We start from the raw sequence: 72,089 nt of genomic DNA, 5'->3' as shown, positions 1-72,089 counted from the left end.
AAGTCTGTCAGCATAATGTGACCATCCTCTCGTACTAGTATATTTTCTGGCTTTAGATCTCGATATACAACTCCCAGCATGTGCAAATACTCCAGGGCAAGAAGAACCTCAGCAACATAAAACCTGCAAATGTAATGGCATGACTGTAGTGAAGAAAATGTGTGAAAAAAACTTATCCACTTGTCCTAGATCATGTCAGGAATCTATTTCTGGTAAAGTGAGAATAAGACAACACAGCATTTACACTTGAATAAGAATGATACATAGTGGAAAGAGCATGTATAAGATGTTTAAATTATATAAAATATACCTAGTAAACTTGATCCACATCTTGCTTAGTTGCAGGCTAAACAAGACATTTTGGTATATTACTCAAGACTATTTCAAAGACTGCTATTTGATTCAGTTCTCTTGGGGATTCCTACGGTTATAAAATGGAATATAACATGGTATCAGAGTCTATAACCCATCTTCGTGATTTGCCTATTCTTGAAGGCATTGCCTGGTCTAGCAATTGCCTGCCTCAATTCACGGGGTGTAGCTAATATATTTATTAGGCAACTTCACTTGATGCCAATTGATTTTAAGGTGAAATCTAACATACCTCACTTCCATTATCCTGAGATTTGAACTTAACTTTTCTAATTTGGTGCATAACATCAAACATAAAATGATAGCTGAACTTATAAATGAATGCTACAACCCAATAAATTAAAAAAAGATCCACTGATGTTCTTGAACATAGCTAATATCTTTGGTTTAAAAAAGAAAAAACTAATGAACTTACTCTAAGAAGACAAGATTGAATTTAAAAACAGAAATAACCAGAATAAAGAATCCAGGCAACATTGATCCAAATATTTTTTGGAAAAGTCCACAACTCCTACCTAGTTGCTTGTTCCGAGAAACTCTTGTATGGTTGCCTCTGTCGCAGCACATGCAGATCTCCACCTGGACAATACTCCATAACTAAGCAAGAGAGCTTATCGGTTGCAATATGGGAATACAGCGTAGGAAGAAATGGATGATCCAGCATCTGAAGGATCTCTCTTTCAGTTTGGGCCCTGAACATTTTCTTCCTACTTGCCAAAAATTCATTGTCCATCACTTTGAGTGCAAAAAGGCAGCCTGTACCGATTAGTTCTGCAAGATAAACAGTTCCAATGTCCCCACTACCAAGCCTCCTTATCAGCTTAAAATGCTTCAAATTTAAACTACCATGTTGCTGCTGAACAGCACGAACAGCTTCCCATCTCAAGTGTTTCGACATGTGAGGTCTGTGGCCACCGCGACTGGAACCACTTAGACTGCTTTCCTCACTGATGCTTGTGCTACTACTATACTCACCAATGCTGCTTTTTGAGCTTTGAGAGAACTCACCCTTTTCCTTTGATCTTGATTTCTCATCAACTTTTGTCACCAGAAACTTGGCTCTCTTATTGCAATTCAAGCTGAAACCAGATTTGCTTGACTCTGTAACAACATTAATTGAGTTAACTTCAATGCTATGATTTGAACTGTTAGGAGACAGTTTCTCATTTTCTTTCGCTTCATGCTTTGAATCAGAATTGCCTACTTCCTTGTCCAAATTACTTGTACTAGAACCCAGATCATTTCTTATACATGGAGTGGAGCAGCTTGAGGCAGAACTTAAATCTTGCTTTACTCTTTTCTTAAGGAAGTTCAAGTTATTGAATCTTGGTTTTGACAAACATGTATTACCACTTGTGGATTTATCCACTACATTACCAGTGCTAGAGCTAGGTTGACAAGATGCAGAAGGTATATTTGCTTCCTGCCCTTTATCTGGTAGTGAAGAACCAAGAGAAGCTTTGCTTGAGGAAGCAGGATCCATTCTGACCTCTGTCACTTCTTCACTTGCAGAGGCAACTGGTGACAAATTTGCAAGAATTGGATTTCCAATCCCCATGATTGGTTTCTCACCCACAACCTCTAATGGTAGAGGGACAATCTGATCTGGGGATGAAAACCCAGTTATCATTTCTTTTGGTTTTGCGGCATCAACCAAAGGACTAGAATGATTATTGCTTGAACTTGATATTGTTACACTGGGCAATTTATCAGAAGGTGCAGATATCTCTGGCACCAGAGAAATTTCAACCAAGTTCCCTTTCCCCTCATCTACCACTGCTGTGTACAACCTTTTGATGGTGCCTGCCTCTGATACTCTAGATGAACTGCATGGCTTAGACAGTCTCTTCAAAGCAGCCATTTCTGAGGCCTGAGAGATGCACAACCCTCTTAGAGCCTGCTTTAAACTTACAGGCTCTGAGATGCCAATTCCCGATGCCTGAGATGAACTGACTTTTATTGGCCTTTTGAGAGCACTCTTTTGTAAACGTGATGAACTAACACCTCTAGATGAACTTTTAATGTCAATTGCCTGGAAAAGCCGATTAATGTCATCTTCAATTGAATACCTTTTTCCTGATTTGTGGGCACAACTACTCTCAGGTTTTTCATCCATTTTGAACTCAGAAATTATCTCTTCCCTTGATTCCATTATCTCACATGTATTACCAGAGCTATCCATATTTAATAAATTGACAAACGAAAGGGCAATGCAATTTTAGACCAATTCTAAAAGTGAGTCACAAAGAGAAATGCACAGAAGTAAACAACCGCAAAGGGAATCCTCCAGATTTCTCTTCAGTCATAGTTCTCAACAGATTTGGTTGGTTGCCTTGAATCCCTTTATTGCTTATAACATTGAAACCTGAAATTTTAGCATTAATATTTTAGATTGGAAAAGACAAGAATTCTGGTCCGAATGAAGACATTTACTTCAATGTATTAGTATCTATCCATGAAATCAACATGAATATTTATTAGAAGTTAGGAAAATATTAAAATACTTTGTGTAGATACAAAAACAAGGAAAAACAAAAGACACATGCGTTCAAACAGCAACTTTCCAGACAAACTGAAGTGGACCTTCACCTCACCTAATCACTCCTAAAACAAATTAATAAACACATATCCTTATAATTTGAAAAGACTAACACATTTTTACCACTATTGTAAAAATGACAATTCATTTCTTCCCCCACCCCCATCTTCCTATTTATTTTTATTTTTGCTTTGCCATTACTCATCCCTACATCTGTTCCTCTCTGATGTTCTAACCTGAGGCCAAACACTAGGCCATCCCCCAGCATTTACATCCCTGATGGAGAGCAACCATGGAGAGCCCCTTTATGTTCAGATTTAGTGTTTGATGATGTGAATGTGAAAGTGAGATACTTTTCATGATTTTGTAAAGAGTAGTAAACACAGGTGAGAGTAGATATCAGGGAAAAAAGAAGGGATCAAAAATTCAAAGCTCAACCCAAAACACAGAATTAGTATCAGAATTAAAGTTAAAATTGTCCAAAAGCAACCCTGGATTCAAAGCCAGGTGGAGACGAAGAAGGAAACTCAACGAAAGAGAGAATTCACAAAGAAAAACTAAGAAAATAAGTAAAATTAAATAAACATAAAAAGCATAAATACATTCACCAATTTTCCTCCCCATGGATCAAATTTGAAAGAAGAGCTAAAAAAACCAGTTTGAGCTTCACAAATTACAATCAAATTGCAAAACCATCATCATCCAAGGGAAAAAAAAAAAACTTGCAGATTCAAGCAAACAAATCCAGCAACGGCAACCACCCCTAAAATCAAGGCAATAATTAATTAAAGAAACAAAAAAAAAAAGGGTTGAACAAAAAGGGACAAACATTACCTGAAACCACCCCAAAAGCCCAGTGTGAAGGAAAATTGAAAGACCCCAAAACCGTAACATATGCAAAGTAACTCAGAGAAGAGGAGCATGGAAGATTCAAAAGACTATGGCTAGGGTTTGAAGTTTGAAGTTGAAAGAGACAGAGAGAGAAGGAAAAGCAAAAGGTGAGTGAGTGAGTGAGGAAAGAGAAAACAGAAAAGGTTGAAATGGTAATCACGAGAAGGATGAGAAGGAGCAGTGTGTGTGACAGTGGCAAGCAAGTATTGCAATTGCTATTGCTATTAACTACACCTCCTACCACCTACTAGTACTACCACTCTTTTTTTCTTTTCTCTGTAATCTAATGGCACAAAAAAAAAAAAAAAACATTTACTATGATTTATGTTATGTTGTGTGTGTGCTGTACACAACATTAACACATGGTGTTGTGCTGCAGAGACTCACACAATACTACATTAAATTACACACACGACAGTGATAGCAGGTATAGCCATGAGTATACGAAACGTGTAGTAATGTTTATCTATTCATAGAGTGCTTCTAACATCTTTCTAAGATAAGGAGCAAACTTAGTACATTTAAATTCGATTTTTTTTTTTGTGTTAAAGTAATATTTTGTTAGTAGAAATTAATGTTTAATTGTTAAGTTTGAAATTATGTGTATCATTTCATTAAAAAAAAAGTGTAGTAATGTTGATCTTAATGTTAATGACTTAATGTACCTAAGTCCTACAGGTGTATAGAGTGTCCTAGTCCTAGTAGAAGCTCTAATTGGGGAGGTTTGTTGTACAATACAACTTGAGAGGGTCCCATGTTAGGCATGGCTGATTATTTCTTCTCTTACATTTGTGAATTGTAATCATAACATAAATGCTTCAGCTTTTTTCACTACCAAACAAACAAATCATAAATTAATTAGGTCAAATCTTGCTTATGTTATGTAGATTCGACTAGTACGTTAGATATTTGGTTTATTTAACTAAGAATCTATTAAAAATATATTTAGTTAGGGGGCTTTTATAAAAAAATTAATTCAAAAATTCTTATTTTATAAATAGATAAACAAGTAAAAATGGGTATCAATAATTCGTTAATTTGAATAGAATTGAATTCATTTTTATTAAAAACATAATTAAGATGAAAGATATTAATAGTAACATGCTCTTTTAACATAATTTGATCATCACACAATTAGTAAATGTTTTACATTAATAACATAATTATTAAAATAAGTTATGTATGACTTATAAATTAACACAAGAAAATAAGTTGTGTTTTATAATGATTTTGTAAATATTTTTTAAAATGTGAGAAGTATTGTTAATCACAACTTAGCAAAAACTTCAAAGCTTGGTAAGATGATTTTTGTTTCATGAACAGTCCAACTAGTATGAATCAAGTTTTACTTAAAACACTTTATAAAGCTAAGAGCATTTTAATCGGAATGTCAACTCCCGATCTTTTTGTATTTATTGGTGTTCATAAACATATGAAAGTGTCTTTTTATACACCTTGGTAAGGTGTTGATGTGACACCCTTACTACCCCAACACATATATTGTAACTTTATAAATAAATGTTTAAAATTTCGGTAAAAGGGTTCACATGAGAAACTTCAAAAATCGTTCTTCAATAACCACAATAATAAAGATTTAGAAAATGAAACGCAAGAGTTTACAAATTATTTTCAAAATGATATTTACAATTCCAAATCCATATAAAAATTCTGTCCTAAAAGTCCTCTGTCCCGATGTCACAATATCAGAGCATACCCCTAATTTAACTGTTGGCATTCTAGATGTCACTCGCAACCGGATCTTATTCACCTAAAACATCCACAAAATTGTACGGTGAGAAAAGAAAACATCTATATATAAAGTACATGCAAACACACAACATGTCATCTCATTATAATTCGATACTTAACAAAATATTCATAAACATTTCAATGTATCATAACTTTATCAATCGCGCATCATCATCACGTCACAATTCGCAATCATAACAATCATCACAAATCTTGCAATCAACCCTATGCCAAGGTCACGCCTATAGCATCTCTTGCCCAAGGTCGTGCCACCCCTAGTCATAATGTGAGGAACCACAATCACATCACAATCATAATCACATCAATCTATCACAATCCACATAAATCTTACAATTAACACTATGTCAAGACCACGCCACAACTAACACAAGTGATACGTGTTAATTGCCTCACTCATCCCACACCATGCTAGGGGTACGCTTGTCCTTGTAGCATCACTTACCCAAGGTTCGTATCATCCCTGGTCATTAGTGCGAGGAACCACAATCACATTACAATCCACACAATCTCTTGCAATTAACTCTATGTCAGGACTGCTATATTTGACATAAGTGATGCGTGTTAATTGTCTAACTCATCTGACACCATGCCAGGGGCACGCTCATCCCTGAAGCATCACCTCCCAGGATTCGTCTCATCCCTAGTCATTAGTGTGATGTACCACAGTCACAATCATAATCATATCCACACAACATCTCATCTCATATCACAATTCTATACTACATACTGATAAGTTCACACAATGTAACGATTCACATACCCATCAAGCAATTCACCATGAATACTCATTATAACAATAATATAACAATAATATGAAACTCAATTAATTCCCCAGTTTAATACAATATTAAATTAATAGAATAACCAATTTAATATAACATTCATAAATGTAATAATAATCAATGGAATTATCAACATAAACAGTAAAACCCCTAATTATTCTAAAACCTAGCTCACCAGCACTTTTCTACGATTTCGTTCTCTCTCCCAGATCATCATTCTAACAAATTAGCATATTCATAAACCTCAATATATAATTCTTAATTGAACTAATAATTCTCCAAATAGAAATAATTATAAAATTACTCATAATCCTAAAGGATTCTTCCTCTACCCAATTCCCTCATGTAACTCTACATATAAATAATCTTTTTTTCCCCTGTACCTGGATAAACAACAGTTGAACTAAAATAGGGATCTCTTGGTCTCCTCCTCTAAGTATCCCTTGGTCTTCAGAGAGAAGAAGAGGGAAAGAAGAGAGAACAGAAGAGAATAGGAAGAGAGAATGAGAAATTTGAGAAAATGAGAGGTGAGGTCTCCTATTTATAAGAATCTGCCTCACCTAACCCGGAACGACCCGTTCCAAAAGTGGAACGCCCGTTCTAGGCCCGAAAAAGCTACGCAAGTTTTTGCACTGGAACGGCCCGTTCCAAAACCAGAACAGCCTGTTCCGGGACTCATCCAGAACGGCCCGTTCTCCAACCAGAACGGCCCGTTCTCAACTACGTTTTTTAGGCAATTTCTTTTAGGGATGGCAAAGTGGGCCATGGCCCGCGGGCCGGCCCGTTGGCCCACCAAAAATTGGCGGGCCGGACCAACTATTTCAACCCGCCAACCCGTCAAGCCCGCCCTACCAAGCCCGCCAACCCGCCGGGCCAAATAGCGGGCCGGCCAGCCACAACCCGCCGGCCCGCATATTTTTTTTTTATAATTTAATTATTTTTATGTTTATTTTATTTTGATGTAGAAGATGAGGATGAAGATGATTAAGAAAAAAAGTAGAGACAACTTCTTTCAAGAGAGCTTCTAATATTCTTTAAATAAAAATTTAAAGTTAATTAATTGTATTTAAACTTGTTTTGTGGACTATCAAAAAATTTAGTTTATAAATAATTTGTAAGTTTATAATTTGGTTTTGATTTTGGTGTAAATGGACTAATTTCTATTTGATTTTGTTTTAAGTTTGTAATTTGTTTTTGTTGAACATATATTATGTACAATATGTATGCATTTTTAATTTCATATGGTTATATTTATTTATTTGTAGCAATTTTTTTTATTTGACCATAAAATATTTTTTTTTCCATTTTTTTTTAATTTTTATTTTTTGTAAGCGGCCGGCCCGCCAGCCCGCCAGCCCGATCTTAGGCGGGGCGGGCCAGCATCTCCAGTCCGTTTTACATTGGCGGGCCAGCCCGGCCCGTCCCGTTTTTGGCGGGCCAATGGCGGGTCGGGCCAAAACGGGCCGGCTAGCCCGTTTTGCCATCCCTAATTTCTTTATTCCAAAACGGCCTGTTTCACTTTTGAAACGGCCCGTTCCGAGCAACGAATTGGGCCCACGGCCCAGTTAAAATTGGGCTGTTACAGTTGAGGCTTGCCAAAGTGTTTTATTAGATAAAACTTAGATTTATATTTTGTTTATGCTAACTTACATGAAATAGGTGGAGTTCACATTGCGATTAAAATACTTTTTATTTTATGAAGTATTTGTTAAACAAAATAGATAGGAAAATCGGCTCTTTTCATATTTCATTATATCATTTTGAAAATAATCTCTAATATTAATAGAGACGTTGCACAATTTATTTTCCCTACACACCTATGACTAATTTATATAAGGAAATAAAATACAATTTTCCAAATAGTGGAAATACTTTCGGATTTACATTAAAAGATAGAAACAAATATACCATTTAAATTTAACTATTTAAAGTTCATATCAACACTCCTCTCAAATTAGAGCATTAATGTCTTTGATGCCCAAGTTGTCCAAGGGGTTGTAAAAATCTATATAGTAGAGATATTACCGGATTTACATAAAAATTTGAAACATATTTACTCCTTAAGTTTAACTATTTATAACTCATGCAAATAGTATTTAAATAGAACTTGTTTAATCATTGAAAAATTTATAACAAAACATCATCTTATATAAGTAAAATAGAAGTGAACCAAATATTAAATGTGTAATTTAATCTTAATTTTAGTTTCGTATTTGTATTAATTATCATTACTTCTATTCAACTTCCTTAATTAATTGTTTAACTTAATAAATACAACATTTAGATATTCAATTGTATTCAATCACCTAGTGTCATTTCTCATAATTTTATTAATTTTTATAATAATTATTTTTAAAATTATATAAAAATTTAATTTCTAATTAATTGACAATATTAAATATTTTATCATGGTTAATAAACTCTTTAAATATTAATTATTTTTATGGTTTAAAAGAATTAGTATTTTACTTGCACACTACATAATCTAAATGTTTATTATATTTAAATAAAATTTATAGTAAATTATATATATTATTTATTTAAATATATATATATATATTATTTTTAAATTTATATAAATAAATATTTTTGAACATATCAATTATATTTTTTATTTATGAAAAAATTCACGCAAGATAATTTTTAATTATTGATAATTTATTTTAAAAATATTAAATTTTATTTAGAAATATATGTGAGAAATACAAATTGAAATAAATCATTACAAAACGAGAAAAAATTCACTTCCTATCGGAAGACTTATTCCACTTAATAACTTGTGTTTTGCATCAAATTTTAATGATCTATCTGATAAATTAAAAGTTCTCAATGTATTGATCAAGTACAAATTTTAAAAAATATATATATAAATTATTTGATACTTTGCTTCATTAATTCAAATTCAAATTGATGGGTAATCATAAAAATATTTTATACGTTGATTTGAATCTACATAACAGAGTATTATATACTTTTCAAATTTTTAAAAATTTTGTAAACCTGATCTATACATTAAAGATTTTTAATTTAACGGTTGGATAATTAAACTTTAATATAAAACATGCGTTATTGAGTGAAGTAAATCTACCAATATTTACTCTTAGAGTAAGTAGATCCTTCCTTAAAACCTAAAAAACCCATCAGAGTGAAGAAAAGTGCCTAAAAGAACTCTCCTTAAAGAGAAGTCGACAAAATTGTTCTCAAATAAGACAGTAATTCACATTTAAATAGTATTTTAGATGTACATTAGACAAGCTAGATATTTTTGTATATAACAAAAATATTGTTTTTGTGATGCACTTGAAGTAGTTGAATTTGCTAAATACAGAGCGTGGAAGTGGTTGACAACAGGGATGAGTTATGGGAGCATTCCATTTGTAAAACTTAAATATGATTTATATGTTTAAAAAAATTATTTATACAAATTGTAGATATAATTTATATATTTAAATATAATATTTATTTATAAATATAATTTAATACAAATTTTAGTTATATATAATAAATATTTAGTCTATGAAATGTATATGATAAAATACTAGTATTTTTTAAGCATATAAATATATTTTTCAAGCATATAAAATTATTTTTACTCATTGATAATTTATTTAAAAAAATATTTTTATTTAAAATATATGTGATAAAATTAAAATAGATAAGAAATTAAAAAAAATTCAAAAATCCATCTTAATGAAAAAAAAAGTCTAAAAACGCTTTCTACTAAGAGAATCCCCCCATATACACATATGAAGTGTATTCGGGAAGAGCAATGATTTATTATGAGAGATAAGAGGAAGAGGATTAAGTAATAAGTGGCAACTATAATGGGGTCAAGGATAATGGTAAATAGGAGATGATACATTCTTAACCACTAGATAGGAAACTAATGACATTATTGGGATCCTCAGACCATGCACCATTATTTATATAGTAGTTAGCCAAAGCTCGCCTAAGGGTAACTAAAACTACTAAAATGTTGGCTTTAAGCTCTCCAGTAAAAAAAATATTTGCTATATATTTTATTAAGTATAAAAAGGCAACATATATTAGTAAAAAAATGACTTATATATTGACTAAAAAAATTAACATAGATTTCTTGTTTAAAGAAAAACTTAAATTTTCTTAAGTCTTATTTATTATTGGATCAACCCTAGTGGGAATGATGGTGGTGGTGGCGACAACCACATCATCTCTACTATTATCATTGTTATTACTATGACCATCGTCACCACTATCATAACCACTTTGATCACTACTACAACCACTTTTCCCTTCATCGTTGCTACCACATGCATAGTGTCGACAATCCTAACTACCATTATCATTGTCTCTCCGACCATTATTGCTATTGCCGTTGTTGTTGTATGTAGGTGACGACAATCATAACCACCACTACTATACCAATATCATCACTTTCATGGTTTGTCACAACCACAATTGTCACTATCATTGTGACCACCACAACCATAAACACCACTCTCATGTAAAAACCACCACATTATCACTATCATTACCATATATTAATAAAAAAAGTAATAAATATATTATATTTAGTTAATATATACTTAAATATGCAATCATGTTATTTACTTTGAATTACATATTATATATTAATAAATATAATTTAATATTGTTAGACATACTACAAGAAATATTACATATAATAATATACAAAAAAATGTTACTAAGTACAATATATGAAGTCATATATCTATTTAACTTGTAGTTATGCACAATTTTAATGTTAATTTTAAATGAGATTTAACAACATATTTTGTGTTATTATAATCTATATCTACACTTTTTAATAATAGGATAAATCCACTTACTCTAAAAGTAACTCTATTTAGACTTACTCCACTCAACAAATCATGTTCTACATTGAATTTTAACGATCTAACCGTTAAATTAGAAGAAAATTGGAAACTATTTGATCCTCTATTTCATTAATTCAAAATAACATATACAATATTTTATGATTATCCATCAATTTGAATTAATGAAACATAATATCATATAGTTTTCAAACTTTTTAAAACTTTGCAGATTTGCTATATATATGTTTTAAAAACTTGTAATTCAATAGTTTGATAATTGAAATTTGATGTACAACAAGAGTTGTTGAATGGAGTAAATAGTTATCTCCTCATATATATATATATATATATATATATGTGTGTGTGTGTGTGTGTGTGTGTGTGTGTGTGTGAGGAGGGTTATATATATATATATATGAGGAGGGTTATAATAACACTGGTGTAACTTTTACTAAGTATTACATCGCTCAATAACTTTATATTAAATGTGAATTTTGAAAATTCAACTGTTATATTGAAAGTTCATATCTCTTGTATTATATATATATATAAAATTTTATATTTAATCCAAGATGATTTGATACTTCATTCTTATAAAAAAAAATGACGTAATATATTCATTTCAAAATATCTAAAATATGAACATTTTGATTATCTTCAAGTTGTTGTTCAATTTTAACAAAATTTGATATACATATAAAGTGATATGAATTTTCAATCTAACGGTTGGATTTACAAAATTCATAATTAATATAAAGTTATTGAACGATGTAATACTTAGTAAAAGTTACACCGATGTTATTATAACCCTCTTATATATATATATAATAGATAGATAGATAGATAGATAGATAGATAGATAAAGAAAGAGATAGAGAGAGAGAGAGCATATCTAATGAGAGCATGTCTTATTTATTATGAAAAATGAGAGTGAATCATAACCTAGATAGATAAAAATAATTAATGGTTAAGATTGAAACTTGATCATATACACCTCTCACAAGATTATTACTATTGTCGCATAATCCGCAACTATCAATATCACTATTACTTACCACCATAATTAATAATCCATCACCACTATCCCCAAAGTCAAGGTTGTTGTTACCATCACCATCGTTGATATCACTACGTGCCAATGCTAATGGTAGTGATAGTAATAATAACAATCCTAACTATGATGGTATAGTGGTGTTTATAATAATATCATCAGTTGTCACTATTATTGCCAAAAAAAAAGAGTATATATTACCTCAAAACGTTAAAGAACACGTTATAGAACTTAGAGATGACTACTAATTAAGTAATTGAAAAAAATCGTTTTTAAAATAATTTAGAGAATAATAAGAAAAGAAATGAATTGTAATTCTTAAAAACTTAAAAACTTCTTAGTTATGTATATATGACAATTGACAAAATACAAATTAATGGATCTAACCCTTTTAAAGTAAGAAAAATACATTTTAAAGAATAAAGTATAATAATAATTATTAATTAAAAAATTAACGTTTAATATTGTAATTGATTTTATATTTTATTTTGTAAGAATTTAATTTTACCATAAATTTTAATGGTTGATTTTATAATCAACAATTATAAATGCACATTATCTTCCAAAATGCATTCCCCATTTTAAAAAAAAGTTCAAACTCCAAATTAATATATGACAAAATGAATGTTTAGAAGGTTGCTTCAACTGTGAGAGTTGTCCTTTTATGTTAGTAACAAGTGACAACTCCTAGCTAAACTCAATACTTTTACTTTTGACCCAATTCTAGATAGTTTTCTACACGCATTCTTCTGAAAAACTTAATCATATCCATATGGTACCATTAGTCCTTCATCACGATCCAATTCAAAGATAATACATGTGGAAAATAGAATGCGTGAGTCGAAGTTGGAATGCTCTTTTGAATACATTTAGAAGTTTTTTATGTTAATCTTCTATTGTTGATGTTTTAGTTTTTCTGAATATTTTATACACTTTTCTCTAACAAAACTTTAGCTTAATAATAAAAAATAATAGCCTAATTAAGTTATGTGAGGTCTTTTAAAAAAAAAAAGTTGGATAGCAATTCTTCTCAAAAGAGTAGTAAAATGAGCTTTTGACGGTTTAAATCTACTCTTTAAAATTTCTTTTGGCCTTTTGAAGCATTGACTTGCATACTAAAGAAAATAGGAAGTGGTTGATGTTGTATTATATATGAATAAATCTTCATCTTCAAAAGGCCTGTTTCTAATATGACTTGACTTCATACAAATGCTTATTTGCATTAAATCTTCATGTACAATTACTTTTTAAGGGAGTAATATTTTTCTAAAGCTTGATACACTAAATATGTTATATTTATTTTCTAAATTTTTCAATTGGTTCCTACATTTAGACTATAAATTTTGTGATAATTTCTCAACCAGTTTAAAATAAAGTATTTATTGAGTTTCAATTCAATTCAATGTAAATGTAAATTTTTATATTACTGTAATAATATATTGATTACATTGTCAAGAAAATCATACTTCTGAAAAGTGGTTTATAAACTTCATTAAAATTTCTAAAATATACCAGCATTTAAACAATATTACAAATATTGTTCTTTTATATTTATATGGGTCAAAATTGAATCGATTTATAAGAGCGGTGTAATTACTAGAATATGTATAATAAGTCAAAAAAACGTTTTTAGCGTCATATTTTATGTACAGAGAAAATAGTTATATATACAGACGATGTAAAAAAATTAAAAAGTTTTTATACGTTCATGACAAATTTTATATATAATATTCTAATAGGAAATGTTATTGGTAAAATTAATTATACAATATAAATTTTACGACCAAGAGAAAGAAATAGATAAAAGAATAAAAATATGAAATCTAATAAATGATTATGTTAAAGAGACAAACACGAAAGGATGTTGCATAAATTATTACATATATATTGTATAAATTATTATATGTGTATTATCATCTCAATCTACCTGTAATTTTTACCAAAATGACTTATAAACTAAACTATTTTATATTAGATTTGTGTACTTATTGAACTTAAGCTATGAGCCAAGCTACGAGAGTAACTAATAAAAAGATAAACACAAAAGGTAATATTATATAAGTGATTCTACATGTATATTACTCTAAATTTATTAATTTTTACCAAAACTATTTAATAGTCATACCTGTCATGAATATTATAATTTGTAATTGATTAGTAATTTAAAAATTGTTTATACAGTCTATGCATGCAAATTAAACTCTATCCTATATTAGATTTTTGTGTCTATTTTTAGCCAAGCAATTAGTGACTAAACAAAAATCACTTTTATTTACTTAATTAAAAAGAGTTATATATTCTCTAACCCGCACACATAAAATATAATTTTTAAATTGACTCATTAAGAATTGAGGGAGTGGAAGATAAAGGCTTTTAATTAACAATTTGCTAGCTAGGTGATCGAGAACGTGACTTTTATAAAGCTCCTATATATGGGTTGGGGACACACAACAACATTGTTTAATGTTGTACCTTTTTTTTCTTTTTTTGCTTGAGTATTCAATGTTATCCTTATACTCATATTTGGTATGCATGCACTTATTAGCGAGAGTTGAGGTAAGGAGGCATGGATGATTGTACGATTTGTGGATAGACAACAATGTATTTACAATTTTTGGTGGTGCTGCTGGCTTGTTAATTGCCCTAAGTGTTTGGTCTCTATATATATATGGTCCCTTAAGCTTTCACGTGGTAGACCTAGTGTTTCCTAGGATCTGGTGACGATTGTTTTCTCCATAGCATGGAGAATTCAGAGGAACAAAATGCATGGGTTGTTTGAAAATGGGAAGCAATTGCATGAGTTTCTTTTGGTTAACACATCTCTCTTTTCCTCGTACCTAGGGTATCTTTGGTCTAAAGAGATTAATCTGAGATATGTATATAACTTTATTTAAAGAATTCCTTTCTCCTAATAATTTTTTTTCATGGATATACGTGAATTCAACTTTTAACCACATACATATTTACAAAAGAACGTGATTATTTATCTACCATATATACCACAAAATATTAATTAATAGTAAAGACATTATTTTTTTTTATGCTTTATACTCACTTAATACTTTGATTTCTAGGGTTTGTTTGACTCCTACGCTTTACTTTTTGTTGAGTTTTAAGATAAAAAAGAAACATCATTCAAGTATATATTAAAGTGTAAGTCATTAATATTTTAATCTTTAAAAAATGAAAACTCAAAAAGAAGTCCCTAAAATGTTAAAATTACTCACTTTAGTTCAAAATTAAAAAAAAAAATGAATGACTTAAATGATAATATATGAATAAAAGTTAAGAGAGACTAAAATGATAATAAGTAGTTTAAATTTAAGAACTTAAATAAACCTACTTTCAAGGACAAACTTATAACTTCTTTACTTTTAGGGACCACACTATTCCCAATATACACTTTCAAAGACTCCAATATTTTTTTTACTCTAAATTTATTTTATTTGTGCTGCTTTCTAGTTAACTTTATGATTTGATTAAATAAATATTATGATCATATATACATGATATTCCTAAGTAACAAACCATTCACACCATGGATTCTACAAAATTTCCAATGGATCGATTTGTATCCTAAATGCATAGACTATGCATGTTTAGAGAAATTGAAATTGGACTTGTTATGCACTAAATTATGGAAGGTGTCACGTGGAATTGGCATTGACAATAGCTACCAAATGAATTCATGAGCCCCGCAAAGGAAAGGTTACGGATGAAGCCCTAGAATTAAAGTTTATTAATGAAAAAGGCGTAGGACATGTGATATAAAGGTTGCAACACACGAGAATTAAGCAAAATCTGTAGCCCTTGGTGACCACTTGTTGCAATGTGAAAGCTTTGAACTTGACGCCATGATGCCAAGACAAAGAAAAGGAAAATGTTCAATGCTTTTACTTGGATGTGTAATAATGATGCACAACCAGTAAATAAGACCAAACACGCTGGAAGAAACAAAAACACACCGAAGAATACAAGGAACCTTTTCTATCCTATTTTGATAAAGAAGGAAGGAAAAACGATAAAGATGGAAGAAAGGGAAAAAGATGCAAGTTAACAAACATGTATGTCGGGCTCATCATCCATGCAAATGCATGAGGTGATCCTAATTATGCTACCATGATCTAACATAGATCCTCGTTGGATGCAATCATCAAATTTCTTCAAATATATAAAAATCAAATAGAGTTTAATTTTCATAAAGAGACACTTTCTTAGATTTCGTGAGATTGTACACAACTTTCATACTCTATATATTAATATGTTTACAACAATCTCTTTTGTAGGAATATATGGTATACTATTTTTTAAATAATTAGAGAAAGTTTGTATAATGTTTGGGCAGTGATGATGTAATATATTTGTCAAACAATTAAGAGATTAATGAAGGAAAAAAAATCAGGGTATGTATGTAATTGCATGAAATCTTATGGGTGTAGGAATGGATTCACCTTGGTAATTATAAAGGTAAATGTTTTCACTAAGTTTTTTATATTAATATTTTTTACATACATATTATAATAAAATATATCATTTACTATGTTAAAAATTAAGTGTTCTTATTGTTTTTTTTTTGGTGCTTTTATGTTTAAAAAAAAAGTCAAAATTAATATATTACTTTCTAAAACATGTTTTGTTAAAAATGTACCTAGGTGGTAGCTTGTCAACTTTTTTCTTAAAAAATAAGTGGTGCAAGTTATTAAATACTTGTGGAGTTTGCTAACATACACTTATTTCTTTTATAGGAGTATATTAACAAGCTATTGGCTTCGCATCAATATAGGATATCTCCATGGTAGCATTGCAAGGATTTAGATGTCACACGGATACGTTGGACAAAATACTTTGGTAGGCCAAGAAGTGCTTGATTTGTCAAATATTTCCTTTTGTGATCAAGCTTGAGCATAAAATAATATCCGACCATTACGTGGTAATAAAAGGTCTTAAATACACTTAAATATCAAATCTTTAAAGGTAACACTCTTATATATATATATATGTGTGTACCATATATGTCCTAGATTTCCATGTCGAAGACTTGTCAATTATTGGCTTCTCATCAATAAGATACTTCCATGGTAGTGTTGCAAGGATTTAGATGTCACATCGATAGGCCAAATAAAATACTTTGATAGATCAATAAGTGTTCGATTTGTCGGACATTTCTCTTCAACCTTGAACAAAATGTAACATCCAACCAATACATGATAATAAAAAATCTTAAATACACTTAAATGACTAGATCCTTACCGATAAATCTTTCACACACACATTTTGCTTTTATTGTAAACTTTTTTGTACTGAATTTGATTCCCATGAATAAAAAAATTAATTTGTAGGAGAATCAGATTCTTTTTTCCTTCATATTTATTCTTTAAGAGTTATGGAAAATTTATATGAATAAGCATAACAATATATAATTGAATAAAAAACATCACACTGTTGGTCATTTTAATTAAATTCAAATAATGTTAAAATAATTGACTTACCAAATAAAAATAAAATGAGTGCATTATAGATGAAACATGATTCAGGTAAAACATCTTATAACAACACATCGACTATAACATTCATGATGGACTAGCAAATTAGAAAGAACAACCATTCTTGTGCCAGTTATAGAAATTTTGGAACTCTCAATTCTCATTAAGTATTATTTGGAGGGGACCAATTGTCTTTTGTCTTTCATTTCAAGACTCAGACCAATAACTCGTCCAACAAGACAAGACAAATTGCCAACCTATCACCTTCACTCCAGCAGATCAAAACTTTACTTCAAATTTTCTGTTTTAATTACTTTGTTGCTTCCTATAATTTCATAACTTTCTATTTAAGTTCCTATAAATAAAAAAGAGAAAATAGATGATACAATTCACTAGCATTTATGGTAAATTGTTAATTTTTATTATAAGTAAAAGATCATATTATTAATAATATTTGATTGATTGGTAGTGTAAAATTATTTTATATATTGTTAATATATCACTATTAAATTTAAATAAAAATATTTTATTTTAATCTTTATACATGTTATTTTGGTTCCCTTTTTGTCCTCCTAATTACATAAACTTCATTTTAGTTTTTTAGAAATAGATGAGAGAGATTAAAAAAATAATATATACAAAAATTAAAATAAAATAGTCTTAACTATAAAGACTAAAAATTAAAATTTATGAAATTATATAGAATGAAATAATAATTAAATCTTTGTGTTTTGAATATTAGTACATGATGATGGTTTGCACTTTGCGTCGTTAACATTTCAGTCTGCCAGTTATAACTTGTACTAGTACGTAGGTAAAAAATGTGAATACATTATAGTTGTAGTTTCTGAAAATAAATAAATAAATAACAACCTCGAAAAAACCCTTCTCCATTAAATAATGATACTGTACAAATCAATAAATGACAAAATTATTAAAAATTATAGGGGAATTATTTTAAGAACATTTTTAGGAATTCTACTAAATATAATTTTTATCATCATCTTACATAACTTATATTTTTTCGTAAAGAAAGAAAAGACCTACATTATTTATGTAAATTTAACAAAGGTAAAATCTTTCTAATATAAACACAAGGTTATAATTCAACGTTAATTGATCCTTAAAGTGAAACATTTTTTTTATACTAATAAAGTAGTTTATTAAAAGTATTATAATTATATTAAAAAAAAAATGAGTCTTTTAAGATGCAAAATTTGTGGAAAGAAAGTCGGTGATAGAATTCGGCTTGGGGTTTTGGTGTTGTCGAAAGAAGTTACTTTATAGTTCAAGTTTTTTTTTTTTTTTTTTAATAAAAAACTTTAACAATAATAGCATAGATTGAAGACTTTATATTAGTTAGTTAAATTATATAAATTAATTTTTAGTTTTTATTTTTAGGATATTGTATGAAGTATAAAAAGAAAAAAACCTTTGATAATATAAAATTGTTATAAAACCTTTCTACTGGCGGTAAAAAATTGCAACAAAAAACTGCGTGAAGACCAATTAAAATTTAGAATTTTCTTGTGTAAGGACAAAAACTTAAAATAAGGATATCTACATGATTCAAGTGATTAGTTTAACAACTTTAAAATTAATTTCCAAGTTATTTAGTGTTTATTATAGCTTAAAAATGACTCTAAAGTTGAAATAAATTAGTGAAGTATTATTAGAATTTTTTATTTGGAATAAAGAAAAATAAGCTTTCCTAAAACTAATTTATCTAAGTTTTTTATATATATTTTCTTCATTGGAAAAATAATAAGTTTAAAATTTTATAACTTTTACTAGAATTTTATACAACAATTTTTAAAAGAAAATATAAAATAAATTGATCTAAATATATATCATAATATAAAATGGAGGGCCTTATCATAAGATAAATAATTATTTCTAATAGGTTAATGTTATTTATTAGGTAATTATTATATTTTTTATTTTTTTAAAAAAATAATAATAAATGAAAATATTATTTATTTATTATATTTTTTAAAAAGTTATTTATTTACGATGACTTCCCCGTTCAAGACTAGTCCAACTCGTATAAAATTAAAAATAATAATATAGTGTGAAAATAACCACACAAAAGAACTTCTTTTAATTTATAAAAAGAAAAATAATATTCACAAAGTTTGTTTTTTTCTTGACGCAGGTAAACTAACAGTCCACCTTTCTATTCAAATTGTTCTTTTGTCAACATCAATGTTCGATTAAGCAGTGACTATCATAAACTCATTAATACTAAGTTAAATTTTTACATATAAAAATCAACAAATTATTCAGAATGATAGTAGATTCAATTTTCTTAAATAAAGTCTCAAGTTTAATTTTTATGTATAAAAAAATGATTAAAAGAAAATATTTCATTAAAAATGACTAATCAAATTTTTTAATAAAAATTAATCATTGAAAAAATTAGTAGATATTTTACACTAATAACATAATTACTCAACAATTTCTATAAATTAAAAAGAAAAAAATATTGATGTAGGAGTAATATGATAAATGAAAACATCTAATTTTTTAACGTTTAGAGAGTAAATATAAAATAAATCTGTTATGGACTGGAACCCAGATTCAAAGTCCAAAGCTCAAATTTGAAGCCCATGTTATTCTCAACCCCTTTTTATTTTATTTTTAATTAAAAATTCTATTTCACCTTTTTTTCCCTCGCATTCTCTTCTTCACCCTATACACGTCACTCGTTTTCTACAACCTCTATTATGACTTTATTTTTTTTTAGGTTTGTTCCTGAAATATCCACCGCCGATAGCAGTGACTAATCTCCTCGCTACGTTGGAGGCATCTCAAAGGGTGAGATAGCTGGCCCCAAGATTTAACGCGACTGCATATACAAGGCAGGATTTGGATCCCTGACCTTGCTTAAGCGTGGATCAACCCCTACCGCTGAACCACATACTTGAGGTTATTATGACTTTATTAATATGCAACGAAAATTACTTTTCATTTAATACAAAAAATAATATAATAAAAACTGATTTTCATTTCTGTAAAAAAAATAGCACAATAAAAAGTTGTTTCCGTTGTCTTATTTTAATTAAAAAAAATTAACACAACAAAAATAGACTGAAACTATAGTATGCAATTTTTGGTGCACCATAATTTTTAAACTTCATGTTAATCTCACCCTCACATTGTTTTGTCCTAACCATTTATCTTTCCTTTGACAATGTCATTAGAACCTCAAATGGCTACCTCATAGACCACGTCATCACCCCCTCCATCATATAGCTACTTGTTCACTTTGAAACACATTTCAACTAAGTTATCAAGTGCTTAAGCCACTTATTAACACCCATACAATTTCTGTTTCCAAAATAAAAGCATCAAAAAACCAAAGCTCTATCGACATGTATGCTTGAAGTGTATATATATATATATATATATATATATATATATATATATATATATATATATATATATATGAGGAGAAATCTATTTATTTCAAAAGTAAATTTACTTAAACTTATTCCGTTTAATAACTCATGTTCTACATCCAATTTTAACGATCTAATAATTGAAATTAAAGTCCTTAATACATTGATTTGAATTAATGAAATGAAGTATTAAATAGTTTATTTTTTTTAAAATTTGCAGATTTCAACGATTGGATTGTTAAAATTTGATGTAAAACATGATTTATTAAACGGAGTAAGTCTAAGTAAACTTACCCTTAGAGTAAACAAATCTCTCCTCATATATATACATATATATATATATATATATATATTAAGTCTATAATTTTTTTTAAAATTAAAAATTACATTATTCTTTATTATATAAATTCAAATTAATGTATAAAATATTTTTAAAAGTATCCGTAATTTTAAATTAATAAAACGAAGTATAAAATATTTTTTAAATTTTTTTAAAACTTATAAATTTGATCTATATATAAAAAATTTTAATTTAACAATTAAATAATTAAATTTTTATATAAAACATGAATTATTGAATACAATTACTCTACTAAAATTTACTCATAAAATAAATAAATCTCTCGTGTTTCTTTGTCCCTCACATTGTACCATTATTGATGCTCAAAAATTTACCCTAAACCCTACTTAACAGGTCTCTGTGTTTAAGAGTTGAATTGTTTGTGGATGACCACATATACAAAATGAGTACTACTACAACCTCCGAAAGCAGAGGCCAAAAATTGTCTGAATAATTAAAAAATTATTATTTTTTAATTATTCAGACAATTTTTCGGTTTCCGTTTTCGGAGGATACAACATTTTCCATACAAAATTTCACCAACATTGGATACCTAATTTATTAAATGTGACAGGTGTCTCAAAAATTGCCTTGTTTCTTCGTGCAATCAACTCAGCCATCCAACTTCTTTCTGCATTTGACTTGACTTCATCTTCAGAGAGAATCGGTCAACAAATAAATTAAATTATCTAAACGGTTTTATACTACATATGGTCCAATTCATCAAATTTATAAAGAAAAAAAAATATCGATTTCAAAGATTTCAATTCACCTACTATAATAAGACCATGTCGCACCAACCATCATTATAGGCCATCACAATCGTTTTGATTATTTTATACATATAAAAAATGTTTAATAAAATCTTTCAGTGTTTATTTGATTTATTTTATTTCATTTCTGATCTTATAACCAATAAAATTTTATTGCCGAACACATTCTTTTCAAACCAAATCAGTTTTACACTTTTTCTTTTTCTCCAAAACTTTATCATTATAAAATATTATAAATGTAGCATAAAATCAAATCTGTGCAGCACAGACATTATATCTACAACCCTTTAAATTTCTAACTATCTTTCTACAACATACATACAATTTCATAACTAATTCTGCTGATATTATTTTTAAGGGTGTTTTCGACCAAAACGAATTGGGTCACTTTTAAATTAATTTGAAACAAAAATAAAGTAATACTAAATAGTGAGATGTAAATAAAACATAACAAAGTACAAGGAAAAAAAAAAGAGAGTACATTTTAGGTGGACACCTCAATTTAGTATATGACACCACCCTTGAGCTTTTATGAACCTATTCATTTTATTGATGCCATGATAATATTTATTCTTTGACTGGTCACATGTAGTTCCTGAATCTTTGAATCCTTCTAATGTGACATAACATAACATAACATCAAAAACACTAAAAAATGACGTTAACTTGTAATTCAAAATTCACAAGTAATCTTGCTAAAAGAAATGACACAGTCACATGAAAGAGCGAGGTTTTGCTGACGTATTTGACCAAGTCAGCACATTGTTTTCTTCCGATGAAACAAAAATAATAAATGGTTAATGTAAATTGTTTGATCCACTCTTAAATTGTTTAATGATTCTGCCATTTGCATACAAGACAAGATTCACACTATCTATGGACAATACCAATCAAATTTTTCAATAAATCGGTTCAACTTTATGTGGTAAATTTTGATCCAATCTATGGGGTATCCCTGGAATTGATGGCACCTTTATTTTTATTTTTATTTCACATGGAATCATTTTACTATGGAGTAGAAGAGGTAAGAACAACCACGTAAAGATCAACAGAAACAAAGAAAATTTTCAAACCAAAGCTACAAATAGGATCTATAGTTAAAATTTCTGCTCCATGGTAAAATCCCAATAGAGTTTCAAGCAAAGCTCTTTAAGAATCAATCGAACGAAAGGGTGATGGCACAAGCAACAAGTTTAACATCATCAAGAAAGGTTTAGCTAAGGTGAAAACATAAATTTCTCAACTACACAAGCAAGTTTATCACTCATACAAGCGCATGAACTGAAAAAGACTAATAGTCCATTTTTTATATGGGTTGAGGTTCATTTTAACTAAACGTACAATGCTTTTAGTATTGGTTTAGGACTTTACATGCAGTTCTTTTAGACCTTGTACTAACCTTGACAGCCAGGTTATGAATAGCATATTCATTCATTTGCTTCATGATGTAGAGATTAGCGTCAACCACAAAAATTCTAAGATTGAATACAAACTTACTTTTCACTTTGCCAAACTAGCCTGAATTCCTATGCAGACAATCACAATCTCACTCAGTAAACATGCTGCAACTTTAGAGATCCCTAAGACAGTTGTATGAAAATTCTAAATCGTGCTCCTCGTTCAAATGTTTTCAATAATCAACAAGTTAACTACTAAGCATGTTTCATATGCCTTTAATGGAGGAGCGATCACCAAGAGGAACTCTTACCACATATTTTTTGCACAAGAGAAATGCTAATTAGATACTTTTTAATACTATTTTACTAATAGGTAAAACTTATGTTTCTTTTTTTTTTTTTTAATAACTATGGTATTGGTATAAAATATCCATTTTTGGGAATAATGACTAAATCTTTGCCAAAGACCATAAGTGCACATAAAGTGAATATTTATTTCTCAACATAGTTTATTCCATATCAAAACTATAATTCAAATATCAGATAACTTGGTTGAAGAACACAAATTGTTATCACTTACATCAACTAATTTGGTAGGCAAAACTTATGTTGAACCCACTAAATGATGTGGAACGTGCTATCTTGAGCAATTCCTTGTTTGCAAACATTATTTCAAAATTCACTTGGCTACATTTCTGTGATTTATTTTTATTAATGTTCTATGTACTTTCTTTAACTTCTAACTTACGGTTTTTGGTTCTCCTAATTCTAGTACTTATTTAGACATATACCTTAAAAGTCTATATTTTATGAGCAAGATATCTAAGCTATAAAAGGTGGTCAAAACATTTACCTAAAAGAATTCTGGTGGCATAATTATGCTGCATATACAACTTGAGAATATCAGCATATCTATATTAGAAAATAATGATCTATCTATTTAGAAAAAATCTATAGAAACATGCCAACCAAGAACCTTTAAAATCTTCCCAAAATTCATATACAAGTACAGATGTCTAGAAGTAACGAAACTGTACAGTAGACTTGTAAAAGTAAAATGCTTATATATCGGTGACAAGAAGCACGTGCCTGCAAATAGCACTAAAGATCTAATAGACATGACCAGTATGTAAACTTCCATCTACATGGTCCATTGAAGAAACCAATTTCTGTTGTTGATCAGATCATGCATGGAAAATCTCGAGTTCCAATATGATAGTGATTCAAATTGAGAGTCATGCAAGAAGATTGAAATCTACCGAATGCATGATATACCATGACATATTACTAACCAGATGACAAATAGTATTATACACACAGCTGCATCAATTGCTAGAACAATGCGTACTTGGCGCCACCATTTCTTCCGAATGTTTTGAGGGCCTGATCTCATCCTCATTGAACCCGAATCCTTTTGCAAAGAGACTGATGCACCAGCACCACCTTGGCTAACACTATCCAAATTGCCTGAATCAATCCTTGCTCCTCTTTCTGTAGACTTTCGATGCTCCTCCAACTCAACATCTCTCATAGCAATCACATGATCCTTTACTTTCTTCTTCTCCGCCTTGTTAGATTTTCCCAATAATGGGGCTTTTGTTGAACTAGCACCTTCAATTTTTCCATTCAAATTACTTGGTGATGGAGATAGGTCCACATGAAAAGACGAGGAGGTTACATCTCTCCAATTACTACTACCATGCGATACACTCTCCAATGAAGTGATCAGACCGCGAATGACAGGAACCAGTTTTTCCTGAATGTGAATCGAATTCATGTTTGGCAAAAATCCTCTCGAACCCTTTTTAGCAAGCTTTCTAAATTCATCTCTAACATGCTCCAGAAACCGAAGAACTACCAGGTTACCAAGACCTTGATCAACAATTGTGAAGTAAACATACCCATCTTCCATAAAAAACCCATAAGTCCTTTTACCTACTGTCTCAAAATACCACCTGTGGAAAGGAGGAGACCTCTCCAAGCACAAGGCAGCAACATTCTCAACTTCTTGGTCTCCACCACTATACACATACAGAATGTTGTTACCCTTGGAAACACAACAGTAATAAACTTTATTTTGAATTGAATCCATCGTAAAATCAGTAAAAATATCCCCCAACCAGGTTGCAACCACACTTCTCTACAATACCAGGCCAACAAATTAGAAAAGTTACACCAATTTTGCTTCTCCCTTTTTCTGTATCTCAAACATTAACTTGACTTAGCTGAACACCAATATCTTTTTATTGTAAAATCAAACCCAAGTCTTCATGTTTCATCCCAATTGAAGAACCTAAGTAATCAAGATTTGGCAAAGGAAGAATCCGATAAACTCCTCAAGGAAAGAGACAAAAATCAAGCAAAGTGCAAGAACTTCTCTAGCTATGAAGTCAAGGGCCTGTAGGGAATATCAAAACAAATTCAGCACCTGATTATTAGTTACATGAACAAACACAAATCTTTTAATCAAAGAATAACTGCTGGTGGTAAAGCAACAACACTAAGCAACATGCAAACCAAACAACAAAACGTAACCCATCAATTAAATTCTCAGATAAACCCCATTAAATCTTTGAACCGAAGAAGACAACAATCACCCCAGATCACAAAAAAAAAAAAAAAAAAAAAACTTTAAATCTACTTAGACAGACAAGGGTATTGTACCTTAAAGGGTAGCAGCATTCACTCAGAACAACATCTGGAAAGAGGTTAAAAAAAAAGAAAACAATTCAGAATCTTCAACTGAAGTCAAAGATCCAAAACTACAAGCAAGTTGAAAATTTTAAAATAATAATAAAAATAAAATGACAACCCCATTTGTTTGCCCAAAAATGAGGTTATAAATCAAGGTGAAGTAGCACTAGTCCCAAATAGTGATCTTTGTTTTTTTGGGGGATAAAGTGTTTAAGGATTCTGAATTTGCAAGAGTGGAAGCATCAAAAGAACATACCTGATGGTGATGCATGTGCGGTTGTTGGGGATGGATGACATTGATTCAAAAGATGAAGTGAGAGAAGAAAGAAGGAAGAAAGAACATAGAGGGAAGGAAGGAAGGACGAAAATGCCACGGGCACAAACCGTGTAATGTGTAAATCTAACATGTCATGTTTTCTGCTTTTGGTTTTACCTTCAAGTTTATATATTGGTAGCTGGCAATGAATGATATTGCTATTTCTTTATTTTTCTGGCTTTCCATAATTTAACTATTTTATAAATTGTCTTATTTTAATGTATCTGGCCATAATTTTAATTATTTTTAGTTAATAATTAATTTTAAAGTGTATTTTCCATTTTTTTAAAAATCAAAATCTAATATTTTTGAGTATTTATTAGTTAGTGAAATTCTAAGTAACTTTAAAAAACTTTAAGTCATTGTTAATAAATTCTATACCATCTTCTGAAAAAGGAATATCATCTTCTAAAAGATATATTATACTTTAAACTATTTTTTTTTCTCATAATCATTTTTTAGCTTAGTTATTGTTCTGATTTTTGAAATATACATATTTTTTCTTTTAATTCCTAATTTTTTTTTCTTACCTTTTGGTCCCGGTAAAATACTAGATCTTTAATTATAATTTTTTAAACTAAATTACACCCTTTAATAAATTTAGTTAATTTAGTTGAAAATATTAAATTTTTTAATAATTTAAATTATTTTTCAAAAATTATCATTAACATCTCTTAAAATAATATTTTCTCTTTTAACTTAATCATTTTTATCTAATTAATTAATGTTTAAAATAGAAATATTTATATTTTTTTTTCAATTTTAATAAGAGTGGGAGTTTTTATCTAATTAATTTTAAGTAATTATTGTCTTTTGTTTAAAAGAATCATTAATTAAATAAACACATTTTAGAAAATATAAAATCAATGCAACTGACAATTAGAAGATAGTCATACAAAAAGGGCCAAGAAAGAAAAGTAAAAATGGTCTTATATTTAAGATAATACTAGAAATTATTTTTGTCTAAATTATATTTTTAGTCTTTTTATTTATTATTAGGGCTCAATTTAGTTTCATTATTTTTAAAATATTCAATTTGATTATTTAATTTTGTAAATAATATTTAATGATGTCTTTCAATCCAAATTGAGATTAACGGTATTAATGCAATTAGATGAAAAGATGACATTAAATATTTTTTTAAAAATTGGAGGATCAAATTAAACAATTTAAAAATAGTAGAACCAAATTGAACATTTTGAAAATAATAGATCAAAATGAATAAAAATTTATGTAACATTTTTTTGTTTAAATAAATTTGAATTTTCTTTTACTTGCCTTAATAAGATCATAAATGACAACAAATTGAATATTTGAAATTAAAAAGAAATGATCAAAAAATGAAGGAGATATCTAACAAAAGAGATTATTAAATAGTTAAAATAAAATTTAAATTTATCTAGTCAAAAAATTGTAGATAATTTTTTGTTCAATTCAATTCCTCTATTTATGAAATGTTCAATTTGGGCCCACTATTTTTAAATGATGTAATTTGATCCATTGATTTTCAAACAACATTCAATATTGTTATTCCATCTAATTTAATTAACGTCATTAATGACAATCTAAATGAAAAATAACATTGAACATTTAAAAAAAAAATAGAGGACCAAATCAAACCATTTAAAAATAGTAGGATCAAATTGAATCTTAAAAATAAATAAAGAGACCAAAAGTATAATTTAACCTTTATTTTAGTCCCTAGTCCCTACCGTGAGTTTCTTTTCATTATTTTTGATAATGTGTCAAACACTTGGACACCATTTCAAGTGAGTTTAAGCTACTTGATGTTTAACACGTCATTCAAAATAATGAAAAAAGTCATAATAAGGACTAAAAAAATTGCAATGACCAAAAGTTAAGCAAAAAAAATTCAAAAATCAAAAAGCGAAAAATAGGTATATTTCATAAAAGAAAAATATTTGTCTTATTTATTCCTTTTTTTATTTAGTTTTTTTTTATGTTCTCTACTTGATAATTAACTTTTCATGTAAAATTTTCACTCTTTTTTCAATAAATCACCTATTATGTTTTATTTTTATTTTTATTTTAAAAAGTAGAGAGACACAAAGGGTAACACTTTAAGTTTTCTAAAAATAATAAAAAGAAATTTTTAATTAATTAAATGTATTTTATAAAAAGTATCATGGATTTTGTGAAAATAATTAGATTAAATAAGAGTTAATTTTGGATTATATTATTTTTAATATTTTATTTTAATTAATTAAAGGAAAGGATGTGTCTGTTAACTTGGGTTAGTTTAGTAAATCAAGTGAGTTAGGTGTAGATTAGAAAGTTTTAAGAAAGGTTACAGCTATATTTTTTTTAATAATTTTTATGCTTCTTTCATCTTTCTTTTCTCTCTTATGTTAGAAGCTCACGAGGAGAACGTAGAGGTTGTAAGAGGCCATTTTGGAGATCTTTGTCTTTCATCTAGTGCTAATCGAGGTAGGAGAAATTGAGTTATCTCATTTTGAAGTGTGGGTTAAATGTTGGGTAGTAGGATTTCCTCCGATGATATTGTATGTGTTCTTTGTTGCTTTGTAGGGGAACTTTGGAAACCTTCTTTGTTTGATTATGTTTGATGGGATAGTTATTTATATGTTATATGTATGCTTCCTTATTGTTCCTATTGATATGAATTGTGATCTCTATGATGAATTTGATGGTTTTGATGTGAATGAGAAACCCTTAAGTTCTTGTAGGAAACTGCAAATTATAGAGCAAAATGGAGATTGATGTAATTGGATGATGTTTGTAAAACTGATGTGCCCTTAAACATGGTACTGACTACGCTAGGTGCAAGATCTCCTAGACTCTATGTGGTTATTTCGCTGGGTGTGAGCATGGTCACGTAGAACATAAAACCTCTATAGAGCAATGTTGTCTTTTTATGGGTTTGGTGCTAAGTGAACCTCGTCAAATGCCATTTTGAGAATGATTAAGGACTTATATTTTGTTGTTTATGGTATTTTAATAGTGTTTAGCATAGGAACATGATCCTTGGCTTTTAATGTAAAGTGAGAATAGTTAAGTGATGGATCAAGTACTTAGTTACAATTGATCTTTGATTTGACACAACCAAAATTATTGCATAGCCAAAATTACTACAATATTTTAGAAATCATATTAATTTTGTAATAATATTTTTGACTGTGCAATAATCAAAATTATTTAAAAAATATATACAATTATATTGATAATAGTTTCTACCTTAGCAATCAAATGCGTGAATGAATCCCAATTGCAAGAACAAGTTTTTTTCTTGAGAAATTTCACATTGGTCATCTTTTTGCCACCCCATAAATTTCTTATTATGTTGATTGCAAATGCAAATCCTTAAATGCGATTATGGTTCAACAAATTATGGTATTTCAACAAATACCCATAAGACCACATTTCACAGTAAAGCCCCTAGACCATTTACTTGTTTGGTTCATAAAAAAATATTTATATATTTATTATTCTATTCGCTAATTATATTTTTAGTCTCATAATCTTTATATTTTAAGTCTGAATTAAATAAAAACTTTTTTCAATTCGATCCAATTATAGTGAGATAAAAACTTTAAATAAAATTTTTACTTTTTTTTTTTTATCATAACTTTTATATTTTATTCAAAATTAATGTCATTAAGCATTTTTATGCTTAATAAGAGAATGAAAAATTATACATCGATAATATATAATAAGTTTGTTGACTTATACAATAATTTTTTTTAAAATCATATAAATAATGATATTTAATTAGTAAATTAATAGTGATAAAAATTTACACTAATAATGCATAGTCATTAAACATGTTTTTATAATATATTATTTACACTTTCTATCTCTATTTTTCTTTATTTCTGTCTTCTTCTTTTTTCCACTTTGGCCAACGGAAGAAACTTTAGCAATACTAAAATTTGAAGCCCAAGTAGCGTGGGAAAGCTCGTTGAAGCTTTTTAAGGGATTTTCTTCCCCTTTCTGGAACACCCTATTCAGAACAATATTGATCCAGAATAACTATTTTAGAAAATGTGTTTATAGTTTTTGTCTTAGTCACTGTGACTTGCAAATCCTTCTTATAGTCTCTAATCTCTATACATTCACTCCTCTCACGACCCAGTAAAACAAATGTATTTCTTCCATGTTACCTAGTATATTTATGGGACCTCAAAATGATAATCACAAACTTTAAAAAGCTACAACTCGAACCCATCTCAAAAAGTCTCACGTGTATTGCAACGTCACTTTGCAATAACACCTACATAACCATGGATTTTAGCTTATGTTTGCCAAAACAATTATCTCATTAGTGATGAAAGCCTTGCTCCCATCAATCATTTTTTTGGTTCACCAATGTGCAAACTAAAACTTCAAGTGACATTTTGCTCACATACTCATTGTCTATCGTGAGCCTAAAGTAACAAGACACAACCATGAGAAACCATCACTGTCCCCACAATATTCTGGAACAAGCAATCCAGAATAAGATATGCAGATGTTGTATGAGATGACATAAATCTTTTAGGTGTTGTGATGCAGCAAGATATTGTGTAAAGCACAGTAAATATATTGGATTGGATAATGAGTAGTACAAGTTACATTTTTGTGTGAAAGGGCTAGAAATGAACACCACTAACTTCAAAGTCTACTCCATCTGTTTTTTGGGTTGGTAGACCTCCCTTTGTTGGGTGCAGATAAGATAACATCTACACTTGATAACCAAGCCCTACTTAACCTTCCAATTTAAGTCAAACAAACATTTAGCGGGTACCAGCAAAGTATGCCAAAGGTCCAACAATAGCACCGTTGATGTAGGTTGCAGGCTCAGAATGACTGTAATCACTGCGGTCATCTGGAAATCCATCATTTTGGTTTGGACCTCCAACTACGGCTCCAACCAATATGTTAGGATTGGGATTCATTGAGTGGAAAAATGGTTGGAAACCTCCATCACAACCTATAGTTTGTGGATGAGCTGCAATTGAAGGCAGGGAAGACCCTCTGTGGTGAACTCTCTTGGGAAAGTATGGACCATAGCCTACCATGTAGGACATTCTTAATGGGTTTTCACCTAATATGTAGTCTACCTGAAATTTTACCACAAATTTTGTCAAACAATGGAATAGGCAAAAGAAAAGTGAATATTGAATTACAAAGGTTTAAGGAAAAACCTCTTTGGATACAAGTTATAGGTGTTTTTCTACTGAAGAAAGCTCTTATAATTTTATTTTATTTTTGTAGAGAAACACTTATAAATTCTTCTAAGTTTGTATCCAAAACAGGCTATAAATATGAGACTTACCTGTCTTTTTGCAATGCTTCTTAAGGTATTTGGAGTGACAAGGACACCGCCGCAGTTAAACGTGTGCTTTGTAGCTGACATATACTTTGAATAGGTTGTAAGCAAGAATGTTATAGATGTCACATACTGGAGGTTGCTTTCAGGAAGCTTGTACATGAGTCCCCCTGCCCACAGAAGTACTTGAGAATTGCATTTTTGAATTTTCTTATATATTAAATAACGCATGACTTAGATTGACCCAATTGTGTAAGTGTAACATTACTTCTAGTGGTGTGATGTTGCCTTTACCTTGTGTATATTGTGTACTTGAAGAGGGAGAGTTGGGCAGGATCTTGCACATAAAGTTCTCAGCTTCTTCCTTGTATTGATCAAAATTCTTATCACCATTCACCAATGCTCTCTGCAGTAACAGTTAAAAAATAATAACAAGCCCAATGATCAGTCAGATAAACATCATGCAAACAAGTTGGCTCTTCATATTTTTCAATGTTGGCACGTGAACAATATGGTATACCCTGGAGAGAAGGACATGTGCACCAGCATATTTGTTGTCCCAACTGAAGATATCTGGTTGATCATCCGCTCCCAAGGACTTCACCAAATTATAATAGTAAACAGCATTTGTTGCTCTGAAAAGCCATGCAGCACCCCACAATAGCTCATCCTGAAATTAAAAAAAAAAAAAAAAGAGCATATTAAGACAACACATTATTTTTCAAATATATAGTCTATGTACTAATAATATTATTCTTTTTATAATGTCATCCAATCACAAATAATTGAATTTTTTTATATATATAATAACCATTTTAAAAGTCGTGGATCATAATTTATGATCAGTTGAAAATGAAAGATATTTTTACTATATCATTGTGTATAAATTAAGAAAATTAGCTATGCTATGACAGTGTAAAGTTTACTGTAATCTAATCACTATCACAAACTATAATGTAAGATAAACAAACTTGTTGAATTGTAGAATAAGTATCTTAAGCATCATATGAATATAGTAACTTGTGATTGGTTGAGACTTGGAACTAGAAAACGGTTATACCTTGAAACCAGAATATGAGCAATAAAAAGGGCAAACGGCAGATCCAAGTGAGTCACTATAAGAGGCCTGGTACTGGAGAGCAAAGTGGTAAACCTGTTGTGCAGTCCTCAACAAGAGCTTAGAGTAAGAAGGGTCAAGCTTTCTGAAAACAATAGATGCAGCAGCAAGTGCAGCAGCAGTTTCAGCAGCCACATCAGAGCCAGGATTTTTGGGAGAGACCCAATAAACAGTTCTGACAGTGTCCATGTCCTCGGGCCTCTCCCAACATTTGTGATCCACATTTGGGTCTCCAACCCCAACATAGAGCCTGCCAGGTGTCGATGTCGCACACTTTAGGAGGTAGTCTGTGGCCCAACGAATTGAAGCCCTTGCCTCTTTCATTTGGGGGCCCATTTTCTTTCCATATTCAATTGTGGCCCATGACAGCATCGTCGTCGTGAAGGCCATTGGAAAGTTGAATTTCACGTTGTCTCCTGCGTCATAGTAACCTCCACTCAAATCCACCTGCCAAACAAACACACTTCCCTCTTCAATTCCACATCAATAATTTTATCTACTATTATTTCAATTTAATGCGATGTCTTTACTAATTAGGACAGTAGAGACACTGATAACATATTTGAAAGTGGCAGATTGAGACAATTACGTAGAATTATCTAGATTTAATATGATGTCTTCACTAATTAGGACACCAATAGGGATATTAGTAGATAAATTAATATTTAACAGATTTTTTAACAAAATTTGAGTACAAGACTAAAACAAGATTTTTTTAAAATTATAAAAACTAAAAAAATCAATTTTAAATTTAAGAGACTAAAAATAAATTTAATTAAAAATATATTTAAGTCTAATTTTATATATTATAGGACTAAGTTTTTAAATGTATAATAAGTTTTTATGACTTGCTTTTCACTATTGCTTAAACAGTTAGATAAGAATTTTTTTAAAAGAAAGAAAAAGATAAGAACTTAAAACTTGAAAAACTGAAATAGACTACTTGAGTGAAGGAATGATTGTTTGTTTTCCAATTAAAGAACTAAGGAGTGAATACTCAATATTCCGCATCATTAAAGTGGTTGACTTAGAGCGTGATTGGTGCAACTTTTCTAAAGAAAAAAATTTTACTTTAAAAAAAATGTCAAAAAAGAAAAAAGTAGTTAAAAATAAACAATTATTTGTCTAAAATATGCATTGAACTAAACACAATTATTATGTATACGTACATGGAGTTTTAGATAATTTGTCCAAATTCTTATATTCAAATCGCTTTCACACTATAATAGTATTTCAAAAGAAAAATCATTATTTTATTACCTTGTTATGTTACAGCAGTATAAAGTCACGTGAGAAACAAATTCATGTCAATCAAAATTTACTCCCATAAAATATTTGACTTTGAACCATACAGTGACAGTGATAAAGTAGACTCAACAAACTAGCATATCAAAGCATAGCAAAACAGTTTTAAATCAATTAGGAGATACCCTTATACTGAAACCTGTAAGTAGTAACAAATTATGCTAGACATATAAGATTCAAATGCTTTCTTAACATATTCATAAGTTTAAAATCTTATTTAACTAGTCTCATTTCTAACATAATAACAAAATTATCAAAATTTATGATTTTTAACAAATTTTGTTCAAATATATCAAAGTGTTTCTAGCATTCTTGGAGTTAAAAGAAGTAAGTGCAAGAAAATAAAATGAAAAAAAGAGATTGTCACATTGGCTTGGCGACCATCAAAAAGGGCAGAATTGGATCTCCATTTGAGTTGTTGATCAGAAGGAAGCCTTCCTGACCTCTGCCCTTGGAAAAACAGCAAGGATTTAGCCAATGCTTCTCTGTAGTTTGGGTTGCATTGGACATTTCCCACCAACAAGAGTGTGAGAAGGAACAATGAGAACAAGGAATTTCCCATGCTCACTTTTGCTTGGAATTTGTTTATGACTTGTTGGTTGGAGCAATTGAGTTATATGCTTCCCTTTTTATAATAAGCTTAGGATTAGGAGAATCAATCACTTGGCGTAAATCAAGGCTTTTCAATGAGACATAATAGTTAATTAATACACTGTTTTATAGATTGGGAATTTGAAAATTCTTTGCATGGGAATTTTAAAAGGGCAAGTAAGATGCAAGAATTATTGCAACGTTTACTATATGACAGTTTAAAACGGTTTTCTAACTATTCCTATATTCTCACCAATTTTGTCTTGCTTTATTGGGGTTATTGGGTCATCAATCTTTTTGTTCTTAAAGTTACGATATCAAAATTTTGGCTGAAAATTATCTTGTACATTTAGATCTTTCCACGTTAATTATTATTTCCCTCTTCGTGTTGTTTCTTCCTTTTGGTTGTTGAAACAAAGAGAAACAGCTGTTTATTTTTGCTCTCACGTGATTTGTTTGTTATAATGTTATAGATGCACAAAATAGTGAAACGGGAATGTTTAAGAATACGACGTTATGTAATATGTTTGATTAAATTTAGTTTCTCTTTCTTACCTTTAACTTGAACAATATTGTTAATGACCACTAACCACTAGGTCGCTTACACAGGAATTTAGATAATTAGGAATGTAGAAACATTCCTCTAACACCCTTGGTACACTTTTTCAAATATTGGTTGAAAATCACACACGTTAAAGAATCATAGGTTAAATTAAGAGAAAAATTCATTAAATAAAATGCAAAACTCACAAATTTTATGATTTTAATAACTTTTGATCAATAAAAAAAAAAATTATAAAGAGAGTGCGTTAACACTCTTCTTATATAATATACACAAGATCTTAGATTCTGACTTTATTGTCGTTAATGATCATTTATAGAAAGATTTTTTATTGTATTTACAATTTTTTTTCATTTACATTGACATTACCTATGAATTCTTACGTAAGTGAGCACAATAAAGAATGAAAAAGTAATTATATATGTTGAGTTTTATGCTTGTCTTAATTAATTTTTTGGGTAAGCACTAGAATTCAACCCTAATATGTAATCAAATATGTATATGTTAAAAAAAATGATTTTATGTAATTATCTCCCTTCAACATTCTTATCCAATTACATTCCTTGATAAATTTTTTTTGTACCAAACAATATTTTCCTAAATAAGAGTTGTACACTTAATCGATAAATTTTAATTTTCACAAAATAGTTTATCTATATGTAAAATATTTTGTTAAATTTTGCTTTAATGGTGATAAATAAAACATTTTTATTAAAAAAATGTAATGTTCATTGTTAATCACAATGGTTATAGTAAAATACCACTTGCCAAAAACAATTTGCATGACTTTTGAAAGAAAATACAAAGTTCAAGAAACAATTATATCACATCTTAAACATGAGAGGACCACATGACATTGTAGGTCCATTAGTTTCAAAGTTTCAAAGCACACATGACCTAATCCTCTCATTATGTTCCTCATGTGATTAACTCATGCTCCACCATAACAAACGCATGCATGTGTCCTCAAATGGCTAAACTTGGAGCCCCTAAAACCAGTTTTAGGGAAACAGTTTGTAAAAGTTGACCCAATCCAAGAAATTAAAAGATCAAAGTCCCCAATATTCCTCATAGGGTTTTTGTTATTCTCTTTTTGTCAAAAATGTCATGAAAAGAAGAGGCGTGAATGGTGCCATTTTCAGGGTTACACCAAAATGGGCCTCGAATTGCGCTAAGCAAACGGCGCCGAATTGTAATTTGTGGATCCTAAAGGGATTAATTAGCATAATCACATATCTAATTTCTTGCTTTTTTGTGTTTTTGCTTTCAAATGTTACGCTTTGCTTCTTATCCTTTTGGACCAAGACTTTGAATCTCCTCTTTCCACGATTTAAAGTTATTTAGTTCAATTTTCGTGAAATAGCTTAATATAAAACTTTGTGGGACATGCAATCAAAATTAAAGCAAACCTTGCCATATGGGATGAACCATCTCACACTAATAAGTATGTAGTTTAAAAATTATGTTGTGTTTGCAAAGAATATTGCATGCATATTACTCAAACTATTCGTAATTAATCATACTACTCAGAGAAATAAGTTTTGAGTGGTAATTCCGGTCCCAAAAGATCAAAAATTAGTTTGTAATATAAACGAAGTTAATTGATATAAAAGGGAAACCCATACCATATTTCCAGTTTCTTTTTGCATATTTTGATGATATAACATTTAACTTTCATTTCAACAACTAATGTTTTAATTTCGATAAACATTCTTTTATATATATATATATATATATATTCTTTCTTGCTTTTGCTATAATGGTGTCTCTACATATTTAAAATAAAAACAACCCTTCAAATCTCCGCAAAAAATTGTTAAGTAAACCTTCTAGTCAAATTAGATGTAAAGCAATGTACATACTTCAGTCAGTCAATGTACATACATCAATCAAAGAATGCATAAATAAAGTTCTCTAAGTTAAAAGCGATTGATAAACATACATCAAATAAATAAAAGGAAAATGATTAGTTTCAAATAGAGACGAGTTAAAATTTAGAAGAAAAAAAATTTAACTTATGAAAGACTTAAAAATTAGTGAGCAGTATGCACAAAGTATAAGGTTTGAATTTTTTTGTTATTATTATAATGTATACCGATAAATTAAAACATTATTTTCTATATCATGTGTATCTAAAGGTAATCATGCTTAAGTTAGTTAATGGATAAGAAAATTCTCACTTGATCTAAATATTTAAAAATTGTATATCAAGGTTTGAACACAAAATCATTGGTCATACTTAAACAACTACATAACAATTTATCTGTCCATGACAGACTAAAGTAGAGTATCTAGTCTACTAACTAAAGTTGAAAAATATTAATTTTAATAATATTTTATCTACTATTAGTTCAAATTTTAATTTGTAGGTCTTACTACCAAATCAAAAGACTCATTAAATGAAAAGTGAAATTTAGAAAATTTATGATTTTGAAATAAATTTCAAACAATAATAAAGAGGGTGTTAGAACGTGGGTATTTGAAAAAGTTTTGCTACCATTTCATGTAAAAGTTTCCAAGCACAGAAGAGAAAGAAAAACAATAATTTTGGGAAAATTAAGTAAAACGTGTATTTTGTTCATTTACAAGACAAATTTTAGTACCGATGCATGAATATTGTGAAAATTATGTCTCCTTACTAAGAAAAACAAAAAGTGTGTATTGACGGCTGAATATGTGAGATCCGAATGTACCATGCATCTGGGCAAAGAGGGAGATTGCATTGCATAAAAAAAGGCTTTTGAGGTTGCTTTCTCCACTGTTCTACGCTAACACTTTAGCTCTTCACATAACATAACCCTAAAAATAAGTGAATCATGGCAATAATGTTGTAAAGAAATGTTTTATTGAAAAGCGACTTATTAGTTCACTAAAAATACCCGCGACACTATAATTATCTTCAAAAAAGTTTATACATAAATGAAGTTCTTCGATAGATGTGGAAAGAAATTTTGTAGTATAAGTTTGATACTGTTGGGTATTGTGACAAAGTGCAACACTTAAGTAAGGTATTGCGAGTTCAAGTATATTATTAAGAGATAGTCACGAATAATTCATTCCTTCTGATGTGTTGATCCAAACATGAACTATCAAACAAGTATTTCAATATATTTGTATAAGAGGGTAGCCAAATCACAATGGTTAAGGTTTAGGGATTAATCTCCTTCAATTATGTCTCTATGCTATAATCTTGTTCCAAAGCTCTACTGAAGAGGCATTTTAACACTTGAATTAAAGAGTGTGTTGATATTCTTACTTCTGTAAGGTGAGATAATGCGTAATGTGATAAACATACAATGGTTTAACGATCGTGGGATAGGGTGGGTAATGCTCTCTTAACAAATGAGACTACTATAATGAAATAAGAGTTGACTTTTTGGCCCATTAGTAAGAATTGGTTTATCTTGTTATATTATGCTTGTGATATCAGCATCACTTGGGTTTAAGTCCACGATGATAGACGATTGGAATGAAAAAAGGCTTGCTCGTCCTAGAAAAAAGCGAATCAATTGCTTTGGTTGAATTTTATTCATTTGAAAAATTCTTGTTTGAATAAAGTAAACGATTTTTCTTCATTTACAAAACTCATTAGATAATGAAGTTTGGGCCATGCAAAAGTTGCAACAATAGAGCTCAATTGTAAAATCACCCATTTTAATATAAATAAACTTTAAACATCCGCAACTGAAGCTGACTCTGAACATCATATCTGATAGGGTAATTAATCTATACACCTTTGCTGGCATTAGTGAATGTTCAATGATCGACTAATCATCATCAATTATGTACAAATACTATATGAACTATACCACATTAAAAAACTACTCCTATATGAATTTCAAACTATAATAAAATTTTGTACAAATATTGTCAACATCCTAACGTTACTCTAGATACACTGATGCACAATACAGGATATGGGACAGACTTTACATTTGAATCAGACTTATTTCACATATCACAAGAGTATTCAGAGGGCATGAGCTAATTTATACAACAGACGCACCAATACATACTAAATACAATCGCTGCACAACATCCTTTTTAAAGCAACGTTCATTGAAAAACTCTTCTTGAAAGGTGGAAGTGGACTGTGAGATGAGCTGTATTTATTAGAAAGATCAGCCAAAATATCCTCTGATTATCCATCCAGGCAGGCTTACAAGAAGTAAACAAGAACACTGCAGCTAAAACCATGTGATTTAATGGCACTTTATGGAATAAGCATGGAGAAGGATTACCGGTATCGTGGTCACGGAAGGCTTTTGGGAATAATCGTCCTTCAGTTTTCGAAGTAACCAATCAGGCTTCACAGGAGCTACTCGAAGCATTATATGAAGCCCAGGATTTCCTGATTAGTCTAAGTAGCTCAAGCCTCATGGCTGATTGGTTACTTCATATAATGCTGGTTCCTTTGCATCAGTAGCATACAAAATCTTAATCGCTACAGATATCTGCATAAAAAAAGACATAAGAAAGGCTTTGGTATCTTAAATTCATTTTAAATGATTGCTCACTTTACATTTTAATTTTTAACAACCACTTATGTGTAAATACTTCACTATTGGTGACAATCTTAGCTAATTTGGAACTATCCCAGGTTTAGGAATAGTTTATTCGTATTTCTTAAATATAAGAATTGTAATCCTTTTAAAATATCAAATTACCAATACATGACACCATCATCCAGTCATACTTCAGGTCATATTTAAATGTCAAAAACCAAGATGGGAGTTGGTAAACAGAGAATCATTTATTATTTGAATAAAGAAATATAAGTACTGAGAACTCAAGGGAGACCACACATGTCTCATTCACTTAACCAAACCTGTGATGGATATATTTTCAGCATATTATTCATAATTTCCAATTAAACTTTCAAAATGAATCAGCAAAGAAGCAAAGCATATTTCCATTTACTCAACCAAACTATTGAATAAATCACATCCTTCATGGCTATAACAAGCAAAAATGACTATAACAGCATTGAATCCCAAATTTAAGATGCTCTAAACCAAGCAATATAATTCCTTCAGAATCCTTACATTATGCATTACTCACTTGCAAACTGGCCGTTATCACTAAAATAACTTATCATTTTCTAAAGAACCCAAAAGATGCAAGATCACAGGCTCTAATTCATGTATAGAGTATAGAAATGCTAAACAAGAGAAACAGTTGCAAGACCAGCCATCAAAAATTATATCATTGAGCAAATTACATGAATCCCCCCATTTAGCATGTTTACTCTCAACACTAAACAAGAATCCCAAGCACATTCTAGCCCAATGTTACAAATCATGAATCAGTGCAAAAGATATATAGAAATTAAGAGAAAATGAAGAAAGGTTGGAGAGAGAATCAGAAAGCTTTCTATTCTGAACTGTTAACTGAATGAACTAACTAACCATACAGGTTCTGCTTTATTTATTGTTAGGAATCATACTCAAATTCCTAGATACTCTAACTATTAAACAGCTATGACAGTTATACTAACCGCTAGACATACCAAACTGAGTATTACTCTAACATCCATGAACCAAGTTCACACCCTTATCATTTATCAATAATGATTCAAATAACAATATAACATGATCAAGAAAATTATTTGCAGATTTGCATCTGGAAGCAAAATATCCCAGAAAGCACTCTGTCTTTACTAACCCAAAATATATAACCAAGTAACAGGGCAATCAACTGGTAACAGTTCCGCCTTTCAACTCGTTGTGTACCACAAAAAAATTAAAATAATAATTAAACAAATCATACTAAAATTTGTTGTCAATAATCCTGGCAAGGTGCAAAAGTTAAAAACCAAAAATAAATAAGAAAAAAACTTGTGCTACTGTGATAAGTGGCCTAACAAACATTTTTTTATTGATTGCACAAGCTTCTTAAAACAACAGATTCCCTCGTATTTGAAACCGGTCATTTATTCAGACCTGGTATATGGGAGTTATAAAAAGCTCTCATTTTCTCCAAACGTTAATCTAAATCAAATCATATAAATAACAAAGTTTCATGACATAGGGTAGCAGATTAAGCTATAGATGATTTAAGCTTTAAGAACTTTGTTTCCTTGACTTTTTATGTTATGTTTCATTTGAGTACTATGAACTTTTATTATTGAAAATGACTAATGCATGAATTATGAGTTATTTTCTGTTTTATATATATTATTAATGGGGATGTTTCAAATAAGAAAATTTTTAATATAAGAAATAAGAACTATTGATAATAATCATTAGATTAAAATAAACAGTTCAAATTAAAAAGGCTATAAACAAAACTACTATGTACTACCACCATCATAGTTGTGTTTATCATAATCGTCATCACAAATATCACAGTCACAATTGTCACCACCATCATTGTCACCACTGCCGCCTCGGCCAACACCACCATTACTGTTGCTGTTACCGCCACCGACAGTGGTGGCGGCATTGGCAATAGTGATGACGACGATTAGTTGTGATGACACTTATAATACAAATAACTATGATAATATTGATAGCGGTATGTGATAGTTTTGTTCATAGGCTTTTAACTTGAGCTATCTATTTTAATCTAATGGTAATTATCAATAGTTTTTGTTTTCTTATATTAAGAAGTTTCTTAAACATCCCCTATTATTAATTATTTATTATATATAAATATAATATTAGAATAGTGGTCATCTATCTGCAATCCCATTATCTGACTTTTAGAATCGGCCACTCCTCTCCGCTTTCAAGAATTGTCAATTGTGTATCTGTAAATGACACTACAAGCAATTACTTAGCCATGTTGGCTTCCATGTAAAGAAGAACATTACTTTTTACTACAAATATGTTAACTTTCTTTTTATTTCAACTAAAATTTATAATCTATTAAAATATTTTTTTAATTTTAATACTAATATTTTCCTACATAACTAACTGTCTAGCAGTATCATTTACAGAGTTGTCAGCATTTTCTGTTTAATTTTAGTTGACTAGGTAAACCAACATTTCTTAATTTTTGAAAACTATGAGGACCAAATTTGCAATAAAAACATTAGGGGATTAGGGACCAATAGTAGATTTTTTCCAATAAAATATTGATTAGAAGTGTCCCTTTCTCACCTATACCCAGTTCCTTCTGAAAAGCCCAATGACTGATCAAACAAACATCTGGTTCTGGGGCACTACAAAAATTGAAGGGCATAAAATAAAAACAGCCAGGTACAACTATTATCCTATATCACATCTCATTGTTTTCATCCTGTTGTTTATTGTATCTATTAAAGTTCAAACAATCACAAACTTAACACTTTGAAGAACATAAAGCAACTGTATGTCATTGAAATCACAGAAAAATCAGGACACCAAACCAGAAGGTCCCAAACTTAATTCAAGCAAATTTGAATCGGAAAGAATAAAAATTGTTAGATTGAATCAGGAACATGAATAGAAAAAGGAAATCAAGTGGAAAATTGAAATGGACCTGAATCCGGAACTCTTCTGGTGAGCAAGATTAGTTGTTGCCAGCAAGTTCTGCAAAAGGTGACTAGACATCATGATTGGGAAGGTACGAATGTTAAGGATAAACAGCTGTTTAGGCTGATAAAACCCTCCCTACGTAATGCATAAAATGAAATATGGATAGAGAAACAAGTGGGTTTCTATAATTCCACCTATTTAGGTGGATTTCAATTTTATTATTACCCTACAAAAATATTATAGAATTTTTAAAAGTAATGACCCAATCATTCAAACAAGTTATTTGTGGATCAATTATTTTAAATTCTCTTAAAAAATTACTCCCCCCCCCCTCCCCCTCAAATTACCTTTTCCAAACACTGCCTAAGATAACTTTGAAACTTTTGAAACAAACTGATTGGCACAATCACAAAAGAATGTCATGCTGGATGAGAAAACACTATTGCCGCAAGTGAAGTGAACAAATGGCTCAAAATATATGCCATGCAGTAACAAGATCCATTAGTACGATCTAACATAACTATAGAATTTATTTAGAGAGAACATAAGGTTGAAAACATGGAGTAGTACCCCACAAAAGAGAGACCTGAATCTCTTATAGTCGTGCAGTTGTTCTTCCACTGTTTAATGGGTCTGCAATACTGGCCAAAGTCCGGTTATCTTCACTTTCACTTTTTCGATTGACTGCATTTTGATTTGTAGCCTTAGTGCAAAGGTAAGCTAATGACTGAAGCCACGAAACCAGTGTGGGTTTACGAACAACATCATCAGAATCTGCCACTTGTGAATATAACTCATTCAAAACAATGTTCTGTGCATCTTGTGGTAACTTAGTGATCAGCTGTGCCAACAGTTTCATCAAGTCGGGCAAGACCTAAAAAGTAGTAAAAGAGGCTTGCATAGTCAAGATTAAAGACAACATTTAATGCCGATGGAATGATACAATTTTCAAACATTAACTTTAAGCACTTATACATTATATGGACTACTTTTTAACTGGCTGCACAACTTAAAGGCATCATCTTTGGGTTTCCAAAGGTCTTTATTGCTTTACTTTATATGATGCGACAAAAAAAAATAGTACAAATAAAGCATTTATTCATAATTAATTACAACTCACTTGTATATCAACGAGGAACACTAAGCGTAAAAGCAAGTCCATTAATTTCTTGCTCGGTTCTGGCTCTCCTTGCCACTTCTTCCATGCATCAGCCTCATAAGTGAAGACTTCAGAACAGAGCTGATTGGCTTTTTCAACAAGACTGTGAATGCAATAAAAAATGGCAGGGCTTCCAGCAGGAAGATGTTGTACAATTCCTACAACCCCAGAAGCCATACCCTCAAAAGGAGTAATGCCAGGATATCCCTATATTCATATTACACAGTAACATAAAAATGCATTCAAAATCATCAGTCTCAGAAACTTAAGGTTGAGGCTGTTAGCAGAATTAAGTACCAATAAGGATCTTTGCACATAATGGAAAACAAGTTGCTCCTTCAATGAAACTTCATCGTTCTTTTCAGAATCCTTTCCCATAGTCATGAATCCAACAAACACAGAATGAGAGGCTCGAGCTACTTTTCCATTTGGGTGCTCCATATATCTAGTTTCATTTAAATAAGGAAGAAATTTTCTGTGCATGATAGATCAACCAAGGACTCCAAAATATTATTGAAAACATGTTTGGATTAGCTTATCTTGTGTTCAAAATAGATCATCAATAAAATGCTATAGAGAGAACATTTTGTGCAAAATCAAACATGTACTTATATAGGATACAAGAACATAGTTGGAACTACCATGTTTCTGAACACAAGGCTGGGCAAACATTCAACGAAAGTTGGAATGACTCGTAGGTAAAACAAAATGCGAGCAGTTTGCACTTCATCCTTGGACCATAAGTAATTGGTTTTCTGGTCTAGAAGACAAGTGGAATCTTATAAAATGCAAAATAAAAAAATGAGCAACTCTCATTAAAATGCAACCACATAAATCACACCTGGGCCATTTGTCAGGTCAGCATAAGAGGGCATGGAGTTCACAAAAGAAGTACAAGCATCCTCATTCTTAACACCAGCAACCACCTTGCGAATGGTCTCCATATACTCCGGCAGGCGGACATGGCGAAAATACTCAACACAAGAAAACGAAACTAGTATCTTCAACGAGACATCCATCTGTATTTCTTGAGCAAAATTGGAGTTCAGCTTGTGTTTTGTCACTGCCAACGCGAATACCACAACCATAAGAAAAGCAGATTCCGCAACTTTCTCCAAACCCTCAAGCAGCTCAACTTTTTCACCCTTAAGCATCACAGCCGCTTGCCTATGTCCAAAGTAGACATCCCGAGAGTATTCCCACACAAGATTCTCCACCACATTCTTATTCTCCTCATCAGCTACAACATACTGACTGCACAACACCGCCGTCACAGCTCCTGCATCCTTGAACAGGACACCATCCAGATGCTCCCTGATCTCCTTAACATCCACTCCACCCAAACCACGCGACCTCTCAAACACCGACCGATACAATCGCGGCAAAGGAAATATCTCACTCAACAACGCCAAAGCAAGAGAAACAAACAAAGCCGAATGCCCCGAAATCGCCACAGTCCTTGCCAATCCCAACGCCACACACCGAAGCAAAAGCCTATCTTCTTCAGCAGAATCGCCCTCATCATTGTCATTATAACCAAACCGCGACACCCTCGAAACCAAACCACTAACCAAACCCTCAATCCTACCAACAACACACTCCCTCACCCTCGTAAAATCCGACCCCACGCCCCGTCTCTCCAAAGCTCGCAACACCCCAACCGCAGCCATGAAAACAGCAAAGGAAGCATAATGCTCCTTAACACTCCCAAAACATTCTAGCACCAAAACACGCATTTTGTCCAAACACCCAAAACCAATCAAATTGGAAACAACCCAATCAAAGAGATAAAGAACCATGAGTCCATGAGCAACACATCCCTCTCCCTTCCCCCAAATTCGAAACAACGAATCCAAAATCTCAACACAAGAAGCATCCACGGAGGAGGACAGGGCATAACCAATTCCGGCGAGAACACGCGGTTCTGCGCGCAATTTACCCTTCTCCGGCGCCAAAATTCTGGCCATCATGTCCAAACAGCGCGTCTTGGTATTGTGAGAAGCAGAAGGCGCGAAGGAAATGGCGCCCAAGAGGAGAAGGACCTCGGGGGAAAAGGAATCGAGATGAGAATCGGAGAGAGTTTGGAGAGCGGAATCGATTATGGTTGAAGTAGGGTTAGCGGATTTTCGAAGCCAAGTGTAGAGGAGTGTGGAGAGAAGAGGGAGGGAGGTGGGAGAAATGGATTTGGATTGGAGAAGGTGAAGGAGGAGCGAGGCTTGGGGTTGTGCGACGTGGAGCGAGGATTGGGAATTGACGAGGGTTTGGAGGTGGTGGAGTGGGAGGGGTTGGGGAATGGGGGATTGGAGGGAGTCTCGGAGTGCGGTCCACGCTTGAATTATGGCTCGAGCGGTGGTTTTGGCGGTGGCTTTGGCGGCGGTGGTGCTGCCGGACCTGGTGGTGAGCCATTGCTCGAGGAACGGTGTCTGGGGTTGGCTTGACATGGTGAATTTGGATGTGCAGGATAATTATGAGTGTCAGTGTGTGAAGGTTGAAGGAGACCAAACAGAATGCAAGTTCCGTGGAAAACTAAACTCCACCAATTAATTCCTTACTGACTCAAACCACTGTGTTTAATGATCACTTGCTTTAGTTTTTTTTTTTTTTTTTCATCGGAAAGTGAAAAAATCCGTTTAATCAGTTTTCAACGGATTTCCAAACATATACTAAGTGCGTGTTTAGATCCGCGTTGGTATTTCTTTCCGCAAATGCAATTCATCTATGTGAAAGCATGTTTGGATGTTTCTTTTTCACACGATTCCATCAACGAAAATCAATTTTGGCTGAAGCGCGATGAAGATTGCTTCTACGTTTTCAGGAAATTGATTTTGGTAAGTGGATATTTGATTTTCCTCATTTGTCCTCATGAAACTTCAATGTTCCCTTTCTCCTCACCTAATTCATAAATGTTCTGATTCTTCTCATCAATTTTATTTTCATCGATTTAGGGTTCTTTCCTCCTTGTGTAATGTTCTGATTCTTCTCATCAATTTTATTTTCACCGATTTAAGATTTTTTCCTCCTTGCGTGTGTACATGTTGCACCTGTGAACCAGAAACTTTATTGGGCATTTATTTTGTACTTCAATGCTAACCAACAACCTCTCCAAGTTGTAACTTTTATTTAAGTTGCATTTTGATGGATTGTGCGTTCATGCTCTATGAATCTGTTGGTGTGGCTGGTATAAAATCTGTTGGTTTGAAAAACTATGAAACTTACGGGATTCCAATTTCAGACTTGTGGAAAGATAGGAAAGCCGTTGTAGCATTTGCACGCCACTTTGGGTGATTGCGATTTTATCATATTTACTGCACAAATTAACTTACTAGTTATTGTTTGAGTTTGTTTAACAATCACTTGTGCTCCTTTTTTTTTTCTCTGTACATTTACAGGTGCGTGTTGTGCCGTAAAAGGGCAGATTATCTTGCATCCAAGAAGGTAAAGTTTTCTGCCGTTGTCATTTTTCTTCTCTCCTTTTCTCAAAAATACTTATAAACTTGTATTCAAACAGACTTTAAATTACTATGTTCTTACAAGCTTTCAGCTTGAAGTTTTTGCAAGAGGAATCCTATATCATCTTTCTTATTTCATGGTAAATGTTTCTATTTCACTAAAAGTCTATTGCCTCCTAACATGGATGTGTTCTATCGACAGGATATACTGGATGCATCTGGTGTAGCACTTGTATTGATTGGACCTGGGAGCATTGATCAGGTATATCAGACTTGTATTGATGTGTTTTATCGGGTTTACTGCAAATGCTACTATGAATCTGTTGGTGTGCCTGGTATAAATTTTCAGTTGCATTTAAGTATTAATTTTAGCTACTATTTGCTAAGTTATATTTTGTTAAACCTTTTAATGTAGAAGTATGGGTTCTGAGAAAGAAAAAGTTTGCTGGGATCTTAAAGCAACTGAATGTTTTATCATAGCATGCTTGGAACAAGTGACTAACGGCGAACGGTTGGGTACTAGTTTTACTAAGAAAGGATGGATTGGAATTGCAACCAAATTTAAGGAGTTAACAGGAAAGGTTTATGAAAAAACAAAGTTTAAAAATAGGTTTGATAATTTAAGAAGGGAGTGAAGGTTATGGTATAAATTATTTGGTAAAGAAACTGGGCTTGGATGGGACAATGTGAAGAATACTATTGATGCAAATGATGAGTGGTGGGAGAGAAAGCAATTGGTATGTGTTATTGTAATTGATTTCATATATATAAGAATTGTAAGCTTTTACTTTAATGTATTTATCCTATTATAAATTGTGAATGTGCAGGAAAATCCTCTATACGGAAAGTTTAGAAACAAGGGACTTCCATTTACTCACAATTTAACTGTACTTTTTAAGGATGTAGTTGCTAATGGAGAGTACGAATGGAGTCCCTCATCTGGAGTGTTGCCTCCTAATCTTGGGGTTGATATGAATGATGTGTATCGTCCAAGTCTAGAGGGAATTTGTTTAGATGTAGAGGAAGGCTCGGGTGATAGTGAAGATGCAAGTGTTGGTGCTACAAATGCTTTAGGGGGGATTAATTTAAATGATTCACAAGGAACAATTAGCCAAGGGATTGGTAGCCAAAAGAGTGGAGAAAAAAGAAAAAGAAGCAATCACATTGAAAAGTTTAGTAAGAAGAAGACAACTACTTCTGTAAGAATAGCCGATGCAGTTAGTGTGCTAGCGGATGCATGTAAGTCACGTAATGAAGTTGTAGCAACTACATCAATTCAGGAAGTGGTGAATGAGCTTAAGACGTTACCTGAATTAGAAAATGATGATGTCTTTCATACACAATGTTGCAACTTGATGTTGTTCAAACCGGCAAGAGAAATGTTTGTTGCTTTACGGGGGTTAGATGAGAAAAGGATGCATTGGCTTAGGGATGCAGTTAAAAATCCTTTACTATTTAAGGGAAATAACTAGATGTGTCTGTTAAGTGTTCAACTTAAATCCTTATTTATTACTTTAAATTTATGTTGTATTAAGTTTAGGGAGTTGTTCTTATAGATTTAGGTGTGTCTATTAAGTTTTTGCTATGTCTTTCTAAATGTGTAAGTTGTAATTGTTCCTTTTCATTGTTCTGTCATTTGTAATTGTTCCTTTTCATTGTTCTGTCATTTGATTCCCTTCTCACTTTTTTCTTTTAAAAACTGTTTCTAAACAATTCCACACTACTAAGCAATCAATTTCGCATCGAAAATCTATTAAGTTTTGAAAAATATTTTCAAAACAGTTTTAAAACCAGAAAATAGAAACAACCGAGATATGTTTTCTCATTTTCTTCTTATGCTTTCTGTTCAATGAAGCTCTCTTTTTCGTGAATCCACCTGTTTACCTAGAGTTGATTGTGAAGGTTGCAGGCAATGGAGTTCAGAGAACTGCAACAGCCACGCAACTAAAAAGCAGTATACAGTTAAGAGATATCTGTGTAGCTTTGGACTGTGACAACTACTCTGTGTAACTGTATAGTTATCTTGTCTCAGAACTGTGACAGAGAGAACTGCAATACACATTACTATCCCCTACATAGTATAAATCAAAAGTGTCTACTAATCTTGTTTTATTTATATGTTTCACAATTAAAATTGAGCATCTTGTTCTATGTGTTTTATTTTTATTTTGTTAAATTAAAACATGATATTATTTTATATTTTTGTGTGTAGGTAAAAATGAATGAGCAGTTTCTACAATTGGAATCAAACAATGATGAAGATGATGAATTTATGGAAGAAGCATCATATGTGGGTGTGCTTATTGGTGAATATGCAATAAAGCATCTATGTAAAGAGCCACGTAGAACAAGTGAACAAACAGGTCATGCATGGGTGCACGAAATATTGCAAGGTCATCCTATTCGTTGTTATGAGATGTTTCGTATGAAAAAACATATTTTTTACAATCTTTGCTCTAAGTTAGTTGACCATGGTTTAAGGGCCTCTAAGCGCATGCGAGTTGAAGAAATGGTTGCAATTTTTTTAAACATGGTTGGACATGGGGTAGGAAATAGGATGCTTCAAGAGAGGTTTCAACACTCTAGAGAGACTATTAGTAGACATATCTATAAGGTATTAAATGCTTGCCTTAAGTTATGTGTAGAATATATTAGGCCACAAGATCCTCTATTTCATGATAGTCAAGCCAAAATAGAAAATGATACAAGATACTGGCCATTTTTTAAGAATGCAATAGGGGCAATTGATGGAACTCATGTTCCATGTGTGGTTACTCCTAGTGACCAAGCAAGATTTATTGGGAGAAAGGGTACTCCAACACAAAATATAATGGCAGTTTGTGATTGGAACATGTGTTTTACTTTTGTACTAGCTGGATGGGAAGGTACTGCGCATGATGCTCGAATCTTCGATCATGCTCTCACAACTGCCAACTTGAATTTTCCACATCCTCCTCAAGGTATTATTTATTTATATCAATACAATTGAATTCCAATTTCAATTAAATTATATTAACATTTTTTTTTTACTTTTTTAATAGGTAAATATTATTTAGTAGATGCTGGTTATCCAACACCAGAGGGATATCTTGGTCCCTATAGATGCGAACGTTATCATCTACCGGATTTTAGACGTCAGAATGGGTTTGAAAATAATAATGAAATTTTCAATTATTACCACTCAAGTTTAAGGTGTACAATTGAGAGAACCTTTGGGGTATGGAAGAATAGATTTGCAATCTTGCGACACATGCCTAAGTATAAACTGGAAATCCAAGTGCAAATTGTATGTGCAACAATGGCTATACACAATTTTATTAGAAGGAATGCAGAAAGTGATATTGATTTTAGCCGTTATGAAGATGAGAACATAACCTTTGAATCAGATGATAATTATCATGGTACAGTTAACTTAGAGAAAAATCAAGTTCTAAATGTTATTTCTTCATCCAAAATGGATCAAGTTCGAGATTCAATACGAGATAAAATTATACAATTGAAGAACAAACATTAGTATTGATGTTGTAGGTTAATGTTTTATTGCATTAAAAAGTATTTTCCTTTTTTCCTATGTTAGTGTTGCTACTTTATATATTGTTAATTCACTTTATTTTTACTTGTTTTTATATACATCCATTTATATAATAAGGTAATATATTAATTGTTATTTTTAACATGTTATAAAATTAATAATATACATGTCAATATACAACTAAAAAATAATACATTACACTACAAAAAAATCAATAATTAACTAAGGTCTATTTTGGTAATTATACACTTAAAATCAATTTTGATAACTATTTTTCAAACATCATTTAATATGAAAATCAATTTTCTAATAAATGTATTCAAACAAAAATCACGTTAGTTTAAAATCACGTTTACTTAAAATCAATTATACAAAATCACGTTAATCTCAAATCAATTTTACAAACGCAAATCCAAACACGCACTAAGTATTTACTAAATTTTGCCTAAATTACATTTTTCGCCTTTAATTTATTTATTTTTAGTAAGTTAGTGAGCATAGAGTACTTGTGGTTGTAATTTATAAGGGTAGTTTTTGAGTATGATGGAATGAGAATGATTTGAGAAGTAACTATAGGGATAAAATAGATAAATACGTGTTTAAGAATGAGATAACTTTTTTTGTTATTGATATTTATATATAAAATATAAATAATTATTTTATGCAAGAATATTTTTTTAAAAAAATTTGACGAGATTTTTTTAATTTTGTATTTAATTTAATTTTAATTATTATAATTATTTATAAATTAAATTTTAATATTTTAAAAATAACTTATCAATAAATAAAAATAATTTTGTACTATAATATGAATTAATTATCACAAATCTAAAACATAATTTATATATTTAAAATTATTTATTTATTTAAATTATATATATATATATATATATTGTTTTTTATATTCAAACATAATATTTATTTATATACATAATTAGTAAATATAATGGTCATTGAAATAAGCATTTGTAAACATACAAACTCAAACATGAGCAAGCATTTGTAGATTGATTAGTAAGAAAGTAACTAAGAATGAATATTGGCATGAGTTTTACTAGGGTTTGTGACAACAAAGGTGAGAAAGATGACGACCCTCTTGATCAATGTACCAAGAGGTTAAGATGAAGGACATGATTGAAATAATAGATAATGCCATTGAGCGAAAGAATAAGTATAGGTAAAGAACATAGATTCCTCAAAATTCTACTTAAAAAGTTGCTAACCTTGGATAGAAGGCAAGTCTTTACTAATTACAAGAGCTTGCTTAAAGAGATGGGTTTTTAAAACTCCTTTGGTCTTGAAATATTAGAAGAAGAAGTGGTTGACTATGGCCAAGAATTCGATCCTACCCCACTATTTCAATATCCTTGAAAGAATTTGAGGAGTGGTGCACACCTTGGAAGAATTCATGAATAGTCAAGAAAGTTAGTTACAAAATGTTGGAGAACAAATAACAAAGAGATTGGGCCAAAGTTGGCACTATTCGAATCATGGACATGCCAAATGATCTTTTTCTAGTGTAATTTACAACAAATAAAGACTATAGACATGTCATGTTATAAGGTTAATGGGTGCTCATTGATCACTATTTAGTGGTACAACATTGGAGACCATTCTTCTATGTAATAGAGAAGGAGACAAGAAAGATTGTAGTCTGGATCATAATTCCAAGGTTACCCATTGAGTTATACATAGATAAATTTCTCTTGAGGGTGGGATCAAAATTGGGTCATATGTTGAAGGTTGATAAATTAACCTATATCCACTCTAGAGGATGTTTTGCAAGAATTTGTATTGAAAATGACTTAAGAAAGAAGTTGGTTTCACAAATCAACATCCTAGATCACATACTCAAGGTTAAATATGAATGACTACAATTGACCTATTTCCCATATGAAAAATATGGTCATCAACAACAACAATGTTTTATGGGCACAACAGAGGAACAAAGGATTAGGTACCCATTCTATGAAAGTAGCTACAACAATGGAAGTGGAGTAGGAGTAAGGTACAAAGAAAGATGTTAATGATTGACCCAATGAACAAAATTAGGAAACAATACTTCCCAAAAAAGCCCAGAATTGATGGGGATTTATGGGTTGTGGATGATAGTTAAGAGAAACAACCATAAAAACTTTAACTCCAATGTTTTGGGGAAAAGGATTGTTAGCAATCAAGATCCAAGCGGTTATGATATGCCAAAAAAAAATAGGGAATCTAGCTCAATATATGAATGCTTACAAGGAAAGGAGCACCATGATTCTAAAACCATAAATATTGAGTCCTCAAAGAATGATATGGAGATACAAAAACAATCTACCAGCTCATCCCTAACAAATGGATAAGGTATGTAACATGTCTGGAGGCAAAAATCCTCAACAACCTCGAGGGAAAGAAAGTAAGGCCAATCTAAAAGCAACAAAAAGAGATAATCCCTATAACTCTAAGGAAATAGTGGGCTATAACGAGCCCAAAGAAACAAAAACACTTGTTGATATATCCACCAAAGATGAACTTGATAAAGGAATCATGATACTCTCATAAACCCACAATAGAAAAGGTAATTCATGGCCTTAAAAATGTGGATTGGACTATAAAACATAAAGGAGACTTAGTGAGGGGCATTAGAAACTTGATAACATGTTATATCTCCTTATGATGAGACTAAAGCCTTTGTAGAGGCAATGTGGGCTCACATTGAACTTAGGAAAAAAAAAATCCTTGATAAGGACTTATGCACCTCGAGGAGGAACCACCTCACAAATTGGCACGGGTTCTCAGGATGGCTTGTCTAAGGCGTTAAAACCTACTTCCAAACATGATTCCCAATGAACTGCATAACTTGGAATTGTAGAAGGGCTAAAGGAAAGGCTTCATTAGACTTGTGAATGATATGATAAAAGAAAATAATGTTTGGGTGTTGTGTTTATTGGAAATCCATGTTGGTGGGGATAGAGTCAATAATATCATTTGCAAATTGACCTAGGCAATACCTTCGTAATTGATGTACAAGGTCAAGCAAGAGGACTTTGATTCCTTAAGGATAACTCAAAATGGAAGTTAAATAAACTTAATGCCAATAAAATAGGGCATTAGGCATAAGTTTGTCATTTCATGAAATCTTATCATAGCTTCCCTAAATTCTTCAATCACCATTGAATTATTTCCAGTGAAGATTAAATCATCATCATATAAACACAGAATAAGAATATCTCTAGGATCAACAAATTTAACATATAGAGTTTACTCAAAAGGATATCTCTCAAAACTATGTTGCATAAAGTAAGAATCAATTTTCTTGTACCATGTTCTTGATGTCTGCTTCAATCCATACAAAGTTTTCTTCAATTTGTAGATATTATCTTTTATTCCTTTGACTACATATTTCATAGACTTCTCAACATACACTTATTCTTTTAGAATACCATTCAAAAATGTAGATGTAACATCCATTTTTTATATATCTTCCAATTATTTTGAGTAAAAAAATAAATACATATAATTTTATCTAATCTAGCATCTGAAGCAAATACTTCAAAGTTGTCAATACCTAACTTTTGTTTAAATCCATTTGCAACCAACATTGCTTTAAAGCGATTAATTTCTCCATTGGAATTGTACTTTGTCTTGTATAACCACTTCGCTCCAATAGGCCTTTTATCTATAGGTAAATATGTTATCTCTCGTATTTCATTCTTCTCAATGGCGTAAATTTCATTATCCATGACTTTTCTACATTTCTCACCTTTTGAGGGTTACTCAAAAGTCATTGGCTCACAATCTACAATTAAAGAAAAGTTTTATAATCACCCTATTAGATGGACCATTATCATTGCCTATAACATAATCCTCTAATTTGGTTGGTAGTTGATGATGCCTTCATGGTCTATAAGATGACCCTGGTTCATCAACAATTAAATCTAGTTGCCTCTCATTTTCTTCATAGTTGTCAAGAATCACCATATTCTTCTTTTTGAGACTTTGGAGACCAATCCCATATGGCTTCCTCATTGAAAGTCACATCTCAACTAATAATCACCTTCTTTGTTTTTGGATTGTAAAGTTTATATGCCTTTGAATTTGAACTATAGCCAATGAAAAGCCACATTTCTCTTTTATCATCAAAATTCTTTTTGAGTTGATCTAAAACATATGCATATGTTATACATCCAAAAACTCCAAGATGTCTAATTGTTAGTCTTCTACCATCTAAGTTTCTTCAAATGTCTTGTCATGAACATTCTTTGTTAGATACCTATTCAAAATATATACTATAGCAGCAATTGCTTTTTCCTAAAATTGTCTTGACATTTATTTGGCCTTCAACATGCATCTCACAATATACATGATAGTTTGATTCTTCCGTTCAACAATTTCATTCTGTTGAGACGAGTATCTAGTTGTTAGCCAGTGTTGAATTCTATGTTGCTGAAAGGTGAGGTTCTCTTGGCCTTTGTTTGTTCTTTATATTTCGATTATATAACCATTTTGCTTTTGTACAATTGTTTTAAACATATTAAAGGCACCACATGCTTATGATTTTTGTCTTTCTGCTAAAGTCATTAATGAAAGTAATAAAATACATGTTATCACCATGAGTTGGTATCTCAACAATGTATATATCTGAATTAAATATCTCCAATAACTTCTTCGTCCTCCAATATATTCCAATTGAGAATGATTTTTTGTGCTTTTTTTAATCTCACATGTCATATACACCATTAAGAATATTCACAACCGACAAGGTAGAAACATTACTTTCTTAATAGATAATTTAATCTAGAAAAGTGAAAGTTTCCACAACGCATATGTCATAACCAATCATCATTGAGAATAATAAAACTCAAGCAAAAAAATATGCATGATAAATTTTCAAAGGGAATAGACAGTTGGGTGTCACCTTTACCTTAACAACGAATCATCCATTTCTATTAATTAACATGTAGTATCCATGATGAATTTACATGTTGTAACATTTCTTTGATAGTTGTCTCATGCTCAAAAAAATTATGATGAAGACCAAGAGCATAAAAAACATCAAAGATAAAATTTAGAGAATCATCTTTTACTATGATAGTAATTTGACATTTTCCTAAAGTAGGAATGTTTGAGATGTTTACAAATTTTACAGTAGAATCTACTATTTCATATAAAGAAGAAAATAATATCAAATATTTTCATCTTCTGAAAATGTATTGTTTGCCAAAAAATAAACTTTGTGGATTATAAGAATTCTAACTAATAATTTGATGACTTTTTGTCGCATTTGCATTTGTAATCATAATTAATTTCATCTTTACTTGATATCATTTATTTTTTTATCAATAGAAAGTACAATTGTAGTAACTTGAGAAGTCATACACCAACAAAACTACACCACAAAAATACATCGCAATGCAACTTAACACTTAAGTCATTTATCCTAAGTTTACCATGCAACAAAACCTGGACATCATGCATGTACAAATATATATACTTGGGATCTCAATGATTAATCAAAATCAATAGCTATAAAGCAATTCCTAATCATCAAAGCATTAAAATAAAATCCATTTATGGGATTACAGTCCCAAAATATATAATATCTACATACATACAACAAAACAACTTTACAAATGAGTCAATCCTACAACAAAACACTGAAGCCAGGAGACCAATTGTTTTCAACTTCCATCATCCTCTAAATGGTTACAACAACTCCAAATTACGCATCCTCCAGCTATACCTGATTTGCTCTCATATCAAGACATGATCATCATAGTCACACAACAAATAGTAAGGTGAGGTTGATAAAAACAACATAAGATATATAATCATGAAAATGCATATAAATATAATCACATCATACAACACCAAGCCTCAACAAGGATCCAAGCACAATCACATATGCATCTCAACATTGTATGCCACAACTTACATACATAACATCATCGTGCCTACTTGCACCATGCATTATCACGCATGAACACCAATGATCTCATATATAAGTGGTTTACTTGAATCAACTTTGTTAAGCAATAACAACCTTAGTCGCTTAGGCATCACTGACATAAACCTGGAAGGTTTATTATCAATGTCAAGTATAGAATAACTTGGGTATAAGTCTACCACAACATTGGTTTGCAAAACCAAAACCCTTATGGATTTAGCCTACTACCTGCCCTCAAGATACTGCACACTCTTTCAACACTAGGTCGAGTTGCACCCTAGATATTTGATAGAGAATAATTGATAAATTTTTTTAGTGAATTACATTGTGCTTATTTGACATTTATAAGTTTAAATTGATGAATTGGTTGAGGCTTATTTTAGTGGGCTTCATTGGTTTTAATTATAAATTCTAGATAATTTTTGTAATTTCTTCCAACTTTGACATGTTGTCTTGTATAAGACATATCTTGAGCTCCGAAACTCAAAATCAAACTTTCTAAGTGTCCTTGGAAAGATAAAACAAAGATCTACCGATGGGAGAAGTGTGGAACTCATGGAGTAAGAGGGATGTAAATCGAGAAGTAAGGGAAATCCAAATTTTTCCTTTGTAAAGGATTAACCTATTCACCGGTTTAAAATCTAGGAGAGAAGAAAGATCCTCCAAAATGCACAAACTCAATTCTTGAAAGTCAGCATCAGATTGCAATTCTAACTTAAAATCATCTAAAAACTAAACTCAGGGATAAATAACATATGCCATGTGGCCATTGGGGTTTCATGTGCATCTGCTACAATATTTGCTTTGTCTGTCTTAGTTTGTAGTAGATGTCATAATGATAACCAAGGAACTTAATGAGGTAATGTTGTTGCTTGAGAGTTTGTATAACTTGAGAAAGCAACTATTTAAGACTCTTGCAATCAGTCTGGATGGTGAACATAATTCCCTGACAAATATTGTCTCCATCTATTTACTACACTAGTGATTGCATGCAATTCACGAACGTAAGTCGAGGGTTGAGACATCCTGGGACAAAACACCTTGTTGAAATACACAATTGGGTGACTACACTGAAGCAATATAGCTCCCATAGTAGTACCTGAAGCATCAATTTGCTCTATGAAGGGCTCAACAAAATTTGGAAAAGCAAGCATTGGAGCTTCTATTAGGGCCAAAAGAACATTGTGTTGCCGTTGACCATTTAAAGTTTTCCTTTTTGACTAATTCAGCCAAAGGTTGGGCTATGGAAGCATAGTTCGGAATGAATTTCCGATAGAATCCTAAAAGTCCCAAAAAGCCTTGCGACCTTTGAACTGTTTGAGGAGGTGGCCATTCCATTACGGCCTTAACTTTGGATGGGTCTAGAGCTACAATACCCCCTGAAACAATATGAGCAAGGTAGGCAAATTTTGACCAAGCAAAAGAGCATTTCCGAGGATTAAGAAAAAAACTGGCGTAGCACTAATACAATGCTTAAGATGAAAAGCAAAGTTTGTGCTAAAGACTAGAATATTGTTAAAGAAAATGATAACGGTCTACCCAACAAATGGCGGAATATCTCATTCATGGTGGCCTAAAAGGTGGTTGGGACGTTACACAACTCGAATGACATTACTGTATACTCATAATGCCCCTCATAAGTGCGGAAGGTCGTTTTGTGCATGTCTAGAGGGTTAATATGTATTTGATGAAATCTCATAGTCAAGTCCAACTTGGAGAACACATGTGCTAAATTTAACTCATCCAATAGCTCATCAATAGTCGATAATGGAAAACGGTCTTTGATCATCATTGTATTTAAAGCACGACACTCCACGCACATTTGCCATGAGACATCCTTCTTTTTGAGCAATAACATTGGAGAAGAAAAATTACTATTACTTGGTTGTATCCATTTGTGAAGCAATTTGGCCACCTGTTCTTCGATCTCTATTTTCTAGTGGAGTGGGTATCGCTATGGACGAACATTTACTGGTGAATGGCCAGTAAACCTAGATGGGGGAAGACTGAAGAGAGGCAGGTTCCACAAAGAGGAAGTCGTATTGTTGAAGAAGTGGTCTCACGATGGGGTTGGAATAAGTTAGTGCATTTAATGTTTCCTCAATATGCCTATCTTGTGGGCTAAGAGTCCATGATGGCAGCTGCTGATTCAGGTTCTGCCCTTGCTGATGTGTATTCAGGAATTCATACGTGGATATAATGAAAAGAACATTTCAGAATACATTCTTTTTTATACATCGGAACGAGTGCTCCGAAACATATTTTTAATTTTAATTAAGAATTTTGAAATACAATTTCAATATATTAAAATAAGTGTTTATGAACGCATTTAATATTTTAGAATGATGAATTTTTAACATTTCAGAATGATGTTCTGAATGACATTTAATATTTCAAAATGGTACATTTTTAACATTACAGAATGAAGATTACGAAACATGTTTAACATTCTAAATTGTATGTTCCGGAGTATATTTTTAGTACTTTGTATTGGGTGTTCTGAAATGTGTCATTAAAGTAAGGAGAAATTTATACAAATGAATGCAGGAGAAAAATAAAAGATGAGTGCAAGAAGAATAATATTTATCAAATCAATGCCACCATCCAGTTTTGTGAAACAATAAACTACATAAGTTTATTTTTTTTTTTAAAATCCCAAAATATTGACAAGTATTTACAAAGGAAAGTGGGTTACAATGGATTACATGACAGTATATTCTCATGTGATATAGCATTCCAGCACATTTGTCCTAAAAACAATAATATTTTATGACTAAGCAAGTGACAATATTATTGTTTACATTTTCTTTTGTAAGATTGGGGGGGGTACAAAAATGATACAAGATTACCTCATACCCTGAGACTTAAAGGGATGAAACTAGTTTCTGTGTCGGTGGCAAAATGTCACAAAACCTCTTTTAGCTGTTAAAGCACTCTGACAAGCTATAAAACTTCACAGTTTACATATATGGTGGCCTTCTCTTTGTGGCAAGGCAAACCTTACCAGTTCACCATAAAAAGGAAAGGCTAGCGTTACCAAAGTATGCACTAAATTAGAGCTGCAATTCATGAAGGATTAAAGGATCATTCTTTGAACATGACACAACATTTTAGTGGTCACACCGCGACCTGCATTATGAATAGCACATGAATGCTAAGGAAGACTACTATCTGCACAATATCATGTCATAATAATGAAGGAAAAAAAAAAAAAAAAAAAAGCTAGAGTAATAGTCAATAAATTTTGGCAAGCAATCCAATCGTTGAATGATTAAAACAGTCAACAGAAATGGTTACGCTTACATAAATTGATTACAGGTATAACCATAAAATTGTGTTCAGAAGGTGCAGGGAAAAGGCGGAATTATGTACCTTAAAAACTTAATCTTCAAGTATTTTTTTCAAAAGAAACAAATCTTCAAGATTTTTATATTTTATGTAAAAGTTAATGCGTCAAGTTTACACAGATACAATACAAATACACAGTTAGACAATTGACATGCAAATATACCCAGTTACCCAGTAGACTGAATATATTAAAACAATACATCATATAGTATTATGAAATGTAAATTTACTTCCTAATGTCATTTGAATTAAGCATAAACAACTATAGACAACATTGCATCTTTAGGTGAGAGAAAATTGTTTCCTTCAAAAGTGTAGATATATTGATAGAATATGTAACTGCTAAATATAGAGTTTTAATACTCACATTATGCACGGCTACGTCTGGTGCAAGACCTCTTCTATGGATTCAAATTCTTTAAGATTATTAACTACGTGGTGAATTTTCACAGACAGCTTCTCACTGTGCTCTTCAACGATTTTCATAAAAGAAGTTAACTGTTCTTGATATGTTGCACACAACCGCTTTTTAAGTCGAAGCTCTGCTGTTAATTCCTGTATTTTCTTATCCTTCTCATCCTAAAACCAGAAAGCAACGGAAAGTGATTAGAAACGTATGCAGACATATCTTTTTCGTTTTCAGAAACAAAGGACGTTATATAAAATATCACAAAACAGTACCAATTTCTTGATATGCCAAATACAGCCATTATTAAATTATTGTAGTTGTTTGTTGCAATTAATGACCTTTTCTATATATCAAGTATTTTCCTTTGTGGATATTACAGAGAGATCAAACTCACAAGCCACATGAAATTGACCAAAAAAGAAATCCAGGAGTTTGATTAAAACATAAGGCACGAATGTTTGATAACCATTAACCAGTTTAGTTTATATACTAGGCATAGATATAAAACCGTTTGTCTTATCTAAAAGGTTGAACATTTTCGATAATTGATTCATGACAGGTTATCAAAATCTCTATAACCATGACCTAGAATTCCATCCTTGTTGCTCCTCATTCTTACATATATAAAAAATATAGTACAAGGTTAGGTGCATATATGCATTAATAATAGCATTATGCCTGTTTCAATATGTGTTACTTTTATGTGTGGCTGTCATTATTAGGTTATTATTTTAAAAAAAAAAAGTACAGTTATTTTGGGTGTTGAGCAATTGAGGATTGCTAGGTTATTGAATCAGAATCAATAATGTAAGGATTGCATGTTGCTACATAATAATGTAGACCTAATAGGTAGTCAAAATTGTTCCTGGAACTCTGTTTCTACCCTCTCCTCTGTTTCCACCCTTTCCTTCACCATTATTTCTTCCTTTTTGTTTTCTCTGTCTATTTCATTTTCTCTTCCTTTCCTCACTTACCCGCTCTATTTCACATTATCAATTGAGTGTTATTTCCAGAATTTAGGACCCTACTCACACTTACAAGAGGCCATTAAATTGTTAATCATGTACATGCACAAGCAAGTAATATAAACTGGTACAAAAGAAAAATTTAACGTTTCTTTTTTTTTTTTTTCAAGATCCAACTCTCGAAACCATAGGTTACCTAGGGTTTCCTCTACGTTTGGTGACACTCATTATAAAAAAATATTTATAGTGTATTGTCACAGTTTCCATAAACCAATTTTTGCATCTGTATCTTTCCCTATTGAAAATCCAACACACAATATAATGTTTATCAAACCAACCAGAAAAATATATAGAAATAAGAAAGAAAAATTGCATAAGACTAATGATTGAAGTAATAGTAATAGTAATACATTTGTCAAAAATGGAGTATACAGTTAGATAAGAAATATGAACCTACCATTGTTTGACGTGCTTCACGTGGAGAGATTACTAGTGGATGATTATGCTCCTTCACAAATTTTGTTATCACCCATTTTCCAGACTTATCATATTTGATATGAATCATTGCCTTACAACCTTCCCTTGTGCTGGCCCTAGGTTTACGAACTGATGTAAATTTCCCTCGGATACTGACACAATAACCCTCTTTATTACATCCAAGCCTGCGGGCAAGAATCCTACCATCCCTTTCTGAGCGTCGACAAGACATCACACGCATGACAAATCCTAAATGTCGGGCATATTCATCATAGAATATCTTAGCAGCATCCTCAGATTCAAATTCCATGCCTTCATATGGCTCCTGAGTAGCATGATCACCACAGATACCCAACTCTCCCCCAGAAGAACTCTCTAGTACTCTACACCCCTCATTTGGATCCACTGTCACAAAAATAAATCTTTTGAACACATCAAAATATGAAGAAAGAACTTTAAATTCAAAGAGTGCAGTTGTTCAACTGCAGAGAAGCAAAGAAATCAAGAATTCTATAGATAATCAAGGCTAAATATGTAGTTTGAGATTTGATTCATTTCTCCCTATGTAGAACCTTCACCAGTCATATAAAGCACATGCACAGACAGCCACAAATCTTATTCTGGTTCTTTTCAAAGTCCCACCCCCAAGAAAAGGAGAAACAAAATATTAAAGGTGTCCAATGTAAGGATGCCATCCAAGTAATCACTGCAAACCCATTTGATCCTTGGCAATGTATCTCTCAGTGATATGTTTCTCTGAGTTGTGAGTGATAGACTACTGTTATCTTTGGGTTTCGGTCATGCTCATAGTTCTTGTAAGAGGTCTTAAAAGAACATTTGCACAGGGAATATTTCTTTGTTTAAGGAGAATATGGGCACAACATTCATAGACAATGAAAAAGAATTATGTAGAAAATACTTTATTGATGAACCACAGGAAGTAGCATATAGATTTTAAGGCATTTGGGAAGGGTTGCACAATGTAGGATTAAGCTATGATATAGAATAACTAATTAACTATATCAAATTCAGACATATTGTAAAGATATAAACTATACACTCCACATACAACATTCAACAGAGAAATTACTAATTAAGTAGCACGCAACAAACTGAATATTAGAAGTGTAACTTCACCACTACTATGAAGTGGGCCACAGGGTAGGTCATTGTTGATTCTAACTCTATTTGATTCCTGCGTATCAATTGACTTTCCACACACGTGATGTTGTTTTTAGCATAGATTTTGCTTTTTAGACTTCTCTTATGTTAAGTAACAATATTTGAAAGTTGAAAAGTGGGAACTGTGTTTGAGGAGTACCATGACCAAATACTTTTTTTATAAGCTCCAAATACTATTATAATATTATTTGTTAATAAAATGGATATTAAGGAATGGACACTAGTTTAAACCACTCTTTTATCACTCCAAGGGGAAGGGTGCAAGAACTCAGGTTTACTACCTTAAAAACCTTCTACATCAATTGTTACATTATGCAGAAACAAGGACAACAACAAAAACAGGATGCCTGGCCTTATACTTAAGACATGCATAGTCTTTTATTCATTCATAATTCCATATCAAAGTTAAAAGAATAAAATAGCATACCTTCATATGTTTCTTGATGTATCTGAACTTCATATGTACTCAAACCCACATCCCCAGAAACATCCATCCCACCATTTCCATCAACTAATCGAGATTCCATATTGCATAACAACACAACGTATCAGCAAACCACAAAAATAGATTTAGCCTTAAAGAACCTGTTACCTGTCAAGAATTAACAGATTGATATAAAGATGAAGCTTGTAATTTTGTTTATATTAAAAGAATAAATTTTATACAACCGAATAAGAAACTGATAATGACCATACTCGAATCTGAAGTGATTTAAACAAAGCACATAAAGAAAATTCCCACATAATTCAAATTAGAGTAAAAATATATTATTAGCAGAACAAATATATTAGTATTACCACTACTGAGACAGTTCCTATGCATCCAGAAAAAGAAGAACAAAACAGTCAAAGGTTTTGTCTCCTAGTGCTTTTTAAGTCTTCAAGTGAAAACTCAGCTTGATAAGAAGCAGTGTAGCATTATTGACATATGATATATGGTTTTCGCGAATGGAAGATCAAATAAATTACAAAGCACTAGAGGGACAGGGTTAAAAACTTAAAATGAAAATAATGAGAATGGGAGAATCTTTTACAGAAACCTTATTTGCCATTAACAGTAAACCATTTTGAATCACAAGTAGCTAGTTAATGTTCCCGAAATACCCATCACCCAAATGCTCACTTCTATTCTACAAAACACAAAATTAGAAATGCAGAGTGCAAAATATACAATCAACTCACTAATATCATAAACCCATGACAGTTACCCAAGTACCCAATTCATGTACAAAAATATCAGAACACACAAGATCACACGATGCAAGTCATGTCAAACAAATTCAAAATAAACCTTGAAAACATGAAATGGACAAGCGTAGCATCAAACTATCGAAGAAAGGAAAGTAAATTTGAAGAAAATCATAATCGTGTTGGTAACAAACCGGTGTGGTCCTCGCAGCTGGCGGTGTTTGTCTCCACTTCACTGCCCTAAAAACGTAGCCATACCTTTCTTGCGTATACACTTTTCACAAAACGTGATTCCAATTTCCAAGCATTTTCCCCCATGCCTTTTTGTTTTTATTTCTCTCTCTCTGCTCGTGTTTTTGAATTTTAAATCAAAGGGCCATTTAGTCGCAAGTTTTATCAATTATCACATTTTTATTAATTGTTAAGGGGGTTGGTATGTCAACTTTTTTTAATACAAAAATCATACATGAATCATAATTAATTTTTAAAAAAGGATAAAAAAAGTTCTGATTCGTCATAAATATTTTTTAAAATATTGGTAAATATTATTTTTTAAAAATGATTTTTATTATATTAAATAAATAAGGAAGAGTAAATTATATTCATATCTCTTATCTCTTTTTGAGATTATATTAATATTTTTTTCGTTATTTTGATCTATAATGAAATTTCTTAAAAGTTGAAAAGAATTATACTTTTACTTTTTGTATTTTTTTAGGATTACACCCAATAGTCCTTTGAAAATACAATTTGTTCTGAAAATTAATTATACACTCTACTAATAATAATTACTTCTTATTTTATAATCATCTATCATTTTAAATTTTATTTAAGATTATTTTAGTTTTTTTAATTATATGTTATCTCACTTGATTTATATTTTTTTAACATTTATTATTTTATTTTATTTTATTATTTTAAACAAAATATATAGTCTTGATTCTGCTAATATTTTTTATTATTATTATTTTTAAACAAAATACATTTATTATTAAGAGTTGGAGTAAAAAAATAGTGTAACTATTGAGTATTTGAATTCTTATCTTCATTCATTGATTATTATAAATTTATTTAGTATATTTATGAAATGACATAAATAAATAAGTATATATATATATATATATAATTTTTGTAAAATGAATAAGTTTTTATTTTAATCCTTGTAATTTTTTTTCTTTGTTTTAAATCTCTCTAAAATTTAGAATTATTGTTTTTAGTCATTGTTATTCTCTAAGAATTTTAACTAATTATTTGTGAAGGGGTTTCACTACAGATCCAAATAACAAAAGGATATAGGGTGCAATCTCAAAAACACATAGATGTACGATTGTAACATCTTTTCAACTTTTAAGGGATCTCATTATAGGCTCAAATAACGGAAGGGTATTAGATGCAATCTCAAGAAAAAATATAAGGAGTGGGAGTGTTCAACTTAAGGATCTCACTATATGTCTAAATAATGGGAAGGTATTTGGTGTAATCTCGAAAAAACATAAGGCTGTGAGTATAACATCTTTTCAACTTTTAAGGGTTTCATTGTAGGTTTAAATAGCACTTGAGTTTTGAGAGTAATTTAAAAAAAAAACACAAGGGGTATGAGTATAATTTACTCAATAAATAAAGATAACATGATTTTATCGTATTAAAATATTCTTTAACTAAGAAATATTAGTTTCTCACCTCCTTTTGAGAACAATTTTGTAAAAACCTATGTAAAAAATCATTTGCAAGAAATAGTGTTTTTTAGAAATGTTATTTTTTAAATAACAAATCAAGTATGGGAAACTAACATTCTCAACATCAAATTTTTGTGAAATAAAAATCGAATACCAAACATCTCCTCAATATAATATCTAACTTGTAAAAAAAATTTGATACATGAATGAATGATGTAAATGCTTATACAACACTTTTTAGCTCATCTAGCCATTCCCATAATTTAATATATGATTAGATCACATATTCTCAATTCATCAACATAAGCATCATAACTCATATATAGATAAAGAAAGTCCTCAAGGAATTTAGGAGTTACCAAACCAAAGGAGTATTACTTTCTTTATAATAGGTTGATAGAAATAAAGGAAATGATATTCAACCGCCGTTATTTTTCTTATAAGATTTATAAAATTGGGGTATTCAACTTTTTTATATTTTTTTGTCATGTTATTATATATTATGTTTTGTATGGCTAAGTTGTAACACCTCTTAGATATGATATTACTTTGCACAACTCCTCTTTGGTTAAAATCGGTTAAAACCCTTTGTTGATAGTCTTTTTTTGAGATATTTGTTTGTCTTTAGGATTAACAACTATCTCTCATAAATCAATACAAGACTTTTCAGTGTGATTTGTTCTCATTCACACACTTACTGAGAAATTTTTCAGAAGGTCATCCATTCTTATATCGCTCCAACAAGCACCCTTAACCATGGAATTTTAAGTTATGGGTTGCCTAAAAGTATATGCATCATGTTGATATATGTAGAACAAATTAATTTATTTAAGTCATCATCAATTGCACAATCTCACACTTATACAAATCTCTCTCATTTCGATGAGTTTGGGTTGTTACAAGCCTACTAACTTCCAATTGGTTCGTCCCAAACCACATCGTACTAAGAGAGAGGATATGCTCTAATTCCATTTGTAACGTCTCTCATATTTGATATCTCAGCAACGCCACTTCACAATATTTCACACAATAACACCTCATATAATTCTCGTTGGTTAGAACCTTTCACTAATCATAACCTTTAATCGATCATAACCCTTCATAGGTAGAACTTTCTAAGATGTTTGGTCGCCTTTAGGATCAATAATTATCTCCACAAACCAACACAATAATTTTCAACATGTTTTGTCTTCACTTGCACTCTTTTTAGAAAACTTTTTAGAAGGTCGGTCACCTATTCTTAAATTGCTCCAATTCAAACATGTTTAACTATGAAAATATTAAGTGATGAGCTACCAAAAAGTAGATGCATTATGTTGGTATATGTTACTAAGTAGTTTATTTAAGTCATCCTCAACGACATACTCTTATACTTATATAAATCTCTAGATCTCTATCATTCTTGTGTAGGGATGACAAATAAATTCATATTCATGGATAATGTCCAAACTCGTATTGACTTATATATACTTAGACGTCCGTCCATGTACTTGTACAATACCCGTTTTCAAATTTTTAAAATACTTATACTTTTATTCCCTTACTTACTCCCTTACACATTATGGTCACGAATTAGACTCACGTTCACTCAATTAAGACCTAGTCACACTTCCTCCCATTAGCTTCCTCACAAGTGACGACCGAGCTTGTTTCCTCCTGTCAGCTTCCTCACGATCGGTTTCCCTATCTCTCTCTCTCACTTGCATGGTGGAATGGGGCTTGAGGGGTTGTTAGGGGTTGTCACATGACGGTTGGGGGTTGTCACGTGGAGACTGGGTTGGTCGCGTGACAATTGGGAGTTTGGTCACGCAACAACTATGATTGGTTGCACAATGGTTGGGTTCAGGTTGGGATTGGACTTGGTCACGCGGTGGCTGTAGTGATGTGTTCTTCGGCTTAGTGAATGTTAATTTTGAATTTTATACCTTCCAACCTATTTGTTATGATGTCGAATTAACATTCATTTTGTGATCATTATTTCTTGTCATATCATTTGATTTATGGGTTTGTTAAAGTAAATGAGTTAAATTTCACATATAAACTATTTATTCTCCTCTCCTAAATTGCAAGTTACTATTAGTATCTTGCAATCTATATTTAGTTGAAATTTCTATGTTTGTTCAATTATGTTATATTCTTCTTTAATTCTAATAGGTTATGATCTAAATGCACTCTATAAGAATTGTAATTTAAGTTGGTACAGTTTATTCTTTTAGAGCAACATGTCCCTAGAACTTCCAAAGTAGTTTTTCAAATTTTGTCTAGGTTTATGCCTCAAACTAGGTATATTAAGCCTCATGTTAACTCTTTAGATTTAACGTTACACCCTACCTTAACTCTTTGGCTTATTGTACATGAACCATATCATATGAATTACATTTATTGTGCCACTTCCCCAACATGACCTATTCATAGATTTAATATAATCTTTCCCTATTCAACTATCCAATCCCCTTGTTTTGGTATTTTACATAGATTCAATTTGTGTTATGAGGAAAAAGATGACTTATTTTGGTATTTTAAGTTTTCTTTTGGTATTTTATATAGATTTATTAATTGATATTTATGAATCTATTTTAATTGGTTGTCATTTTTTTGTGTTAACTTGCTTTCTTGCAAAGAAAGTGAACATTGAAGATCATCCATCACAAGAACCAAACATGTAGTCTTCACAACAACCAACTTCATGTCAAGGTTCTATTGGTACAAGTAAAGCACCGATAATGAATTATTGCAAACACTTTCAAAAGAAGCTGATCTAACAGAGTCAACAAAAATAGAATCAATGAAAGAGAGGCTAAAAAGTGTTGGGTGGCAGCACTTTGACAAGATTAAAACCGATGGAAAAAATAAAGTTAAATGTAATTATTGTAAAATTGTTTGGAGGAGAAGCAAGGAATGGAGCAAAGTGCTTGCACCGTCATTTGTTTGCCAAGTGATTCACAATGGGAATTTGCGAAAGATTTTATGGGAGATTGAAATTGTTAAATGATATCATAGAAATAATTTATGAATCCAAATACCTAACTGCCAACATTTTTCCCCAAATATTTGTGAGATCAAGCTTGTAATAGATGGATGGGTAAAGTCTCTTAATAAAATCATTCAAAATATGACGGGACAAGTGTTAAAGAAACATGAAAATTACGAGAGTGTCATTCATGATATTATTGGAGTAGTTTTTGTTTTAGATCCAAAGTACAAAGTGGATTTGCTTGAATATTATTATGATAAATTGTATGATATTGATTGTGATTTACAAGTCAATAAGATTTGTCAATTTTGTTGTGATTTGGTTTCTGAATATCAATTAAAAAATAATGAAGGATCTTCTTATGGGTCTTCATCATTTAAGGAAGGAAAGGTTGGTAATAATGACATGAGTGATTTTGTAAAGTTCATGGTCAAAAAGAAAAAAAGCTAGAATTTCATCTATGAAAATAGAGTTGGATCATTACTTAAAGGAGGATAATTTACCTATTACATTAAATTTTGATATTTTATTATGGTCGAAAACAAATGGGTTGAAATATTCAACACTTCAAACAAACGCAAGGGATGTTTTAGCTATTCCAATCATTACTGTAACTTCTAAATCTACTTTTAGTACCAATGGTCAAATATTAAGTCCTAATAGTAGTAGATTTAATCATATTAACGTAGAAGTTTTTACGAGTACTAAAAGTTGGCTATGGAACTTAGACTATCTAGGTAAATCATTAAAAAAAATATATTACAATTCATGACCAATTAATAATTTTGTATCAATTATCACTTAATATTCTTCTATATTTGATGTTTGTAGGTGCTAAAGCCTTTAAAGAAAAAAAATATTTTAATAAGTGCAAGTGAATATGATGATGAAGGTATATTATATTTAGTATTACAATTTTATAATTTCATTTATCATATCTAAACTTTCTCTTTTCCTATATGCAAGTGGATTGAATACAAGTGGAATTACTCAACATGAGCAAAATTAGTAGATGTTGAAGGTGGATTTCAATTTCATTAGTCTAATCTAATGTTTCAATTCTAATTTTTAAAATTTTCAATTTCATTACTCAAATCTTTTTTTTCTTTTCAATTTTCTTATTCTAGGTGGATTGAAGCTCAATGACATTACTCAACATTTTCTACTTGCAAGATAAATTGTATTTGTGATTTGGGAAATTTCAATTATGTGTGATTGTTTATTTTTTAATTCCAACTCTATGTTCAAATTTATGAAAATATGTTAAACGAAACTTGATTAATGTAATCTTATAATTGTTACTCAATGTTAGAAAATAATTTGTATGTGTAGGGTAGCTTGGCAATGTCAGATGGGTTGGAGTTCTTCTAAATTTGAAGAATCCATGTATCAGGAACTCTAGATTTTAATTGGGGTTGGAGTTAAATTATGGGACAACTTGACTATTGTCTTTATATAATGCATGCAAAGATAGTGTCTCAATTAGTGCCTTTATGTCTCTCGGAGTCTCGGTTAAAGTATGAGACAACTTGGTTACTATCTTTATATAAAGTAAAGATAAACCACAAATATTTTGTTTTTTATATATTTTTTTGTAAAAACAAATATTTAACTAATTTTTACAAGTACAGGTACAATACAGGTATATCCAATACCTGATAGGAATGGAGATGAAACACAAATTTAATACCTATTGGGTATCGAGGAAGAAGATGGATATAAGGTATAAACACGAGGATGGGAACAAGGATGTTATAACCCGCTGTAACACCTAAAGCTTTCTAAAATTATTAAAATGATGTTTTAATTATTTAAATAAGTTTTATAAATACATTAGAAGCTTTTAACAATTATGAGTATTTTTATTAATAGAGAAAATTCTTGAAGTTATTTTGCTATAAAAAAGTATTTGGAAAAAATATATGTTTTAATTAATTATGTAATTAAATGTATTTTGAAAAATTATGCATTTATATTTTAATTGTTTTATATAGTTTGTTTTGAAGTGTGACAATGGTTAAAGTGTTTTACTAGGGGTTAAACATGGGTTGGGAAGTTTTTAAAGGGGTTAAAGTTAGTTTTCCTTTTTGCACTTTCTCATCTTTCTTAGGCTTCTTCTTTATGCTATGAAGAAATGCATGTGGATCAAGAAAGAGATCACCCTAGAGATTGATGTTCGTCTATGAGTGTTGATCGAGGTAAAGGGAAATTGGTAGTTTCGTTCTTGACCACTAATCTTTTCTCTATTGTATGCATTGTATGAAGGAGAGATCTCAAACTTTGACTTAACTTGCGTTTCTACTTGCCATATGATATTTCAGTGCTTTAAGTGATGTTATTGATATGTATGTACACTTAATTGCATGTAATTAACTTATTTTGTGGATCTTAGGTTGCCCATGGGTTCCCTTGAGAACCCTAGGGAGTGAACATATTAAGTTAATATGGGATAATTGAGATGAGCATGTAAGAATGTGAAATTGACGTTGAATTTTGATGGCTTAATAAGGTGGTTTTAGACTTCTAATCTTTGATTCTATTAATTAGATGGTCACTTATGGTGAAATTTGGTGATGAGGTGAGACATGAGTGTGAAATAATCAAAATTTGTATATGTTAGACTGTGTCATGAGTGTGACCAGTGAGTCATAGCTATGATGTGTCTTGACCTCGACCCATTTTAGAAATGTCAAGCTAGTCACGAGCATGACCTGCATCACAACTATGATCGAACTGTAACTTCTTGTTATTAATTTATTTTTGTGCGTGTAAATATATATATATATATATATATATATATATATATATATACATACACACACACACATATATATATATATATGATATCTTGTT

At 31.0% G+C, this 72,089-nt stretch overlaps 7 protein-coding genes across 14 annotated transcripts in view; 2 read left to right on the top strand and 5 right to left on the bottom strand.

The window, feature by feature from the left end:
• The window catches only part of LOC109805931 (serine/threonine-protein kinase D6PK), a 5,239-nt gene extending 1,035 nt beyond the window's left edge, over positions 1–4,204 (bottom strand). The window contains exons 1-3 of the mRNA XM_020368223.3: positions 3,746–4,204; positions 888–2,737; positions 1–123 (exon numbers count right to left, since the gene is read on the bottom strand). The exon at positions 1–123 is cut by the window's left edge and continues 1,035 nt beyond it. Coding sequence (XP_020223812.3) covers positions 1–123; positions 888–2,554 — 1,790 coding nt within the window. The 5' untranslated portion in view covers positions 2,555–2,737; positions 3,746–4,204. The remainder of the gene's footprint in view (positions 124–887; positions 2,738–3,745) is intronic.
• A 20,364-nt stretch (positions 4,205–24,568) lies between these two features.
• LOC109805419 (SNARE-like superfamily protein) lies at positions 24,569–26,732 on the bottom strand. Of its 2 annotated transcripts, XM_020367481.3 has the most exons (3): positions 26,567–26,732; positions 26,281–26,314; positions 24,569–26,014 (listed from the first exon to the last, which is right to left on the bottom strand). In XM_020367481.3, the coding sequence occupies exon 3, from the start codon at positions 25,706–25,708 to the stop codon at positions 24,872–24,874; it is 837 nt and encodes a 278-aa protein (XP_020223070.1). In that variant the 5' UTR covers positions 25,709–26,014; positions 26,281–26,314; positions 26,567–26,732; the 3' UTR covers positions 24,569–24,871. The 2 variants fall into 2 exon arrangements, with proteins under 2 accessions (XP_020223070.1, XP_020223071.1); XM_020367482.3 differs by lacking the exon at positions 26,281–26,314.
• Positions 26,733–31,163: 4,431 nt separating this feature from the next.
• Positions 31,164–34,945, bottom strand: CEL3 (cellulase 3). Its single transcript, XM_020368889.3, has 6 exons — positions 34,703–34,945; positions 32,974–33,477; positions 32,434–32,583; positions 32,208–32,319; positions 31,920–32,083; positions 31,164–31,704 (listed from the first exon to the last, which is right to left on the bottom strand). Exons 1-6 carry the CDS (start codon positions 34,895–34,897, stop codon positions 31,378–31,380), a joined length of 1,452 nt encoding a protein of 483 aa, XP_020224478.1. The 5' UTR covers positions 34,898–34,945; the 3' UTR covers positions 31,164–31,377.
• A 4,356-nt stretch (positions 34,946–39,301) lies between these two features.
• LOC109805553 (obscurin-like protein) lies at positions 39,302–46,669 on the bottom strand. Of its 4 annotated transcripts, XM_083064943.1 has the most exons (8): positions 44,949–46,669; positions 44,729–44,867; positions 44,405–44,582; positions 44,069–44,314; positions 43,519–43,822; positions 42,953–43,002; positions 39,730–39,942; positions 39,302–39,591 (listed from the first exon to the last, which is right to left on the bottom strand). In XM_083064943.1, the coding sequence occupies exons 1-5, from the start codon at positions 46,546–46,548 to the stop codon at positions 43,544–43,546; spliced, it is 2,442 nt and encodes an 813-aa protein (XP_082921069.1). In that variant the 5' UTR covers positions 46,549–46,669; the 3' UTR covers positions 39,302–39,591; positions 39,730–39,942; positions 42,953–43,002; positions 43,519–43,543. The 4 variants fall into 4 exon arrangements, with proteins under 4 accessions (XP_082921069.1, XP_082921067.1, XP_082921068.1 ...); XM_083064941.1 differs by having other exon boundaries at positions 39,302–39,942; XM_083064942.1 differs by having other exon boundaries at positions 39,302–39,942; positions 43,535–43,822.
• Positions 46,670–47,257: 588 nt separating this feature from the next.
• Positions 47,258–50,906, top strand: LOC109817728 (uncharacterized). Its single transcript, XM_083065662.1, has 6 exons — positions 47,258–47,388; positions 47,497–47,542; positions 47,759–47,891; positions 48,037–48,137; positions 48,369–50,516; positions 50,598–50,906. The coding sequence occupies exons 1-5, from the start codon at positions 47,258–47,260 to the stop codon at positions 49,026–49,028; spliced, it is 1,071 nt and encodes a 356-aa protein (XP_082921788.1). The 3' UTR covers positions 49,029–50,516; positions 50,598–50,906.
• LOC114916346 (uncharacterized) lies at positions 49,775–51,070 on the top strand. Its single transcript, XM_029272815.2, has 2 exons — positions 49,775–50,516; positions 50,598–51,070. The coding sequence occupies exons 1-2, from the start codon at positions 49,775–49,777 to the stop codon at positions 51,068–51,070; spliced, it is 1,215 nt and encodes a 404-aa protein (XP_029128648.2).
• An 8,509-nt stretch (positions 51,071–59,579) lies between these two features.
• On the bottom strand, positions 59,580–64,939 carry LOC109805974 (protein FAR1-RELATED SEQUENCE 5). 4 transcript variants are annotated; one of them, XM_020368290.3, is made up of 5 exons: positions 64,781–64,939; positions 63,826–63,990; positions 62,197–62,621; positions 60,733–60,944; positions 59,580–60,146 (listed from the first exon to the last, which is right to left on the bottom strand). In XM_020368290.3, exons 2-4 carry the CDS (start codon positions 63,923–63,925, stop codon positions 60,744–60,746), a joined length of 726 nt encoding a protein of 241 aa, XP_020223879.1. In that variant the 5' UTR covers positions 63,926–63,990; positions 64,781–64,939; the 3' UTR covers positions 59,580–60,146; positions 60,733–60,743. The 4 variants fall into 4 exon arrangements, with proteins under 4 accessions (XP_020223879.1, XP_029128872.1, XP_020223880.1 ...); XM_029273039.2 differs by having other exon boundaries at positions 59,580–60,076; XM_020368291.3 differs by having other exon boundaries at positions 64,690–64,932.
• Between the last annotated feature and the right edge of the window lie 7,150 nt (positions 64,940–72,089).

This window comes from Cajanus cajan, chromosome 10 (genome assembly GCF_000230855.2).
Source record: "Cajanus cajan strain Asha chromosome 10, NIPB_CcT2T_4, whole genome shotgun sequence".
NCBI lineage: Eukaryota > Viridiplantae > Streptophyta > Magnoliopsida > Fabales > Fabaceae > Cajanus > Cajanus cajan.
Note: the sequence above shows the minus strand (reverse complement) of the source record. Positions and strands in the feature narration are given on the sequence as shown.

What these genes read in the sequence shown, in the direction of transcription:
- LOC109805419 (XM_020367481.3), bottom strand. Translation starts at nt 25,708, where the DNA reads ATGGATTCAATTCAAAATAAAGTTTATTACTGTTGTGTTTCCAAGGGT.
- CEL3 (XM_020368889.3), bottom strand. Translation starts at nt 34,897, where the DNA reads ATGGGAAATTCCTTGTTCTCATTGTTCCTTCTCACACTCTTGTTGGTG. An exon ending in CACATGTCCTTCTCTCCAGG is followed by an intron (nt 32,320 to 32,433) that starts GTATACCATATT and finishes CTGTTACTGCAG; the next exon opens with AGAGCATTGGTGAATGGTGA. An exon ending in GAAGCATTGCAAAAAGACAG is followed by an intron (nt 31,705 to 31,919) that starts GTAAGTCTCATA and finishes GTAAAATTTCAG; the next exon opens with GTAGACTACATATTAGGTGA.
- LOC109805553 (XM_083064941.1), bottom strand. Translation starts at nt 46,548, where the DNA reads ATGTCAAGCCAACCCCAGACACCGTTCCTCGAGCAATGGCTCACCACC. An exon ending in GTAGTTCCAACTATGTTCTT is followed by an intron (nt 44,583 to 44,728) that starts GTATCCTATATA and finishes TATCATGCACAG; the next exon opens with AAAATTTCTTCCTTATTTAA. An exon ending in ATGTGCAAAGATCCTTATTG is followed by an intron (nt 44,315 to 44,404) that starts GTACTTAATTCT and finishes ATATGAATATAG; the next exon opens with GGATATCCTGGCATTACTCC.
- LOC109817728 (XM_083065662.1), top strand. Translation starts at nt 47,258, where the DNA reads ATGCTCTATGAATCTGTTGGTGTGGCTGGTATAAAATCTGTTGGTTTG. An exon ending in GCATTTGCACGCCACTTTGG is followed by an intron (nt 47,389 to 47,496) that starts GTGATTGCGATT and finishes GTACATTTACAG; the next exon opens with GTGCGTGTTGTGCCGTAAAA. An exon ending in TGAATCTGTTGGTGTGCCTG is followed by an intron (nt 47,892 to 48,036) that starts GTATAAATTTTC and finishes GTTTTATCATAG; the next exon opens with CATGCTTGGAACAAGTGACT.
- LOC114916346 (XM_029272815.2), top strand. Translation starts at nt 49,775, where the DNA reads ATGAATGAGCAGTTTCTACAATTGGAATCAAACAATGATGAAGATGAT. An exon ending in TTTTCCACATCCTCCTCAAG is followed by an intron (nt 50,517 to 50,597) that starts GTATTATTTATT and finishes CTTTTTTAATAG; the next exon opens with GTAAATATTATTTAGTAGAT.
- LOC109805974 (XM_020368290.3), bottom strand. Translation starts at nt 63,925, where the DNA reads ATGGAATCTCGATTAGTTGATGGAAATGGTGGGATGGATGTTTCTGGG. An exon ending in ACATCAAGAAACATATGAAG is followed by an intron (nt 62,622 to 63,825) that starts GTATGCTATTTT and finishes TTTTTGTGACAG; the next exon opens with TGGATCCAAATGAGGGGTGT. An exon ending in GTGAAGCACGTCAAACAATG is followed by an intron (nt 60,945 to 62,196) that starts GTAGGTTCATAT and finishes TTCTGGTTTTAG; the next exon opens with GATGAGAAGGATAAGAAAAT.